The 60,948-nt window shown below is 36.4% G+C and overlaps 2 protein-coding genes, 1 long non-coding RNA gene and 2 pseudogenes across 4 annotated transcripts in view; 3 read left to right on the top strand and 2 right to left on the bottom strand.

The window, feature by feature from the left end:
• The first annotated feature begins 1,706 nt into the window (after positions 1-1,706).
• LOC148693602 (uncharacterized) lies at positions 1,707-2,331 on the top strand (annotated as a pseudogene).
• Positions 2,332-17,382: 15,051 nt separating this feature from the next.
• Positions 17,383-20,833, top strand: LOC137727964 (squalene monooxygenase SE1). Its single transcript, XM_068466827.2, has 7 exons — positions 17,383-17,973; positions 18,573-18,684; positions 18,804-18,981; positions 19,085-19,472; positions 19,585-19,860; positions 20,048-20,326; positions 20,449-20,833. Exons 1-7 carry the CDS (start codon positions 17,719-17,721, stop codon positions 20,551-20,553), a joined length of 1,593 nt encoding a protein of 530 aa, XP_068322928.1. The 5' UTR covers positions 17,383-17,718; the 3' UTR covers positions 20,554-20,833.
• A 5,387-nt stretch (positions 20,834-26,220) lies between these two features.
• LOC148693601 (uncharacterized) lies at positions 26,221-30,004 on the bottom strand (annotated as a pseudogene).
• A 6,695-nt stretch (positions 30,005-36,699) lies between these two features.
• LOC148693600 (uncharacterized) lies at positions 36,700-39,068 on the top strand. 2 transcript variants are annotated; one of them, XR_015951994.1, is made up of 4 exons: positions 36,700-37,082; positions 37,184-37,253; positions 37,861-37,922; positions 38,257-39,068. It is a non-coding gene; the product is annotated as an uncharacterized LOC148693600 (long non-coding RNA). The 2 variants fall into 2 exon arrangements; XR_015951993.1 differs by having other exon boundaries at positions 37,861-39,068.
• Positions 39,069-58,934: 19,866 nt separating this feature from the next.
• Positions 58,935-60,948, bottom strand: part of LOC137728908 (adenylosuccinate synthetase 2, chloroplastic) — a 3,094-nt gene continuing 1,080 nt past the window's right edge. Inside the window, exons 2-5 of the mRNA XM_068467705.2 lie at positions 60,833-60,948; positions 60,071-60,763; positions 59,523-59,834; positions 58,935-59,397 (exon numbers count right to left, since the gene is read on the bottom strand). The exon at positions 60,833-60,948 is cut by the window's right edge and continues 199 nt beyond it. Coding sequence (XP_068323806.1) covers positions 59,227-59,397; positions 59,523-59,834; positions 60,071-60,763; positions 60,833-60,948 — 1,292 coding nt within the window. The 3' untranslated portion in view covers positions 58,935-59,226. The remainder of the gene's footprint in view (positions 59,398-59,522; positions 59,835-60,070; positions 60,764-60,832) is intronic.

Genomic DNA, 60,948 nt, shown 5'->3' with positions numbered 1-60,948 from the left:
TTTAAGGAATTGGACTTATTTTAATAAACTGGACTATTCCTACATTTGACTAAAAAAATTGGACTTATATCAAGTTTTTCCTTTTTTATTTTAATCAAATTTATTATGTAACTTATAGTTAAGTGTCTACTTATACTTTTTAATGGTATTTATATGATACCATTTTGGTGGTTTGAGGGATTCATAGTCATATTCTTGTCGTTTGTTATTGCAAGGTCTTCACATGATCATACGTTCTCCTATGTATGAATTATCGTACTTTTGAAGAGTTTGTTTTAAGTTGTGTTACTATTATTTTTGCTCAAAAAAAATTGAGACCCATGAAAAGCATGATTTTTTATTTTTTTATAACAAATGAAAAGCATGATTAACACAATAACAACCAAGGATATTTTGTTTCAACCTAGCTTTCTATGGACCTAACTAAAAAAATTGATAAATAAAAAAAAAACCAACTTTTTTTTAAGCTTTCAAGATGAAAAAAAAAAAAAAAATTATCTACCAAACTTCCAAATTTTTTTTTAATCCGGTGAACCCAAACCCTAAGGGCCGCAACCCTTCTCCGATGTTGTCAGCAACAATGATCCCTCTCTACTATTTTTCGTATGTCTCCTCTTTCTTCTTAAATTGCTAGCATACATCTTTGCTTTCTCTTAATTTTGGTAAACTATACACATTGATTTTTTTTTTTTTTTTTTTTTTTTGAACAATATACACATTGGGTTTTAGTGAATATAAAAATCAACCAAACTCCATAGCCGCAAGGCTTATGTGCATTTTCACTTCAACACCTTTCTATCTGCCCCCTTCAACAACTACAATGGCTTGCACTCGAGTTAAGCCCAACAAACAAAGGGTGGGGCCCCACCACGTGAACCCTAGTAGACCTTTTGGTTTTGCTGCCAGCCACGTGGCTCTTTGTGAACCTCTAATTTCAAAAATTGCCCGATTCAACAGCCATAATTAATCTAAACTTTGAAAAAAATAACCAAAAAAAATTTATTTAAAATTTTCAAAAAACTTACAAAGTTGATACTTTAAAAATCTCACAAAGTTTAAACACCCTTGCAAATTAAAATTTTAAAGTTACTAAAAAAACTACGGCGATAATTATATGTGGGGATAAAATAAAGAAAACATTAAACAAATAAAAAATATGTTTCCGGATAGTAATCGCTCTTACTTTTTCCCTTCCTCCTTCCAAACAGGTAGACTTGCACAAAAGCAATTACTATTTAGAATGAATAATGAGAGCAATTTCATTGTTCTTGCCCTCCACCAATGGGTAGAAATGCTCTTAAGAGTACCCTAGTTTGTAATATTAGTTGAGAAGTTGGTCTACATACTGAAATGGATGATACTTTGATTTGGACTGATTCTTCTGATGGTCTTCTCACGCTTTCTTGTGCTTACAATATTAAACGAAGCAAGCAACCTTTGGTGGTTTGGGACCGTTGGGTTTGGAATTCTTGTTTTCATCCTAGAAATTCTCTTTTTCTATGGAAATTCATGAATGGGAAAATTGTCACAGATTATGTATTACAGGATAGAGGTTTTGCTCTTCCCTCCATGTGTTCCATTTGTTTCTCACAGGTTTTGCTCTTCCCTCCATGTGTTCCCTTTGTTGCTCACATGTGGAAACTCCGAGACATTTTCATTTTGAATGTTCTTTCTCACGTCAAGTTTGGTCTTCATGTTTAAATTGGTTAGGGGTGATCTCTCATTTTGATGATATTATGACCTTCTTCACTTATCCTACTTGCAAAGGCTATGGTTCTCAGATTCAACTTCTATGGTGGGGTTTAATTGGAGCCTGTTTATATTGTATATGGACAACACGTAATAAGCTTCGTTTTGACAATAGTCAACCTTCCATTACTGCTATTATCTGCTTAATTAATTGTCAGCTCCTTGAAATTGATTCGCTAAGCAAGGAAACCATGAAATATTCTGTGGAAGAACTTTGTATTCTTCGTGCTATTGGTTTGTTTGGTTGTCCTGCCAAGTCACCTCATGTTATTCAAGTTTTATGGAAACCACCTTCTCTACATCAGGTCAAGGTGAATACTAATGGTGCAGCTTGTGGATCACCGGGATTTGTGGATCACCGGGATTGGCTGGTACTGGCGGTACCTTGCTTGATCATTTTGGTTCATGCATAGGGCTACTTCATTAGGGGTGGCTACCTTTTTTGAAGCTGAATTATATGTTGTAATTCATGCGATAAACTTAGCTTGGGAGAAGGGTTAGCGATCCCTTTGGATTGAGTGTGATTCATCATTGCTGTTCTTTTCATTTCTGCTTCTCATAATCGTGTTCCCTGGCATTTGAGGGTTCATTGGTTGAATTGTTGAGTGTTTCTTTCTTCTATGTGCATAAGAGCTACACATATTTTTTGCAAAGGGAATCAAGTGGCTAACTGTTTGGTAAATTTTGGAGTGGACCATCCTAAGGTTTATTGGTGGGGCTCTTGTCCTCCTTGTGCTACTGTTGCGTATCATCATAAACTTTCTCTTCGCACCAATTTTCGATTTTGTTAGGATGGGTTTTACCTTATTTTTTTTGTAACTGGGGGTTTCTTGTTTCAAGTAGTTTTCTACTTCTTGTTAGGGTTCTGCTTCAAAAGTTGTTTTTAGCAGGTATTGGTCTAGTTCCCCCGCTTGTATTACTTTTCCTTTTTTTCTTCATATCATTAATAAAATCAAGTAGAGAGGGGACCCGTGGGAGGTTTCTGGGTGCAACGGTCCTTTCTCCTTTGGGAGAGGGTTGGTGACTCGCAAATGACTATTGACGAAGAGCTGATCTCGCCTAATCCATCTCTACAAATTATTTAAAAAAAAATATACTTTATCTAACACTTTTCTTTTAATTAAATTGATCTCCAAATAACTAAAATCTATGGAAAGAAACGACAGAAAAATTCAATTTAATTTATTGGACCCATAATAATTATTTTTGTAAAAGAATTTCCCTTTTTATTGGCTGTGATGAAGTTTGTGCGTGTATTTTTATTTTTTTTGGTCAAAGTTTGTGTGCGTGTACATAGTTAATATATAGTATAGCGCAAAGGGTAGGATATCTTTTACAAACCACAAAATTCTGTTACAAGAAGATATAACAAATTGAGTCATATAAACTGGTATGCATCTTCTTGTCAGCTAGATGGCAGCTTCAAGGAACTAAGCAAAATAATTATATAGTGGCACCAATTTAAGACTGTGTCAACTCCCTCATTATAACCTAGCCCAGCCCCAACCTCCGTGTGGCAGGACAATGTTGACATTAACGTAAGAATTTAACGATGTCCTTTTCTTTTTGTTCCTACCTCCACCAACATGAAGGTTATATTCCAAAACAATATTCCAAAACAATATATATATATATATATATATATATATATATATATATATATTACTAATCACCAAGAGACAAGAGCGTCTGGAAATTTCATGTGGCATTTGTTAAGCATATATTACAAGTAACATGGAAGTTAAGCATGAAGAGAAGGTAAGTATACGTGAGAATGTGAATATGATTGACATTTTATCCTCTTTAATTGACAACCTTAATTAATAGAGTCTAGATATTTATAAATTATTATATGTACACAAATTATTATGATTTTTTTCCCCCAAGAATTAGATTCCCTAGATCCATTCCACGAATTCACAATGCTAAAGTTATAAGAGTTGCTAAGGAGACTCTCTTGATAGTTGGATTCTCTGTTTTTTGACACAATATTATTAGTTAAACTGTAAAGTGACAGAGAGTCCATAGAAAGTTCCATTTTGAGAGACTCTCTTTAGCATTTCTCAAGTTATAATATTTTTAGGTAATTAATGAAGTAATTGAATAATAATCCATTGTACCAAACCATAGCATTGCTAAATAAGAGAATTTTTTCAGTGTACCAGATTGTGTGCCCAGCACACACAATCCGATACATCAAAATGATAATACAAGTAATTTAATTTTTTTTTTTTTCAAGTATCTAACCACTTGTATGATGACACTTCAGCGTACTGAGCCAGATCCTGACATTGAAAAATCTCCAGCTAAATAGATCTTAACCTGCAGGATGGCCCAAAATCCGTGGCGGTAACGCTCAAAAAGTAACATGGGTTGGATTCTCTTCTCTTGGATAATAGGTTAGGAAGATTTTTCAAGAACTAATGGCAGAAGAATTGCCACCAAAGCAGTATAAATGTGTAAGGGTTTTCTTACTTCCACCAACTTCTTTTGTTTTGCTTTAAGCCTCCTAAAATTATGGAGTTGTTATAAACTTTTTATTTAAGTGTGATTGTATAAATCCTAAATTAGATTTGATTCTAGTTATTCTTCTCTATTAGGACTTGTATTTGTTGGAAGAGAATGATTTCTTCCCTCCCTTATTACTATAAATAAAGGCACTGCGTAGAGGGAATAATAACATCCTCTACACAACCCTACAAACACATCTCTCTCTATATTTTCTCAGTGTAACTGGCCCCCTCTCCCTGTCAGTTAAATATAGGCCACAACACGTTATCAGCACACTACTACCGTTGTGCTTAGGAATCTAACGTGGAAGTTTTCTGCATCAAACCAGTTCATCAATATCATCACGCAATCAGGTTTTTTCAAAACAACGGTTTTTATCTCAATATTTTTGCAGCCCTGATAGCATGAACATTCACCATAATGCAAGGCCCAACTTTACGTTTTTCGTATTTCAGATTCTACATAAATTGTGTATGCATTATATCCATAAATGTTGAATTATGTGAATTGATATTGCCATGAATTGCATCATATATCTATCCATGCATTAAATTAGATGTTGAATATGCATCATATTTCATTAATTTTATAACCTGGAATTGAATTATAAAAAAAAAAAAAAAAAAAAATTAGGGTTTCATTGAAACCCAGCCATGTCGCATGGGCCATCCCTTTCCCCGAGCTAAGAAACCCAATCCTGGAGTCACGGCTCCAAGCCCAAACCCTAAAAAAAAAGCCTAGATGGCGTCGCATCTCCTGCACCGTCGAGTAGCATGGCCTGCAGCCATGCCTAGCCACCACAGCTACCCTCCCAGACAACCTGACGTTGTCACCAACGAGTCTTGACTGATATTCGTTTGAATCTCATCAGTTTTTCTTTTGAAATTTCCAAATAACAACATTGAGAGTTTTTACTTTCTCTTCAAAATTTTGGGTTGTCGTTGAACCCACGGCCTTCACCATGATTATTTGCACCATAACACAACCGCCTAAAGCGGTGGCACTGATTTTCTTCTCCGCCGAGCTCACCAGCCTTTTGGGCTTCAGCGTTTCTCTTAGCCCAACACCGGCCTATTGGCCACGGTGTTCCCACCACACTAGATCTCAACTGCTATGCTAGTGTATCCGTGTCTATATTGCACACTAGTGGCACCCTTATTTGGGCCATAGTCATATGGGCCTGCATTTGCAGCCCATGTTAGTGTATATGGGCTTCTTACTCAAAGCCCAGCCCAATTGGGTTTTGGTGTCTCTATGTCCCCACTGTAGCAGAACCTAGCCCCTGTAGGGCTCTATAGGCTCTATGCACCCAACCGCACTAGATCCTAGCTCGTAGATGGTGATTCAGTGCACTTGACTTATGACGTACTCGATCGTGCCCTCCGGGAACACATACGCAGCGAACCAGCAGATCCGTGCCTATTTGTCTTAGGCCTATAGCCCAGCAGAGCCCAACCCAACCCAATTTTTGGGCCTTGGCACACGTTTTAAATTACTCAACCCACTCATGGGCTTTAGCCTATTATTTTGGGCCCCGAGTTTAAATGCCCCTTTTTTTAGGCCATATGGGTTTTATAATTTTTTTCACCCATAATTTGTTTTTTGGCCCGAAGTCCAAATAATCAATTCAATTCTTATCAAGACCTGAAGATCTATTTGCATATTTTCTTGTTGAATGTTTCTATATATATATTTGTGTTTGTCTGCAAGATATGAACCTAAAGTTCATAATTATTTCGAAACCTGAAGCTTCTAGCAACATGCCTTGTTTGAAAACCTGAAGTTTTCCTTCAAAACATTACCCATGAAAACCCGAAGTTTTTTTTCATGTAAATTTAAACCAATACATGTCTATTAGAACCTGAATGTTTTACCCTTATGTGAATGGATTGATTTTTTCTCCACTACACTAACAACATCTTGTCCATTTATTTTGTAATATGAACATGTTGAATTTGAACAAACTCGACTCCACATTTTGGAGGTCCCTGGAATAAACTACCCCAAGTGGGTCCAAGATGTGAAGCTCCATCTCACTACAAAGAATTTGTGTCCCACCATTGAAGATGTGACGGACAATCCAGTTGGCGAAGCTAAAAAAACCACTACCATGATCTTCATTCGAAGACACATTCATGATGCACTGCAAACTGAGTACCTTGCTAAGGAAGATCCACGAGCACTTCAGGTTGCTTTGGCTCATCGCTTTGATCACCGAAATGACATCTTCTTGCCTAAAGTAAGACATGACTGACAACATGTGCACTTCAAGACTTTAAGTCTATGAATGAATATAATTCTGAAGTTTGTCCAAAAGCCACATTGTCAAGACTTTAATTCTGAATATAAACCTTGACCAAAGAGGATCTCCTGGAAAAAAACCTATTCGACCTTCTCTGCTACTAATATTGTCCTGCAACAATAATATAAGGCTCACAAGTACACTAAGTTTTCAAATTTGATCTCTGTTTTACTTCTTGCTGAAAAGTAGAATCAACAGTTGATGAAAAATCATCAAGCTCGACCTACTAGGGTTACTGATGTGCCTAAAACAAATTATAGCACAAACTAACGTCTAAAACGCTAACATAGGCGTGGTAGGGTTGGCCAAAAGCCACATTGTCAAGGTTAACAGAGCCAAGGCCCACCTAAGGGAGGAAACCGAGCCTAGAAGTGCCATCAAACCTCTCTCTCAAGGCCCTAAACCATGGAGGCTGACATGTGTTATCGTTGTGGTTCAAAGGACCATTGGTCCTGTGTTTATCGAGCTCCCCATAAGGTTGTAGCTGAATGTCATTCTCATCATCTGAAGTTTGAATCAAACTTTATGCAAATGGAAGAACCAAATAGTACCAAGATGAAGGTTTCTGACTTTCAGGAGGATACCAACCGTCTGGAAGATTAGAATCTTAGTATGAACTATTTGTTAGTTAAATTTAGAACCCTGGGGGCCAAATTCCACCTACCTTGTTGTAGATGTCAAGAAGGTAAGAGATAGAATTATGGCAATCAATATTGTAAAAGGACAAAAACTCATCAATGCGATTAGTGTGTACACACCTCAAGTAAGGTTCGATACGAGTTTGAAGGAGAAATTTTGGGAAGGCCTTGGAGACTTGGTGCAACGAATCGCTCAGACAACGAAGGTATTTATAGGAGGAGATTTAAATGGACATGCGGGCAAGGAGACAAGTAACTATGGAGGTTTTCATGGTGGCCATGGTTTTGGGGATAGAAACGAGGATGGGGAAGCCATCTTGATTTTGCAATGGCATGGGATCTCTTCCTAGCCAACACCTTATTTAAGAAGAGAGAAGAACATCTCATCATCTACAGGAGTGGGTCTTCAAAAACATAAATAGATTTTCTTCTAATAACGAAAGGGGATTGTATAACTTATAAGGATTGCAAAGTTATACCGAGAGAGAGCTTGGTAATCAACATCGCTTGTTGGTGATCGATGTACATATCAAAAGAGAGAGAAAAAAGAACAAGACCTTGAAATGCCCAATGACTAGATGGTGGAATCTAAAAGGTGAAAAACAAGCCATTTTCAAAGATAAAGTAATCACCCAATGCTTTGGGATTGAGAGGGGGAAGCTAGCCAAATGTGGGATTCCTTGGGTAGTTGTATCCAAAAAGTAGTAAAAGGGGTATTAGGGGAGTCTAAGGGCTTTGCTCCACACCAAAAGAAATCTTAGTGGTGGCAGGAGGAGGTACAGACAAAGGTTAAGGCCAAGAAGGAATGTTTTAAAGCCTTGTACAAGGATAGGACCAATGAAAACGATGAAAGGTATAGAATAACAAAAAAGGAGGCGAAGAAAGCTGTGAGAGAAGCTAAACTAACGACTTTTGACGATATGTATAAGCGACTAGACACCAAAGAATGAGAGTTAGATATCTATAAACTAGCTAGAGTAGGGGGAAAGATACAAGGGACCTAAACCAAAGACAGATTGAAAGGTTATTTTCATAATTTTTTCAATGAAGGACATGAAAGGAGTACTTCTTTAGGGGAGTTGAGTAACTCAGAAGAGTGTAGAAACTACTTCTTTTACCGCCGAATTAGGAAGGAAGAAGTGGTTGTAGCTTTGAAAAAAAGATGAAGCTTAGAAAAACAGTGGGCCCAAATGATATACCGTTCGAAGTATGGAAAGTCTTGGAAGAAATGGGTATAGCATGGCTCACAAACCTTTTCAATAGGATCTTGAAAGTGAAGAAGATGCCAAATGAGTGACAAAATATCACTTTGGTGCCTATCTACAAGAATAAGGGCAACGTACAAAATTGCATGAACTATAAGGGTATTAAGTTAATGAGTCATACAATGAAGCTTTGGAAGACAATAACTAAGCATAGACTGAGGCAAGAGACACGGGTCTCGGACAACCAATTCGAGTTCATGCCAGGGCGTTCAATCATGGAGGTAATCTATCTCTTACGAAGATCTATGGAAAGATATAGAGATATGAAAAAGGATTTACACATGGTCTTTATAGATTTGGAAAAAGCGTATGATAGGATCCCAAAAGACATTCTTTGAGGATTTTAGAAAAAAATGAGTACGAGTAGCATATATCCAAACTATAAAGGATATGTATGATGGAGCAAGGATTGCCATAAGAACTCATGAAGGACAAGTCAAAAGCTTTCCCATAACTATAAGGTTACATCAAGGCTCATCTTTAAGTCCTTAGCATTTTGCATTGGTAATGGATGAGTTAATGCGACAAATTCAAGATAATATTTGTTGGTGTATGCTTTTCACAGATGATGTAGTGTTGATAGATGAAACTCAGGAATGAGTAAATGCGAAGCTTAATCTTTGGAGAGAAGTGTTGAAATCTAAAGGTCTTCACCTAAGTTGGTCAAAGACAGAGTCTATGAAGTGCAAGTTCAGTGCAAACGGAGGCACAAATGAGTTAGGGGTGAAGATTGAAGGAAATATGAGAAAAAATTGATTACGATGGTTTGAACATGTGAAACGAAGGCCTACTGACGCTCCAATAAGAAGATGGGACTATGGGATAGAGGTTTAAGGTCGAAGGGGTAGAGGAAAACCTAGTAAGACTTTGAAAAAGACTCTAAGAAAATACTTAGAGTACTTGGATCTAACGGAAGATGAGGCACAGAACCGAGCCCAATGGCGATCCAGGATTCATACAGCCGACCCCATTTAGTGAGAAAATGCTTTGTTGTTGTTCTTGTTGATGATAATTATTTTTCATGTTGACAAATGAAGTGGAAACTGATGTGTTTTTTCATTTTGTGAAAGAAAAAACGACATGAGAGTCGAATAATCTTGTTGATTAATCATATCTTTATCGCATATACGTGACATTGCCCTCTTCTCTTCATGATTTTTTATATCCTTTAGATGAATAAAAAAAATTAAAAAAAGTTGTATCATATCATATCATATATGTGATCAATGTTTTATAAGTATAATGTTGAAGATTAATATTTTGTAAGGATGGTAATTCATACTCTTAAACTTGATAATCATGGATAACCAGTCAAATGGAACAGATTTGGAATGAGAATTCGGCTATATTTTGAATATGGTTATTGAGGTCTCTAATCCATATCCGTCACCGAATCCGAACCTAGTAACACACACACACACACACACGCGCACACACACACACAGTGCCTTTATACAAAGGGATCCCCATATTTTGGTAAGAATGAGGACTAGTTGTGGGGCCTGTTATATATCGAACTTCAATGATCCGGATTGTTTATTTTCTAAGTCTTCATTCATCTATCATCCTTACAAAACATCAATTCGATTTGAAACTATTTACTTATTTGATTGTCATGATGAAATTTGAAAGTTTCTTAGAACATAGTGTTCGTCAATTTCTTTGAACTCAATTAGAGGCCTCAAACATTTTTAGTTTGGTTAATATTTTGTAAGGATGATTTATAAAGTGCAACTTGAAAAACTAATGGTTCAAATCATTGAAGTTTGATGTGCTGTGGGCCGCACAGCTAGTCTCCATTTTTACCCAAAAGTGGGGATCCCTTTGTATAAAGGGTCTTTATATATATATATATATATATATATATATATATATATATATTATTCAGCGAACGTATTACCCTGAGAATATAAAAGTTGCATTGTGTGAGTTGCATTTGTGGGAAAGTTTAAAAGTTTTGAATCAAAATCGATGAGAATTCAATGGTGCTTATGGGAGATATCAAAGATTAGCCAACATCATCAATATTTTAAATTCTTTTGTTGAACAATAGGTTTTGTTAGATTAGGTCACCGTCAGAGTTTGAACTCACGCCGTCATGCAAGGGCTCAACATTTTCCACCATTGTGGTAAGGGGTCACTTGCCAATGTTTTAAATTCAATGCCTTAATTTTTATACTCTACAAGATTGGTTCGTTGAATCAATGTATACATCAAATATTCTAGGTTTATCATCTCTCTTCAAGAGTCTCAAAGTCAAAGAATTGGTGAATATTTAATGATGAAATTAGCATCTACTAGATTATACTGCGTCAATTGAATAAATATATTTTTTTTATTGACAAAGATTTGGATATATAACCATTACCTGATGGAGAATCCATTACCTAGTGAGTATGGTTATAGATAATGTCCGATGGTTAATTTGTTGTATGGATATATTAATTTTCGTGGTTATGGGGATGGATATAGCATTTCCATCCCCAAGTAGAACTTTTGTCATTCCTAAGTGTTTTGTTTCATTTTCCAGTCTCATTGTGTTTTATACATGTCCTTGAACGTAGTATGTAAAGCCTTATAATTAAATTTCTTAATTTATGCATCCTTAATCAAAATTTTAATTTGAATATTTAAATATGAATATATAACCACTTTTTTGAAAATTGCTAAAAGAAAATTTGATAAAATATATTTAATGTCTAATGGAGGTACTATATACGAACACAAATAAAACTAGTCTACCAATCATCTAAGAAAATAGTTCAAAGAAATATCATCTTCATGCATTTATAAATCTGTATTAGTAAATAAGATGATATATTTATACATACATATACATATACATATATATACATACATATATAGGCCCTTTAAAAAGAGGGATTCCAATTTTTTTTTATTGAAATAGGGACATCCTCTTAACCGTTGGATTGGCTTTAATGAAATTATATTAGTTAACACAATTAACTTGAGATGTGGATGAAAGAAAAATTTGAGATGCAGATTAGGAGCAAGGAAAAGGAAAACTAATATGTAATTCTAAAATTATTTAAAAAAAAAAAAAAAAAAAAAAGAGCATTGTTATTGACAATCCAAGTTTTTTATATCCAAAAAGAAAAATTTTCTTTTGACGAGTACACAAGTAGAATTTTTGAGGCCAATAGTTCTCAAGGATAATCCTATAAATAAAGGATAACATTGATCACAATTTTTTTTTTCGAAGGTAAAAATTCTTTAAACGGAAAAGCCTTTAGCACAACAAGTTCCAATACAATCAAACTTCAAGGTCATGAAAACTAAATCAAGAAGACAACAGTCCTAAAAGGTGAAGGTTAGCCACTGATAGGCCAACGTTAGCTGATTTGTCGGCCACAAAGTTTGCTTCCCTAAAAACATGATGTTAGTTGATATTCAAAAAGCCATAAACAAGCCATTTGATGTCTTCAATGATTGGAAGGAGATGCAAAGGGGGCTTCCACTCCCCTTCACAAGCTTAATAATCAGTAAAGAATCATCTTTGATTTTAAGCAACTTGACAATTTAATAAAAACCAATTTCACGCACATCCGCTGACAGAGGCAAAATCCAATCGGACCAACCCATGGTCTTCGATGAAGGGAAAGTGAGGTGGATTGGGGGGTATGGTTGAATCTGATAATGACTGCCTACATATTTCCGGAAATGATAATCAAACCACGGGCATAATTCTAAGAAAGAATGGCATGAACCATCCTTGATCAGTAGCCTATGACGGGGCGTTGGGAGATGAGTTCTCCGTAGACATGTCTACGCTTAGGTGGTAGCGTAAGAGCCTCTGTTATGCGTTATGAGAATATGTGTGTAGTAAAGAATATAAGACTTAGAGAGAGAAGTCGAAGAGAGAGAGATGTGATGTCTAGTGATGTCTATAAGTCTGAGAGAGAGAGAGAGAGAGATAGAAGTCGATGTATATGGTAGTCTTGTAGAGAATAAAGTGGTCCTCCTAGGGAGAGATAGATCTGAGAAAGAGATGTCCAAGTCCCCTGATAAATACCCAGGCTTGTGCATTTATATGGATCTTCAAAGTTCTTGTAGGGAAAGTAATCTTCATCAAATCAGGAGACTATCTAGGAGGAAATCTATTAAAGATACCCAATCTTCCTAGAATCATGATTATATTGCCCAATCCCTAAAATATCATAGTTTGACTTTAACTAGGGTTTCCTTTACTTGGGAGACAAGTAATATCTTCAATATGCCTAAGCTTATCCTCCCGGGCTACACTTCATGGGCTTCGAGCATACCGATCATTCTCTCCACGTATTATGGGCCCAAAAAATCATGGTCCCACATGAATATTGAACCTAACCCAAAATAGACTAAACTCAATAATGACTTACAAAATAGTATATGAAGTTTACTTTACAAATAAATGAGGAATGCTAGCTCCCTTCCCCACTTGCCTTTCCCAACTTGCATTTTCCCACTTGTCTTTCTCACTCAATGAATGTCATGTGGACTTATCTTACACCTAAATCTATGTATTAATTGTGTTTAAACTTCTTTCTTCTCTTTCCACTAATGCCCTTAATTAAATCTCATATGTCAACCAAATCATTAAATTTTGTACTCTCCTTTTTAGCCAAAAGGTCCCTAAAATTGGCATAATTCCTCACTATGGTCCCTAAAATCGGCAGAAATAATCTCTGAGTTTGTCCACCATCAATCATTTTGGTCATTCCGTGGAAAATCTCCATTAAATAAGGATAAAATGACAAAACTACCCTCAATTTTTTGGCCCATTGTTGATTAAATTAAGGTTATTTTTGTCATTTTGGTCAATATTTAACATAATTTTCCATTGAATGATCAAAATGATTGATGGTGAACAAAGTCAAGGACCATTTTTATTAATTTCAAATCTGAGGGATCAAAGTAAGAAGTTATGCCAATCACAGGGACCACTTCTGGTTTTAGGCTCTCATAGGGTTTTGGACTCTCCTTTGACGTTTTGGTTTTAGGGCAGAGCTCACTACTAGTTCAAATACCACCAAATAGATGTACATGTCCCTTTCTGCTTCTAGCATGGATAGTAAAAGGGTGAAGTCAGGTACCGCTTTAAATTTTCTTTTGCTTCAACCCATATATTTTTCTTATTCAATTAATATTTGGAGGACCCACTCTTCAAAACAAATAAATAAAAATTTAATTTTTATGATATGGAGTTGGGGCATTACTAGGACCCACATAATAGAATATTAAAAAATAATTTGACATCAAATTATCACATATATCAAAATTGTTAGCACAAAATAGATATGTCAATCCACATAGGATTGGCGTATCAGTTGGAGCTTCTATATGTCAATCCACATAGGATTGGCGCATCAGTTGGAGCTTCTATCTACCTTCAAATTTTATTACGTGGCATTCCACTTAGGATTTACCATATCCTTTGGAGTTTTTTTTTTTTTTTTTTTTTTTTTTTTTTTTAAATTATCATCAGTAAATGAGGGTTCGAAACTATTACAATAATTTAGGAATGAAGAGTTTTGAACTTGGAACACATGAGTGAAAACTCAACATCCTATCTACTAGAATATTGGACCACGTGCCAACTTTAGATATGGTCTTAGGTACTTAATCCATATTTTAATGATTTGATTGTCATATGTGATTTAATTAGGGGCATTATTGAAAAGGGAAGAAAGAAATTTTAAACACAACTAAGACACAAATAAAAGTGTAAAATAAGTTCACATGAAATAAATAAAGTGGAAAAAGCAAATAAAAATGATAAGTAACGAAGGTGTTAAATTTAGCTAGCATTCCTCTAAATAAATTTGGTTGATTTGATAAAAAAAAAAAAATTGTTAATTTTGTAACAATAAAAACTAGTTTTGCCAAACCTCTTAGTGGTTGGTAACTATTCTAAAAATAAAATAAAATAACCTCTAACAAACTTACCAAATAAGAAATAAAAAAAATAAAAAAAAAAAACAAAACAAGAAGGTCATACATGGTTAACATTAAATAATCAAAGATTGACAAAGTATTGCTCCCCACTGATGATGACTTTGACCCAACTTCCCCGTTGCCCCTCATTTCTCCATAATATTAATTTGATCATTTGCTTGTTAACTTCTAATATAATAGACTATATGATTAATCAATGATTTCTCTTTTGTTCATATATGTAATTGGCTACGATGACTGTATCTGCAGCTCCTAGTTTGTTTCCCACGGTTTTTTCAGAAACCTTTGAAAATACAACCCTAGTTAATAATTGGATTTATAAGGAAATCAACAAATATTGGATTTGTATTTATAAATTATTATGTGCACAGCTAATGTCCACGTACGTATCATGCAGCAAAGCAGTGTTTGACCAAACTTGGTCTCAATTGGAGAGCTAGCAAAGCTCCCATTGGTAGTGTCACTCTTTTGACTAAGTTTTCAAAATAAACTCGCATGTGTTTCACTCTATCATCTCTGCAAGTGAGATCTTTATTCAAATGTAAATATATCTTATATTCTTTTATGAATAATATATTTTTATTATATAGCTTTCATCATAATTATATCGTTTAATTATTTAAATATATTAAATAAATGAATGTTAATTACTTAATTTGCTTCAATTGGAATATCAATTTGTTTATACATTTAAATAACTAAACGATATCTAATTTGAATGATTTTTTTTTTATTTGATTGATCTTTAAATTTTTTGGACAATAGGATTACACATAGGAATTTGATAAAATATTATACAATTAATATACGAGACATTCTACCCGTAATATCAACGAGGCTGTATGTAATAAAGCACAATACCTAGTATGTTGGCACAATATTGGTCATCTTGATTGTGGACTGACTGTTGGGCGTAAAAAGTTTATCATGGTATTAAAGCAGGCTATTCTCTTGACACGTCCTATACTCGACTTAATGATACGAACTGTTGGACTGACTGTTAGGCGTAAAAAGTTCTAGCTTAATGATATGGATTGAACGAATGGGCATTTGAAAAGATTGACGTTGGCTCCAGTCACTGAAAATACCGATCGAGGCGTTAGCTTCGGTATAATGACTTGACCAGTTCGATATGGGAACTGGTTTCCCTTGTGACCCCATGTGAGTTGTGGGAAGGTATGTTGAAGAATAGGATCTCACATTGAGCATTTTACAAAATAATATACAATTAATATATGGGAGAATCAACCCCTAATTTCACCTAAACCTTTTGTGAAAAAAAAAACCAAGACATGTGGTTAAGTTGGGACAATATCAGTGATGTTGGTGGTGGATTATATTAGGCTTATAAAGTTGATCACAATTAAAAATTAATATTGGATAATTCCAAATATGAAATTTATATGGCTATTTGTTGCCGCAAGAGGTGAAATGTTTCCATTCACCATGGGGATGCAAGTATTATCTGAATATTAAAACAAGCATGGACACAAAGTTAAGAATTACTCTAGTGAGGGCCACTTCATGTGAAACGATCTCCGATATTTATGATTTTATAGCATGAAATATATTCTAAAGTTTGAATGGCTAAACAATTTTCGACATAAGGTTTTGATAAGTCCAAGTTAAAAGGGATATTGTTCCAAATAAGAGTTCCGCCGAGAATCTCATCTATATATAAAGGCAGGTCTCGGCAAAGTAGTAATACTTAGGAAATGAGTCTTCGTGAAAAAAGGTTCGTCGAGGATCTAAGCTTTATATTGTTGAATCCCATATCGGCTAGAGGGGAAGGAGAAAAATAATTTAAATAGATTCTATTTAAATTGCTATTCTCTTTGCCCTCTAGCCGACATGGGATTCAACACATATAGGATTCAACCAATGTGTTTTCGTCTAGATTCATTAAACGGATAAGGTGAACTCCGGGGAATCCTAACCCGAGATAGATATGAATTGGTTATGGAAACAACGATGTGCGGAAAATAGTTCAAGTTCTTGGTGGATTATGATTGTTGCTTAGGCCTATGGATACTATAAATACATGACTTCATGCAATGAAGAATATGTCTCAAACCAAACAATTATCAAATCTTTTTACGACCCATCGCGATTGTCAACCCTTTGTTCCATTCGCTACATGATTAACTACTCTATAACATTGTTACCAATGTTCGTCGAAACTTGTGATGACATCTATCGATAGCTACTGTTTTATTCTAGCATTTACTTCTGTCAAACTGTGCTCAGGCTAGCAGATTGTCAAGACCCACCTGTCAAAACTTCTTGAGTAAAGCATTACGTCGGACATATGGTGCGCACAACTGGGTTGCACACAAAAAAAAAGGAGAAGGAAGACACGAGAAAGAAAAAAAAATTGGAGAAGGAAGAAGCAACAATAGGTTGTAATTAAATATTATTCCCTCTCTACTTAGTTGGGGTCAAAAATAAATCTATTGACAAAATATCCATGGGGTTAGAAATCTGTAGGATCATGAGTAGCTATTAACTCTAAGGTGGCTCCACTGCTAGTCATACTTACATTCACTATTAACATGATCTCCAATCTTTACTCAATCAATTAATTAGAAAGATTGCTGGCATCCAAACTCCCATCCAAATGCCACATTTAGCAAAAATCATACTGATACATAAGTTGATGATGATGATGGTGAAATTCATTGGTTGACCATTATAGTAAAGTCAAATAAGATTAGAGAATTTTTATGATGCTCCCAATACAGAATATTTCAGATTTTTATTACCATTAAAATTTTTATTAAAATAAAAAAAAAAATTTAACGGTTAAATAATTTGAAATATTACACACTCCGAAACACCATAAAATTTTCGCAAAAACTAACAGCATTGTGTCGCAATTAAGACTATTAAATTGTCCACCAGTGACTCTCTTTGTCCTCTCTAGTTCACACCATTTATACCCTAGGCTCACCTACATCCTACCACAACCTCCATCAAAATTAAAAAAAAGGGCTTCAAAAGTCCATCGTTGGTAGGCGCCAACACGTTTTATTAAAAACCCCACCCTATAAGCTTTTGCTCGACAATTCTCTATATAAACGCTTTCAAGTTCCTATTGCTCTCTCATAACCATAAGCGCTTTCTTTTTCTCTCTTCTCTCTGCTCTCTGCTCTTCACATTCGCAACCAAAAACCACACGTTAAAAAAAAAAAAAAGGCTCAAAGCAGCTTTCGTATTGCGAAAATAGCCAAAACCCAAATCCCCATTTTTTGCAAATTTTCAGTTTTGGTCGATATATTTTTTTATTTTGATATCCGAGATGGATTACCAGTATGTTCTTGGTGGGGTGTTGGTTTCTCTGCTGGGCTCTGTTTTCTTCATGATCATCAACACCACTCTCAACGGCGAGAAGAAGAAGGTGGTCGAGAAAGTTTCCAACGGCGTTAACGGAAATGGTTACGTGAGGATGCCGTCCCAGAACGGTAATTTTCAACCGGAGAGTGCCAGTGGCACGGACGTTGTCATTGTCGGTGCTGGAGTTGCCGGTGCTGCCCTTGCTTACACTCTTGCGAAGGTCACAAAATAATTCTCTCTACCTATAGAATGAATATCATGGTTTTTAAACAGTTTCCAAGTTCCTTAATATAATTATTTTAATTGAAAAAATTTAGAATTATGATGGTGAATAAATGAGAAGAAGTTTCCTGTTTGGTGACGGAGAAAATTAAGGAAAATTTGCATTTCATTGCTGTTGAACAGAAGACGCAGTCAATTAATCATGACTAGAACCTGTTAAGTACTTTTTAAATTCTATTCTCCTCAACAGCCCAGCTAAGCTAAAAGTTAATTAAGCAGTCTAAGCTTCAAACTGTTTTCTGACTTTTTCTTTTTTATTAATCTCTCATTTTTTTTAAGAAGTAAAGGGACTTAAATATATGCTATGAATTTTTAAATGAACTCTTTCTTCCTTTGATTTGTTTGTTTTGGGAGAAGATTTCAACTGTGCACTCCAAGCCATTTAATTATTCTTTTTTCACACTGCTAAACTTGGGTATCTTATTGTAAATAGTTCTTTTTGAGAATGCTAGCAAATTAAGCATTCAGATCTTGGTTAACAATCTTTGATCATTTGAGCTTTTTAGTCTAAACATATGTTTTTCCTCATTGTTATAGGACGGACGCCGGGTACATGTGATCGAAAGAGACTTGAGTGAGCCAGACAGAATTGTTGGTGAACTATTGCAGCCTGGAGGCTATCTCAAATTGATTGAGTTGGGTCTTGAAGGTAAGCAATTGCTTAAAATAGTTTTTAATCAATTTTCATAGTTTCTATTCTAATTGAGTAATTAGTACTAAATTTCTCACGCATCGATTTTGATCAACAATCTTTATTGTGGTTTGTAGACTGTGCAAATGAGTCCATTGACGCTCAAAAAGTATTTGGTTATGCTCTCTACAAAGATGGGAACGACACAAAACTGTCTTATCCCTTGGAAAACTATCCTTCAGATATCGCCGGAAGAAGTTTCCACAACGGACGTTTCATTCAAAAAATGCGTGAAAGGGCTACAGCTCTTAAAAAGTACTTCCCATTTTCTGATGTTTTCGTGGTCTTTCGATTGTTTTGATATTTTATATTTTTCAATATGTTGCTCATGTCCATGTCCCTCGAATTTTCTCTACAGCGTGACACTAGAACAAGGAACTGTGACAACCCTAATTGAAGAAAAGGGCACCGTCAAGGGTGTGATGTACAAGAACAAGGCTGGAGAGGAGATGAGATCAAATGCTCCATTAACAATAGTATGCGATGGGTGCTTTTCAAATCTCCGCCGCAATCTCTGTACTTCCAAGGTTGACAATCCTTCTTGCTTCGTCGGCTTGATCTTGGAGAACTGTGACCTTCCTCATGCAAACCACGGACACGTGATTTTGGGAGACCCATCACCTATCTTATTTTACCCTATTAGTGGTACCGAAGTTCGTTGTTTGGTAGATGTTCCCGGCACAAAAGTACCTTCAGTAGCTAATGGTGAAATGGCCAAGTACTTGAAAAATGTGGTTGCTCCTCAGGTATCTATTATTTGCTTCACATTTAGAACTTCTAATTTCTAGTCATTTTGATCTCAATCTAACAAATATTCAACAATCGAAAGGGACTAATCCGAGGACTTTGGTATTTTAGGTTCCCCCTCAGCTCTATAGATCTTTTCTCGCAGCAGTTGAGAAAGGAAACATCAGAACAATGCAAAACAAAAGCATGCCTGCTACTCCTCAACCCACTCCCGGTGCAATTTTGTTAGGGGATGCATTCAACATGAGACATCCTTTGACCGGAGGAGGAATGACCGTGGCTCTTTCCGACATTGTTCTTCTAAGGGATCTTCTTAGACCCCTAAATGATCTCAACGACGCACCAGCTTTGTGCGAATATCTAGAATCATTCTACACACTTCGCAAGGTATAAATCAGCATTCATATACATTATTTATGTTCTCTTGTTAGTTTGATATGCTATGTTATAATATCCTTCAAAGTCTTACAAAAATTACACTTGACGTATCTTAGCAAACAAACATATATATCTTGTATGTGAAATGTTTGCAATTTCTTCTTTGTTGATAATCGTGGTTTGTTTTGAATTGCAGCCTGTGTCATCTACCATAAACACATTGGCCGGTGCCCTGTACAAGGTGTTTTGTGCATCACCTGATCCGGCAAGACAGGAAATGAGGGAAGCTTGTTTTGATTATTTGAGCCTCGGAGGCATATGTGCAAGGGGACCAGTATCTCTACTCTCTGGCCTTAATCCTCGTCCGATCCACCTTTTTCTCCATTTCTTTGCCGTGGCTGTCTATGGAGTAGGTCGCTTAATGATTCCATTCCCTACGCCTAAACGTGTATGGCTCGGGACCAGATTGCTCTTGGTACGTTCACTAAATATCCCAGACTTCCAGTACTTTCTCACATCACCATGCTTGTCAATTACAAAATGATACATACTAAACTTTTCAATTAAACTAGACTTTATGATTTTTTTTGTTTTCAGGGTGCATCAGGAATTATATTCCCCATTATTAAAGGTGAAGGAGTTAGACAAATGTTCTTTCCTGCAACAATCCCAGCATATTACAGAGCTCCTCCTCTTAAATGAAGAATTGGAAACAAGCATACATGAAGAGGATAAAAAAATGAAGAACCGTAATCGCTTTTAATTGCTACGAGAAACTAATTGTATCTTATCATCAGAAACCTCCCCAAAAATAAAATCACGGTGCGTGGTTAATGCCTGTAAACAGGAGAGAAAGAAATTACATATGTTCTTAATTCTTTTTAGCATTTGTTGTTCTGCAAAAAGGGAACAAGACTGCCTCAAGAAACTTGTATCAAACTCTAGCAGTTCGTAAATAATTCGCACGTAATCTTTGGCTTAATTATGTTCTACACGTTAAAGATCTTCAATTCTTGCACGTTTCCAGCCTTTTTTCAAGTTTAAAAGTTTCAACCTACCCTAGCTTTTGGATTTTCGTAGTTTCACACGAATATGCTTTTGGGGTCAGCTGGCTTGTCAAATCCCAACTAACACAACTTTATCTCCATTGGCACTGGCGATCCAAATAGGTATGCTCTATCCGTCTCGTCAACTATTGCTACACATGCAACCGTCTCATGTTCATTTAACGTTTTCTTTTAATTATAACTGGCAAAATGCTTAACAAAATACCTCAAACGACTTGAGATATCCAAAAATAACTAGCCAAATTGGTATTCAAGCTTTATCTTGTCTGCAAAGAAAAATTCTTGGATTCGCCATTGTTTATTACCGATGAGTTTCCTTGTGAAACACGGATGAAAAGTTACACTTTTAACGTGAGAGGATACTATATATATATATATTTGGAGGGACCACATAAATATAAAGGGGCTGAATTGGTAGTTGCTTTGCATTATGTACATACATATCTCTTTTTTTTTTTTTTCTTCTTGTGCATAATTATTCACACGTCACACATTTGGCCAATAGGGCAGATTTTTGAATTATCAATTTTGGCGTGCTGTGAAGAGAAAGATATCCATAATACGGTGATATGTGACATTTAAGTATATAACAAAAGGCAAAGGGTCCATGGAAAGAGAGGGCCATATAACCTAACAGTTGTCCTAAATTATTAATTGTATATGGTTCAATTTTGGTAGGCTGAGTCTGAACCTCACCTAACTTTTATTCAACTCGCAATTCGATCACTAACCTCAAGTCTCCTTCCAAAACTTCTCTAAATTGCTAATTCCAAAATAATCCAGCCCACGCCATAACTCAACGATATATGACATATAATAAAGGACATGATGGGATGCATGTGATGCAAGTTTTTTTAGGTGGTGATGTAAGTTAGAAAGGGTAAATGTTGTGGCGCGTGAGGTGGTGTTTAACATCGGAAAGTTAAATTCCGTATGAGCTTATAAGACGTTAGATCATTATCTTTTTGTTAATAGGTTTTTCGGTGCAATCTCAGCTTTATGTAAGAGAAAGGGAAAAAGAAACAAAGATTTAACAATGAATTGTGTGGGTGGATTACCTGGTGGTAGTTAGGGACTTCTTTTCCAAACTCTCTTCCCCCACTTTAACGTAGATTAATATAGAATATCGCTTGTACTAAACAGAAAGTCAATAATTAAATATTATATTAACATTAGATTTAATTTATAATTCAACAAACTTAGGTCCCTTTTGGCATTGTGTTTTTTTCACTAAAAACTGTTTCACATTGAAGTTAAGCAATAAATAAGAGGAGTCTTAATTTAATAAGAGTATTAATTTAATAAAACTTAATAAATTCTTTTATGTGTGGTGGAACTGATAGAATTAAATGCACATCACAAAGTAGCACACAAATGTCTTATTGATTTTCCTTATTAACACTAAGATTTGTCAATTGTAGCATATGAAAATAAGGGTCTTTCCCTCAAAAGATTGTTTTATCTAACTACTTAAAATGTCACAAAAACTGTGTTGCTGTCCCTACTGACCAACCACCGAAAAATAATTATTAGACCGACTTACACTTATCTAAAGTCTACGAAATTTTATATGAAGACACTAAACACACAGAGCTACACTCACACAAAATTTTGGAATTTTTGGAGTTGATTTGCTATTTAAATTAAATCAAACAAAAACAGGACAAAAACAGATTTTAAGTAGTTAGCAAATTTAGAAAAACGAGTTAGGGGAATTGCTTTTCACCACCAAATAATCACGCAAACATGTTATGTTTCATTCAAATTCCTTTCATTTTCGGATGAAGATGCTCAAGTTGGCTCAATGTTAGAACTCAACCTATTACTCTTTCTTATGTAGTATGTTAAGAGAATGACGTTTTCAACTTAACTTAGTCCCTAACATGCAATCTAGAATGGTGTGTTCATAGATTTAACAAGTAGAAATCACTAAGAACGAAAAGAGTTTGAGTCATCACAAGGCATCGTAAGTACTAGCGTTGTCTTACGTATCCTAGAAATTGATTCACATGTTAATCGCAATTAACAAGTACTACTCTAGAACATATGTAGGTCCTCATTCGACAAGGGCAGGCACACACATATTCATAGCATTAGAATCCTAGATATGCTTACTAAGTATGCATCCATAGAAAACACATAAAGAATTCATCAATGAGACAAGTAGTGAACCAATTTTCATCCATTCATAAAAGTAATTCAAACGAAATGTCATAACAAACTTGCAATCATATTCGGGGCTTCAAAATAGCCCCTAACTACTAAAAATTAGTTACACACAATTCTCAAATTAAACCCAAAAGAAAGACATGAGTTTGAGAAGACAAAACCGAAAGAAGAGAATGCCAAGATTTCCTCCTTCCTTTCCTTCCTTTCCTTCTTTCCCCAATGCAGCAGCCTTGCCTTTTTTCCTTGCTTTCCTTCCTTTTTTTCCACCTTTTTTTTCATTGTTTGCCGCTGCAACCTGTATCCCTTTCTTCTTTTCTGCTGCCACAGTTTTTTTTTTTCATAACTCACCCCACTAACAGCCATTTAGTGATGACAATAAGTGAGAGGAAATGCTAAAACAATTGTAACTCTTTGGGCAGCCTTTATGCCCATTACTCCCACTTAATTTTCCATTTCCTCTGATATTTGAATAGGTGTCAGCTGACTTGTTCTTGGCTGCATCAGTTTTGGCTGCTAGTTTTATTGAATTTATTGCTTTCAATGCTTTCTTGTCAGTTACAAACTGCTCAGCCTCTTGGGAACCTTTCAGTGTTAAAACGGCCATAACTTCTTCTAGAAAAATGTGAAATGCTCCAGAAAATAGACATCCGTAGCTTTCTAAGCATATAAGGCTCATTCTCTAATTCATTATGCTCCAGAAAAAGACATCCTTGCTTCCAAAGTTAGCTGACCTGCACAAGCAGTTTTGACGAATTTGTTACTTAAATTCCACTTGTGTTATTTTTCTTTTCTTTACTTGACAAATCCTACAAAACACAAAAACAAAGTAAATAGCTCAAAAATATAAGGAACTAACTAAGAAAAGACAAGTGAATTTGACGTAAAATTTATATAAATATGAGCTTATCAAATACCCCCACACTTAGCTTTTGCTAGTCCTCGAGCAAAACAAAGAAAACATGAAAAAGTAGCAACATGAAAAACATTAGCTTCCCCCGATGTGACCCTCATAGAATTTCATTCAAGAAAACAAATCATCAAGAACCTTAGCTAGCACCAAACAAGCTAATCCAAGCTCATCTTCCTTATTCAAATGTTAACAGTGACCTTTTAATCATCCTTGAAGTGTAGTGTGTGTAATAGCCATGCTAATGCAATTTCAAGTTTGGTTTTAAAACACCACATGCAAACTAGTGACCTTCTCACGAGACATACACTCAATCACACATATGTTTAGTTTAACGTGTTTCGCTCAAAGAATCAAATGTGAACGATCTACCATAAGCTTGCATAAAGATCTCATCTCCACAATCATAATTGCAAAACTAAAATCAAGAGGACTTTTATTGGATATAATGAGGCTTAGGGAGAGGGTTATAGAAATGAAAGGATAGGTAAACACAAGTTCCAAGCTACATTGCAAGCAATCCTTTTGTTGAGATTTATACGAACTCAAGCTCTCCAACCACTCTACTAATACCTTCAATCACTCCCCTAAACTTTTTATTTGCTTTGTATACAATTTTTCTTCTTTTTTTTTCTTCTTCTTTTTTTTTATTTATTTATTTTTTTTTTTTTGAACCAATTTTCACACATAACTAAATACAAACATGAAACACCCCCACACTTATTCTTTTGCCAAACTCCTTCAAAGTACTTCACAAACATTTCTCATAAGACAATCTCACATTGCTCACTAGCTAGCTTGGAAACGGTAAGGAAAAATGTTTAAGGTATAAAGGTAGACATATCTGGTGATAAGAAATAAAAGGCTCAACATATACGGCTCAAATTGGCAATCTAATGATATCATTTTTCTTTAGGAAACATGCTTATTTGGGCCATGGTGATAAACCTAATGCCTCTATCCTTTTCAAGTTCATGCAATCAATGACAAACATTTTGAAAGATCGTTACGCAAGTTCTAGAGATGTTAGTCACATAAGTTCATCGCACATGAAAGAATAGGAGTGTATGAAAAATGCACACACTTTCAATAGGCTCAAAAACTCACATAGGTTGTATATGGTCACTATGTTCACATACGAAGCTTTAAATCATGCTTTAGTTTCACATCAACAAGGCTATGTGCTTTTGGTTTTTCAAAGATGATTAAACATGTACAAAACTAACAAGAGAATAAGGAATTTCACACAATACATGCTTACTAAGTTCTTGATCACCGTGGTTCAAATTCAATCCAATTATATCATTGGGTCGGGAAACTAACAAAAATCTAATTCAAAACAATAAAGAAAATAAGACTATTTTTGGACTTTTTTCATTCTCAGAATTTTCTCTCTTTTTTTTTTTTTTTTTTTTTTCGGTTTTTTTTTTATTTTTTTTATTTTTAGAGTCAACAAAACTAATTAAGAAAACAAAAAACAACAACAAGGAAACAAATGAAACCAATTCTTAGTCAAAGGGACGAAAATTTTCAATTTGGTCATTTTTTTCAATCCTTACCCCCCCCCCCCCCCCCCCGCGCCCCCAAACTTAAACTGGACATTATCTCCAATGCCAGAAAACACAATAATGCATAAAATAAAAATAAAATAAAATCGTAAGAAACAAAATAAAGCATTTGGACTGAAAACTTCCCCAATTTGTAGTAAAATCAAATGATGACCCCAAAACTTCAATTATGCAATAGACTCCAAGGGTGGACATAACCAAATATTCCTACAAAGAGAAGAAATAATTCAATGTAGCACGCAAGAAAACTCAGAAGAAAAAAAAATGAAAAATTGAAAATGACATAAAAAGACAATGAATAGAAATATTGGGTTGCCACCCAATAAGCACTTGCTTTTACATCTGCAGCCGGATGGTACCAAGAGTAATCATTCAAGGGTTTGAGTCTATGTCCATTCACTTTGAACACGTTTCTGGTCTTTGCACTTTGGATTTCCACTGCACCATGAGGAAAAATATTAGTTATAACAAACGGATCAACCCATCAAGAACGAAGCTTGCCTGGAAATAACCGAAGGCGAGAATTAAATAGAAGAACTTTCTGTCCAATGGCAAAGCTCTTCCTTGATATCATCTTGTCATGAAATGCCTTTGATTTCTCCTTGTATATTTGACTAGACTCGTATGCATCATTCCAAATTTCATCTAACTCATTCAATTAAAGCTTCCTCTGCTGTCCGGCAACACTCATGTCCATGTTGTAGGCTTTGATCGCCCAATAAGCTTTGTGTTCTAATTCTACTAGAAGACGACATAGTTTCCCATAAACTAATCGAAATGGGGACATTCCAATAGGAGTCTTATAAGCAGTCCTATATGCCCACAATGCATCATTCAAGCACATGCTCCAATCCTTCCTACTAGGACTCACAGTTTTCTCCAAAATTTGCTTCACCTCACGGTTTGATACTTCTGCTTGACCACTAGTTTGCAGATGATAAGGTGTAGACACCTTATGTGTGACATTATACTTCCTAAGCAACGCTTCAAATGTTCTATAGCAAAAGTGACTCCCTCCATCGCTAATGATTGCTCTAGGTGTCCCAAATCTTGCAAAGATGTTAGTCTTAATAAAATCTGAAACAACTTTTGAATCATTAGTTTTGGTGGCTTTCGCTTCCACCCATTTAGAAACATAATCCACAGCCAATAAAATGTAAAGAAAACCATTTGAAGATGGAAAAGGTCCCATGAAATCAATGCCCCACACATCAAAGATCTCAACAATCAAAATAGGGGTTTGTGGCATTTGATTTCTTGGGCCCAAGTTACCTGTTCGTTGACAACGATCACATGTTGCACAAAACTCGTACGCATCCTTAAACAAACTAAGCCAATAAAAACCACTCTCTAACACCTTAAGGGTTGTCCTCTTTGCTCTAAAATGGCCGCCACATGCATAAAAATGACAAAAAGTTAAAATAGATTTAAACTCAAATTCAGGGACGCACTTTCTAATCAATTGATCAGGGCAATATTTCCACAAATAAGGATCATCCCACTCGTAGTATTTGGCGGTTTTGACAAGCTTATCTTTCTGAGCACGTGTAAAATCATCTGGAATCTTTTTGGTGACCTTGTAATTGATAATATCTGCATACCAAGGGTCAGTAACCTTTAATGAAAACAATTGCTCATCCGGAAAACTCTCACGTAAAGGGATGAGATCTTCCTCTGTATTTGAGTGCACAAGTCTGCTAAGATGATTTGCTACGACATTCTCACTCCCTTTCTTATCCTTGATCTCCAAGTCAAACTCTTGAAGCAGAAGTATCCATTGAATGAGTCACGGTTTTGCATCTTTTTTTGTGAGTAAATACTTCATAGCTGCATGGTCAGAAAACACTATAACTTTAGTTCCAATCAGATAAGATCTAAATTTTTCTAAAGCAAATACAACAGCTAGAAGCTCCTTCTCTGTTGTTGAATAATTCAACTGTGCATCATTGAGTGTTTGTGATGCATAATAGATGACATATGGCACTTTGTTGACACGCTATCCTAGAATTGCACCGACAGCATAGTCGGAAGCATCACACATTAACTCAAAAGCTAAACTCCAATCTGGTGGCATGATCACATGAGTCGTGGATAATAACTCCTTAAGTTTGTTGAATGCTACCACACACTCTTCATTCATATCAAATGTTACATCCTTTTGAAGCAAACGGCACAATGGTCTAGAAATCATTGAGAAGTCCTTCATAAACCTACGGTAGAAACTTGCATGTCCAAGAAAAGAACGAACCTCCCTGATAGTAGTAGGGAGAGATAAAGAAACTAACAAGTTCTACTTTAGATTTATCAGCTTCAATCCCATCTTCAGATATGATATGCCCTAGAACTAATCCATGCGAAACCATGAAATGACATTTTTCCCAATTTAAGACCAGATTAGTTTCTTGACAACGTTTTAAAACTAGGGACAGATTATGTAGACATGTATCAAAAGAATCACCATAAACTGAAAATTCATCCATGAACAATTCAATTATTTTCTCAATCATATCAGAAAAGATACTTACCATACACCTTTGAAATGTGGTAGCGGCGTTGCAAAGTCCAAACGGCATCCTCCGATATGCAAATGTGCCAAATGGACATGTGAAAGTCGTCTTTTCTTGATCCTTCGGAGCAACTATAATCTGATTATATCCAGAATATCCATCAAGAAAGCAATAATGAGAATAACCAGCTAACCTTTCTAACATTTGATCAATGAATGGAACTGGAAAGTGATCCTTGCGTGTGGTGCTGTTTATCTTCCGATAGTCTGTACAGACTCTCCAACTATTTTGCACACGTGTAGGCACTAGCTCACTAGCTCTATTCTTAACAACTGTGACTCCGGATCACTTCGGAACTACTTGAACAGGGCTCACCCACTTGCTGTCCGAGATAGGATATATGATGCCAACATCAAAAAGCTTGATAACCTCTTTCTTGACGACCTCCATCATGAGTGGCTTCAAACGGCGTTGAGCTTCCCTTGTAGGTTTTGCACCTTCCTCCAGCAGAATCTTATGCATACATGTAGCTGGATTTATACCTTTGATATCTGCAATGCTTCAAGCTATGGCAGTTTTGTGATCATTCAGTACCTAGATCAGTTTCTCCCTCTCTTCTGCTGTGAGTTGTGACGATATGATGACCGGTAATGTTTCATCCTCTCCCAAAAATGCATATTTCAAATGTTCAGGAATCGGTTTAAGCTCCAATTTGGGTGCCTAAATCACAGAAAGAAGAATTTTTTCGTTAGAAGTAGGAAGAGAAATAAAATAGGAATAAGACTTACCACGAATTGGTGAAAGAGACTCAAGGGCTGCCACTATCTGGATCAATTCTTCTTCAATGTGTTCGGAATAATTAAGTTTTCCATGTGTAATGCTATGCACTAACGCCTTCTCTAAATTGTCTTGTCTCACACCTTCGTTAAAACAATCCTACACAAAATAGTCAAACGTATCAATAGACAAACAAGATTCAAAATCACTAGGGTACCTCATAGTATTGAAGATTTTGAACTTGACGCTTTCTCCATCAATTTCCATGGTTAAAGTACCATCGTAGACATCAATCTTCGTACGTGCCGTTCTAAGGAATGGTCTTCCCAATATAAGAGGAAGTGCAGTAGGCATAGGGTCATGTTCCATCTCAAGAACAAAAAAGTCAACGGGAAAAATAAGCTCATTCACTTGCACAAGTACATCCTCCAATAGGCCTTTGGGATATCTATTTGAACGATCTGCCAATTGGATTACTACCTTTGTTTCCTTCAAGTCTCCAAGGTTTAGTGATTCATACACTGAATATGGCATCAGATTGATGGATGCCCCCAAATCACACAATGTTCTCCCAAACTTTTTCCCTCCAATTACACATGGAATGGTAAAGCTACAGGCATCCTTCAACTTCGGTGGTAGCTTTCTCTGCAAAACAGCTGATACTTCCTCTCTTAATGCCACAGTTTCTTGATCATTGAATCTCCTCTTGTTCGTATAAAGCTCTTTAAGGAACTTTGCATACTTGGGCACTTGTTTTATGGCATCTAAAAGAGGTAAGTTCACTTGGACTTTTTGAAAAGTATCCTAGATTTCCTTATCAGTTTGCTCTTTCTTAGACTTCATAAACCTACGAGGAAAAGGAATAGGGACACATGAGTTAAATGAATTTTGAACTTCTTTACTTACCTTATTAGAATCTTTTTTGTTCAATTCTGTATCTTTAGAAGACTTTTCAATTTCTGATGAAGCCTCATCTTGCTCAAGATTTTTGGTTTGTTGCTCCCCTTGCTCATTTGTATCTTTTCTAATCCTCTTTTGCATCCTTGGCTGCTCAAAAACTTCTTTTCCACTCCTTAAAGTCACAACATTCATCTGCTCCACATTTGGATTCACCACGGTTTGGCTAGGCAACCATCCTGGTTGATGTTGTTGTCCCATCAAACTTGCTAACTGACTCATTTAGTGCTCAAGGTTTTCAATTACTTTGTCTATTTTCTGTTGATGAGATTGAGTAGAGTTAGCTAAAGAAGCAATTAAATCCTCAAGAGACTTACTTGGAGCTTGTTGTTGTTGAGGCTGAAATTGTGTCTGCGGTCTTGCTTGAAAGAAGCCAGGTGGACGGTTATAGTTGTTGGGAACAGATTGTTGTCCGTTGTCTTGATTGTTCCACTTTAAGTGTGGATGATCGCGCCACCCTGCGTTATAGTTGTTGGAGTATGGATCATACTTTTGTCTTTGTTGCCCCTGAAACCCTCCTAATGCATTAGCTTGCTCAAGACCACCTTGATCCATTAACGAAGGGTACGTATCCGTGGCATGTCCCATCATTGAACATACACCGCACACCTGTTTTGAAGCCACCATAACCTGTTGCACAAGATTAGTCAAGTTAGCTAATTGTAATTCAATACTAGAGTTAGCACTTACCTCGTTAACTTTCTTAAGAGGTAGCTCATCTCTCTTTCCAAATTGTCGTGTGTTGCTAGCAATGTTCTTTAATAATGCCTTAGCATTTGTTGGTGTCTTGTCCATGAATGCTCCTCCACTTGCTGCATCAAGCATTACACGATCAGTACCACACAATCCTTCATAAAAATACTGTATGAAAAGATGCTCTGAAATTTGATAATTAGGACAAGATGCAACCAAATGTGTGAATCGCTCATAGTAATCTCCAAAGGGCTCCCCATGTTGTTGTCGGATTGTACATATGTCTTTCCTTATGCTTGCAGCTTTTGTGGCTGGAAAATATTGCTCCAAGAATGCTTGCTTCACCTGGTTCCATGTGTTCATTGATTCCAGAAGTAAATTGTAAAGCCACTCCTTTGCCTTTGCTTCTTATGTAAATGGGAATGCCCTCAACTTGACTTGCTCCTCATCCACATTGGCTGGTCTCATTCCCGAGCATACCGCATGAAACTCCATGAGATGCTTGTTGGCATCCTCTGTTGAGAAGCCATGGAACTTAGGCAAGTAGTGAATCATGCCGGACTTAAGCTCAAATCCTCCTTCTGCATTTGGATATGTGATGCACAATGGTTGTTGATCCGTATTTGGCGTTGCTAACTCCCTCAAAGTACGGTTATCAGCCATGCCTTCTTGTGGTTCTTCCCCCTCTTCCGAACTCAAATGTGGTGGAGAAGATGGTGGTAAAGACACCGATGCACGCTTCTGCTTGATTGTTCCTCGAAGCTTTCGAAGTGTTCATTCAACCTCAGGATCGTAGGAAGCTAGATCAATGCTCTTGGACCTTTGAGTATGCATATACTACAAAGAGTACCTAAAATAAAAACAAAAACAAAAACAAAAACACTAATTAGACAAGAAAAGAAAACAATAAAAAAAAATAAGTAATTAGAAATAACAATCCCTGGCAACATGGCGCCAAAAATTTGATAGAATTAAATGCACACCACAATGTAGCACACCAATGTCCTATTGATTTTCCTTATTAACTCTAAGATTTGTCAATTGTAGCATATGAAAATAAGGATCTTTCCCGCAAAGGATTGTTTTATCTAACTACTTAAAATGTCACAAAAACTGTGTTGCTATCCCTACTGACCTGCCACCGAAAAATAATTATTAGACTGGCTTACACTTATCTAAAGTCTACGAAATTTTATATGAAGACACTATACACACAGAGCTACACTCACACAAATTTTTAGGATTTTTGGAGTTGATTTGATATTTAAATTAAATCAAACAAAAACAGGACAAAAACAGATTTTAAGTAGTTTGCAAATTTAGACAAACGAGTTAGGGGAATTGCTATCCACCACCAAATAATCATGCAAACATGTTATGTTTCATTCAAATTCCTTTCATTTTCAGATGAAGATGCTCAGGTTGGCTCAATGTTAGAACTCAACCTATTACTCTTTCTTATGTAGTATGTTAAGAGAATGACGTTTTCAACTTAACTTAGTCCCTAACATGCAATCTAGAATGGTGTGTTCATAGATTTAACAAGTAGAAATCATTAAGAACGAAAAGAGTTTGAGTCATCACAAGGCATCGTAAGTACTAGCGTTGTCTTACGTATCCTAGAAATTGATTCACATGTTAATCACAATTAACAAGTACTACTCTAGAACATATGTAGGTCCTCATTCGACAAGGGCAGGCACACACATATTCATAGCATTAGAATCCTAGATATGCTTACTAAGTATGCATCCGTAGAAAACACATAAAGAATTCATCAATGAGACAAGTAGTGAACCAATTTTCATCCATTCATAAAAGTAATTCAAACGAGATGTCATAACAAACTTGCAATCATATTCGGGGCTTCAAAACACCCATTAACTACTAAAAATTAGTTACACATAATTCTCAAATTAAAACCAAAAGAAAGACATGAGTTTGAGAAGATAAAACTGAAAGAAGAGAATGCCAAGATTTCCTCCTTCCTTTCCTTCCTTCCCCAACGCAGCAGCCTTGCCTTTTTTCCTTGCTTTCCTTCCTGTTTTTCCACCTTTTTTTTCACTCTTTGCCGCTGCAACCTGCAACCCTTTTCTTCTTTTCTGCTGCCACAGTTTTTTTTTTTCATAACTCAACCCACTAACAGCCATTTAGTGACGACAATAAGTGAGAGGAAATGCTAAAACAATTGTAACTCTTTGGGCAGCCTTTATGCCCATTACTCCCACTTAATTTTCTATTTCCTCTGATATTTGAATAGGTGTCAGCTGGCTTGTTCTTGGCTGCTAGTTTTATTGGATTTATTGCTTTCAATGCTTTCTTGTCAGTTACAAACTGCTCAGCCTCTTGGGAACCTTTCAGTGTTAAAACGGCCATAACTTCTTCTAGAAAAATGATATTAACAATCCACGAAATGTTCCAGAAAATAGACATCCGTAGATTTCTAAGCATATAAGGCTCATTCTGAACTGTCCGAAACTTACTTCCAAAGTCAGCTGACCTGCACTGGCAGGTTTGACGAATTTGTTACTTAAAATTCCACTTGTGTTATTTTTCTTTTCTTTACTTGACAAATTCTACAAAACACAAAAACAAAGTAAATAGCTCAAAAATATAAGGAATTAACTAAGAAAAGACAAGTGAATTTGATGTAAAATTTATATAAATATGAGCTTATCAGGAACAGAATTGACTGGGCGGTAGAGTCGTGGAAACACCTGTTTCTACCACCACCACCATCGCCCCCGTTGCCGCCACCACAGCCATCACAATCGCCACCACCACCATTGCCATCACTATTGTTGCCAGTACCGTTGCCATCATCGTTGCCACCACCACCACCATCACCACCATATCCATACTTGCCAACACCTCCATCACAACCATAATTGACAACTATCGCCGCCCTTACCACCATTGTTACCTTTATACCCCAACCACCACACTTCACTATTAGCACCACCATCATACCTCCACCTTTGTTGATGCCATAACTATTGCCTCTGCCACTACCTACACCACTGCCCTTGTCATCGCTGTCATCGCCACCACCCTCACTCGCAAGTTATTTTTTTTCATTATATATTACCTTTTTTTTTATATAAAATGCTTTTACAATACTTTTCATACTCAATATACTTTTAAAAGACAATTTATTAAACGTCCAACCGCTTTATTTTACAATTAATTATTCATAAAGTACAACAAAATCAAATTTTTAAAAGAGCACGGCAATTCCAAATTAGCACTTAGTTAGCATATCAATAAAGGGTGGGCATCAATTCTTAGCAAAAAAATGCGTAGGCATCAATATAGCTGATGCAAGCTTCGATGGCCAATTTAGTTTCGTTTTGACGTTTTTATTTTTCGTAAATGATCCTCAACCAAACCGGACCGATCACTTACATGTTTGTTTTTATAGTACTACTTTATTTTGCACATGTGCTACTCTTAGTGGCTTACCACCAAGTACAATATGAAATTAATAATAAAACTTAAATTTATCAATAAACCCACACCGTATAATTAAACCTACCATCACTTCTTGTTTATCCTACGTTCATTCCGACCCGACTCAAACCCTAATAGATGTTGCAGACACCAAATTTCTTGGATGCTAAACCCTTTCTATGGGTAGAAGTATTAATAAATTGTTTGTCATATTAGAAAGAAAAAACTGTTTCTTTTGGCATTACAATTTGTTGACATGCTAGTTTGTCCTCCCATATTAAACAAGCATTATTTACCGTGCTCTCTGACCTTTCATGAATAAGTTGTTAGCCCATGAAAATTGAGGCCTTTGTTTTACTATGAAGATTATATGAAAAAGATCAAATAAGATGCACACATAGGAGATGCCATAGTGCTGTAAAAAGGCTCCAGTTGGAAATTTGAACTTAAATAAGATGCAGTGAAGCAATTGGTAGGAAAATTCGGAGAAAATTTTCAAAAAGCTCTGTCACTAAAGAGCTAAAAACTAGGAGGAGACAAGGGACTAAGTACCGGTTTGGTACTCAGCTGTTTTTATAAAAAGTGAGTATAAAAAAAAGTTGAGCTCAAAAATGTGTTTGGTAAACAATTTAAAACAGCTTATTTTCACAGTTTTGAGTAAAAAAAACTGAAAACGTGAAGCAGCAAAAATGAGCTTTGAAAAAAAGCTGAAAACGTGAAGCGGCATAAATGTTGGATTATGATTTCTTGTTAAATGTTGGATTATGATTTTTTATTAAACGTTGGATTATATGTTTAAGAAAAAGTTTATAAATGTATTTCTTTTAAAAATAAAGTATATTTAGTAATTCACCTTTATTTGTTAAGAAAATTAAATTAATGGCACATCTAGTATTATACTCTTTTTGGTCATTTCACACAGTCACAGTTGTTTTACAGAAAAGTTTACCAAATACTATAATATGGCTTTCCAAAAGCACTTTTACAAAAAAGTTTACCAAACACTCTATTACTTTATTTCACAGCTACTTATTCTCACAGCACAGCAGAATCAGTTTTTTTTCAAAGCACAGCAATACCAAGCCAGCCCTAAAGGACCGAAAAGATTTTTGATCTCGAGTTTCCTTAAAAACACAACCTTTGAAGTATCTTCTATTGCTCAAGAAAATCTATTATTCCTACATGCAAATAAAATCACGGGGAGATGAATATCAAGAAAACAAGAAAATTTAAAAGTGTTAGGTTTTAAGAAGATTCATAAACAAGTAGAAACTTCATCAAATTATTTAGTTTGAGATTTTATTTTCTAAATGGGTGTAAAAATAAATCTACATTTTGAATTGGGTTTGAGAGGGTAGTTTAGATAATAATTTTGGGTTTAAAGAGATATTAATTCTTTAATTAAAAATAACAAGGGTTTAAAGAGTAAGTTAGGTGTAAAAAGAAGTTGCATGAGTTCAAATAAAATTTCTCTATTGAATTTAGGATGGTTAAATGTACTAGAAAATTAAAAATATTTAGCAAAAGTTATATATATTGCGCAATTGGGATTAAAAATTCAAAAATATGTTAAATAAAAAAACGATTATGTTATGGCCATATGGCTTGAACCAAACTAATCGTATTATATATAACCAAATCTAATCACTATACTGTAATTGGTTTGGTCATGCTTTTGGAGTAAAACTGATCCAATTTGGACCCTTCTCTCCCTAATATAAAATGACAAATTGAGACTTGGACCGTTCTCACATGTCAACCTTACAAACAGCTTCAATTCAATTTAACTTCTTTTTTCATTGTAGGAAGTCAAATTTGAAAACTCTTCCAATGTTAAAAAAAATAAATAAATACTTATAACCAATAGGCTTATTATATTAACATCTCATAAATTGTTGCATGAACTCCACATATTTCATATACCCCACATTTACTTTTCAATTAAAAATTATCTTAATACACTTCATGTACTTCCCCATAATACCCTCACACCCCACATTCTCAATATACACCTTACATTTTCTATATACACCCCACATTTTCTATACACCCCACATTTCACAAATCTTATAACATTGATTTTTAATTTTAAGGACTAAATATAAACATTTGGACGTTTAGTTTGCCACTTGATTTCAAATTGAATGATTTGAAAAATGTTTAGATTCATTTGAACGTTTCAATAATAATAATAATAATAATAATAATCATAATAATTTCAAAACTACCATGCTGTATCCATTTTCTTGTGCATATTTTGTCCAAATCAAGTTGATCTGCAATAAAGCATCTTAGTATAGTGCAAGAAAGCAACTTATGAATGCCATTGACTCACTCTGCAATCAATTCGGGGGCCATGGCTTTTAAATTATAAGATTCATAAGTGCTAAGTCTTGAATTATGAGATTAAGTAGGACTTCGGGGGCCATGGCTTTTGGCCCCACTCTGCATTCTGTTCATGATCTCCCAGAAGAATATGGCCATACTATATTCTACAACCACTACCTAATTGAAAATCACCATTAAAAAATGTTACACCCCACCCCCAATTATTTTGTAAATTTCATATTTTTCCCCAAAAGGTTTTTGAAAATTTCTTTTTGGTCCCTTATCCTAATCTAATCCGGACCCTTTATCTCGATTTCTCTTCTCCCCCACGCTGCCACGTGGTAAACACCAAACTCCTATTCTCTTTCTTTTTTCCTGATCTCCATGTCTCTCTTACTCTTGCTGTCTCTCTGTCACTCTCTGTCTCACCCTCCCTTAACTCTCTCTCCCTCTCGGCTCTCTCCATCTCCGGCTCTCTCCGAGGGCTTTTCTCACCAACAAACAACACCACCATCCTTGAGCTCCCTTCCGGCATCATTGAAACTTGACAAAGGCAAAAGAGTTACCGAGCTCCGGTATGGAGGATGAGCTTCGAAGTCTTTTCTCGAATTCCAATCACGATGGTAAGTTCTAAACCCTTTTGATCGTCATTCCCTTGTCACTGGTTGAAAAGTAACCCCTTTGTACTTGGTTTGGACGTCAAAACCAAGAAGAACCAGTTCGGGGATACTTTCTCAGTTTTTCGGTGAGCACCACCCCTTTCGAGGCAATTTCCGGCCAAACCATGGCGAATTGGCCCGCGTGCAAGGTATCAATCTCTTCATCTCGTCGAGTACTACAACTTTCCTTTTTGTTTCACCCAATTTTGTTGAGTATTGAAGAAGTTATATCCATTTGTATCTTACCCAGTTTCCAGCGGATACCCGTGGATTCCAGGCCGTTTTCCGACCAACTCCTGCCACGATGACGGGAACCAAGGGTATATTTCGATTTCGTACCTTTGGGGCTTCAATTTGGTATATTGAATGACATATTTTGGTTGAGTTTTGAGCTCCATCGGAGCTTGGGAATTCTCTGGCCGAAATCCGACCTTCTCCTTCCTTGGAACTTGGTGACCCACCAAACCCAAGGCCTTTAGGCCTTTCCTGCTGAGCCCAACCCAAAGCCATTTCCTTTTTATTTTAATTTTAGTTAAATTGTTTTAAACCAATTAGGGCCCTTTGGGCCATTTTCTATTAAGGGCTTGAGCCCGATCCCCCTAAACCCTTTCAGAACAGGCCTTCGGGCCTTGGGAAAACTAGGGCCTTCGGCCTGTGTAGCAAAACCCTAAACCCTTGGGCTTTAGGACCTAAGCCCTAATCCAGATCCAAACCTTAAGCCCAAGACCCTTTGACTCGGTCAACGGTAAGCATTGACTTTTACTTAACCGGTCAACGGTCAACGTTGACTTTTCATTGATTTTTTCGAGTCTTCATCCGAGACCTTCCTAGGCTAATTTCATCGTCCTAAACACGTTTTCGATGTCTATTTCTCCAAAATAAGTCGTTTGAGTAGAGTTTGACTAAATGTACCCTTTATGTGCTTAGGGGCAATTAATTGTGGCGTTTCCGTCTTCGTTAATTGCGTGGCTCTTCGGCAGCTGAGTAATGTGAGTGGACCCCTTCTAAAATTACATGATTTCATAGTTTAATTGCATAAATGAAAAGCATGCCTTACGAGTTTATGGATTGATTTTATGTTAAGCATGTTTATCGAAATGTTGATTATCGTCTCGTTATTTTGTAAGGAATTAATTGTTGGCCTATATTGAGCTATATTTTAATATATCGTATTTTCTATAAAAACCATGAACTGTTAGACTATCTGATGGATGACGATAGGATGCTAGAACATGTTTTAGAAACCCCTCTTTATAGTATAGACGATGGATGACTTTATGAAGTGGTTATTTATGAGAGGCGTAACTATTTGTGCATACCTAGTGGACACTATGCCGCCTGGGGCGAGGATCTGGTGTTGGCAGTTAGGCTGGGAGAAATAATCCCTAGCTACGAGCTGAGGGACACGGAGCAGGCATTGGGCCAGGAGTTGGTAATCTCTGGCTACGAGCACAAAGACCATGGTACTGGCATAGGGTCGAGAGTTATATTTATTTAGTGATCTTACTAGCAGCACACCACACTTACGAGACGATCTGTGAGATGATTGATATTTTGATTTTCGTGATGTTTTTCCGCGATATGTCTTTTGAGATGTTTTTGGCATGCTAGGGTTTTCAGTAAACCTATCACTTATTATGCTAGTAGTTTTCATTATTAAAACTTGGGGGTTAGTATGTTCACAACTGTTTTTGTATTATGTATGTATATAAACTTGGTCCATTCACCTTTGTTTTGCGCCCCCATTCAAGTCTTAGAATCGAGGCATACAATCCCGACGTCAAGGCACTTCAACATCGACATCTTCGAGTCGTCTCGGTGTAGGACCCATTCCTTTATTCATTCAATTTTATATTATTTCTTTTAGTATTCTAATTAGCTGTATGCTTTGAACATGTTTCTAAATTGTTAATTCATTGTATTTCAATTCATAACCCTTATTTATTTCTTATTCTTAGCTTTTGTATCAATTAATGGCTTTGATCACCCTCAGGTGTCGGTCAGCACGTGTCTATCCTAGTATTCGGGCAATATCAAGGTTGGGGCGTGTCAAAAAAAGCCTTATTTTTTAAAATGTACTCTCGCTGGCACTCAATATGTTTCAGTTCAGTTTCTAAATCAAGGCATATCATTTAGCTGGTGGTTACATTATTTAGACCTAGTAATAGCTTAAATCGTTCCACACTATCTTGGTAGTTGGCGTAAAGGTGTCGAGCTTATTTACTACAAGAGTATGCCAATTTTGTGCAACCGGTGGCATGGGATGTGCTAGTGCCAAAGGTAGTAGTACAAAACAAAAGGAGTCTATTAGTTTTCAAAAACAACATTTCATGTTGCAAAAAAAGTAAGTCAACTGTTAGTACCTGTATAAAGTGACTATCATTGACTAACCAATAGCAATGTCAGGAAGATTAGTGGCCTCATCTCCTAATACATATAAAGGTAGGAATGAGAGACATTGCAAACAGAATAAAAAAATCACCACTACACAACATGAAGCTATAAAATGGCCCATATATGGCATGTTCATCCAATAGAGTTCCGGTGCATATGAATCTTCAAAATAGTCAAGTGTTGGGTCAATCTTAGCACGCCTCTCTTTCCAACCAAAAGCTTGCTCATATAGGAATGGGCAACCACGTACTTCTGTCAATAGGTCCTTATGTGCCATTGGCCATAAATCTTGACCAAATCCCATTACCTCAGCTATGACTCCATATCCACAATTATCATCTCCAAGGACATCAATCGCAATAGTAATGTGTTGCCTTATTGCCTCAGGGAATTGTCTCGTATATTGATGCGTGACTCTATGCCATTCAAGACACTATAAATAACTATGGTTATACACCCCACACTCAACCTCAAATTTCCATTCATCTCCTTCTCCAATGTTTACTCCTTTCAACATAAACGGGCATCTGCATTTTTTTAGTACAAGTATTCTTGGGTTTTTTCTTCTTATTATTATTTGCATTAGAATTTTGGTCATTAATATCAGACTTCCTCAATATGGATTGATACTCGCCATGTCTCTCATAAGCAAATGTTATTCGAGCTCTCTTCCTCCTTTAGTCAACCCTCCTGCATCAGACCCATTGATGACAATAACCATATTATTCCATTTTTCTTGTGTGTGAGTCCAATCAAGCAAATCATTTTTACTTTAGAACACCTGTACATACAGAATCATTGTCATTTTCCACTAACAAAATGTTTGCAGACATGCTCAGATTCCAACCTATATGATGTTCCTTATTATGAACCTAATGCACTATGCTGCATAAAAGAATGCAAGAGTTTCCATGAAATTCACAAATGCACATTGAGTAATGAGTCTAGTTACAGAATCCTTGATAGATTAAAGACTTTGGAAATCTAATTATAATTGAAGGACCAAAAAAAGTATAGAATACAAGAAATAAAGTCTAACCATTTGTAAGGGTTTAATAATATACTAAAAATAGTTACCTCGTCAGTATTAAATGCATTTGTGTAATCGACGACACTTGTTGCAACCTTAATGTCCCCTGTAAAGGTATTGCCTTGTATGCTATCCTGTTTAAATACACCAAAAATTTGTATCAAATCCTCATTTATTTACTAAGAATCATACACCTTAATTATTTGCTAAGAATCATACAACTCAATATCAATATTAGTCTTATGCTTTAATTGGTAAAGGGAGGCATCGTCTTATGCTTTAATCAATAAAACTTTTAATTTGGACAAAAAAATGCCGATTGGAATTTTGACAAAAGATGCAGCCTAAGATTTAAGGCATATGTGAGTTTGTTTGCAATTCCACCATTGAAACCCATATGCGTCTGCTTTTAATATTTAGTGGTAATTTTAGGTGTTTAATTGTTCATATAATCCATGTGATCCCTAAAAGACGAATACGAACGTAGAAGCTTAAATAATGCAGCAAAAGTAGGATTAAATAATTATTGACGTCGTTGAAATCACTAAAACAATGAAAAATACGAATTCTTACCTCATGTGAAGTTTTCGAAACATCGATTTCATATTCCATTCGTCAAAAATATTTTTTCTCAATCAACATGTCTGTAGTTTCATTGGTTAGGGTTTGGTTGAACAATGAGGGTGGGAGGGGTTTTGATAGTTGAAGAAGATAAATAATACGCTAAAAGTAATTTGGGGGTGTATTTAGAAATTTTTTATTTTTTTTAACCTAATAGGTTCAAAATTGTCATTGCATAATAGGGTACATAAGTCATTTAATATTAAATTTTAATGTAGGATGCATTCGGGAAATTTGGACCCCATATAGAATTATAACCATCCTTTTAATTTTATTATAATTAGAACCAAAAGTTGATATAAAAAAACTAATATACCATTTTGACAATGAGGGAAGCAATTACACCCACCATTGCAAAGAATAGAGCTGTAACCACAAAACTCGTTTTGGTGTTATCTGATTCCAACACCTTATCTTTTGGAAATCAACTCCGCAAATAGTTGATCTACAGAAAGGACAATCCTTTTTCTATAAGTCTTGTTACAGATCAGAGCTCAATTTGATTTTAATGTGTACTTAAATCCAATTTGATTTTCAACAAAGAGAAATGCAAGAGGGAAAGAAAGGGGGAGAGCTTACTGCTTAGTGGTTACCTTGAATAAATGATATGATTGTCTTCGAAAAACAAATTGTAACATTGCGTGAGGCTCCAAACTCTGGGTTTTGCTGGGATGGGAAGAAGATGACAAAGATTGGGATTTTTGAAAAATTTAGAAAAGTAACTGTTAATATCAGATGGAAAAATAACCAAGAGCTTAATAAAACTTCTCATCAAAAATTGGTTGAGTTTTTGAGCTTTTTGAGAGGGTTGGAATTGTCTAGGTTGCTGAAGTGAGGTTTTGAATTTCTTTGGATTTGTTTAGTAAAAAGTTTTAATCATAAGGGTGTATTAGTACTTTTATATTAGATTTTGGTTATAATTATCATAAATTTAAAAAGGTGGCTATAATTCTATATAAAGTTCTAATTTTGGTTATTTTTCCAAATTTCCCAATGCATTCAACGTTTTGTGGAATGCTAATATAAAAAGCCTAACAATAAGATTATTTAATTTTTTTACTTGATCGCATTATAATCAAATTACAAATTCCAAATAAAGAATATTTGATTGAATTATACCTGATCATCCATCTCCATCAAACCTCTCATTGCAACCCTAGCTAGGTCCCTTGTGCAGTAGCACTCGGAGGAACTTAGGGTAATTAGCGCGGGAGGAAGTGGCTCAAAAGAGAATTGTCTTTGTCCTCACATTTGCTTAAGAAACACAACAAATCACTCCTCTTCTCCGTTTTCCTCCTTCCGCCGCCAACGTACCTCCCCGAAGATCCGAGCTGCTTGCATTGAGGTTCTCTTTTCATCGGTGTACCATTTGAAATCCACAGTTCTTCCTTACTCAACTGATCATCTCCTTGAAGTGTCATTAAAAGCACTTAGAAAAGGGTCGGAGAAGGTATCGGACACAATTTTAATTCAAGGGTTTTTAACACAAATGGTCTCTGAAATTTACCATCACCATCAAGATGTTCACTGAAATTGAAAATCAATCAATATAGTTCCTAAAAATAGGTGTCGCAAATCAATGTGATCAATCCATCATAATTTTGTTAAAAATTCCATTAAGTACTGATGTGGCACATAAATGGGCCACCACAAGACTTACGGGTTCTTATTACAAAATAGTCCTTGAAATTGACTCACACCATCAAGATGGTCCCTAAAATTCAAAATCGATGAAAGTAGTCCTTGAAAATAGATGTTGCAAATCAATATGATTCTTCCGCCACAATTTTGTAAATTTTAATAATTAATTAAAAAAGTTTTCTAAATACCTTTTTGCACAATAGAATTTTTTTTTCTTATAGGACCTACTCCAAAGAGAGATCCCTTCCTTAAATTCTCAAACGCACAAGGCTTAACCAAGACCTAAGAGGGGGTTTGGGAATAGTTTTCAACCAACAATAGATGCACCTCGATTATAACCTCATTATCTCAAGGCAAACCTCGCCGTTCTTTGAGTCACCAAACCACCAGGGAAGTGCCAAACACGCCCTCCAAAATTAAGGTTGTGAGTATGTTGATCGCCTAAATGTTAACAGTGATGTCCTAGAAGTTGTTGTCAATCAGCCAAACCGTCACCAAATGTGATCTCAATCCAGGTTCAATTCGGTGAAGAGTGTCGGAGTGTGTAAAGATGGGTGTATTGAGATTTTTTTTTATAGAATAGACAGCGAAGGAGGTAGAGGAATGTGGACTGGGAATTGAGGTGATTGCAGGACTGGGTTTTTGGGTTCACAATTTTTTATTAACTATTAAATTATTAAACCTATTTGTAATTTTTTTTAATATAATTAGAGACTTGTGTGATCCATTTATGTGTCACATCAACGCATAACATAATTTTTGACAAAACAGTGACGGAATAACTACATTGATTTGGGACACTTACTTGCTAGACTACTTGATCGATTTTGAATTTCAAGAACCATTTTGATGTTGCAGGTCTATTCCAGGGACCATTTTGATGTCGTTTGTCAATTTCAAGGATCATTTGTGAGAAAAAAAAATTACTTATGGGACTCATTTATGTGTCACATCATCACTTAATAGAATTTTTAACAGAATTGTGACGGAAAGACCACATTGATTTGCGACACCTATTTTCAGGAACTATATTGACTGATTTTCAATTTCAGGGATCATCTTGATAGTGAGGGTCAATTTCAGGGATCATTTGTAATTATAAATAAAATAAAATAAAATAAAATAAAAACCCTTTAATTTATTAGTTAATGTCTTTATGCCTTGGTATTAAATATTAATGATCCTCGAATACTGAGCGGAAGACGTATGTTGTTCTTCAGGAAAAGATGGCAAGTGCAAAGCTAATGGGGTATCTAATGGCTAGTGATGATGCAATCTTAGAAAGTATATCACCATGATTAGTAGAAGCAAGATCGACACTGTCGAGTATAACTCTGACAAATCCTTTGGTCGAGCTACGGCAAGTCTGCGGAAAGTTGCTAGCATGCCTAACCCCATGAGTTGGTCCCGATCACAGTACAGAAGATTACAACAGCTTCATTTTTCATTTGGTTTGCTGTAGCCGTATATGGATGTACAGTTTTGTTGTATTTTGAGTTCACAGATACTGTAAATGGTAGCTGTGTAATGGAAAATATGTTGCAATGGAAAAGTTGGATGGTTTCTCTGCCTTATTTCTTTACACACTTTCCTAATTTTTAATTTTATTTTTAATCAAGATTCTAAAATACGGTAGAACCTAGTCGGGCGGCGGGCTGGGGCTTAGTGCCTAGATACTTAGGCAAAGGCTAGGTGGGGGCCTGGTCGGACTAGGTAGATTTAAATAAATTTATTATGTATTGTATAAATAAGTGTGCCTATTTATTCTTTAAAAAAAAAAACACATAATTGTATTGGGTTATAAATTGAAAAATAAAATGATATATAAATTATAAAGTATTAGAACATAATATAAACATGGGGAGCAAGCATATAATGAGTGTTTATCCAAGTATTCAATAAGTTTCTTACATTTTATTGACAAAATAAAATGCAAAAATAAAAGTTATCGATTTTTTGTCTAAGTAAGAGTTGCAACTTAGGCAGGTGTCTAGGCAAACGCCTTGGCGGACGCCTAACTGGGTCTAAGCGCACTTTCTTAATTTTCAAATGCCTAAGGACTAAACGGGGGGATGGCCAACCACCTAGTGCCTAGGCGAGGATTTTTATAACAGTGTTTTTAATACAACCGATAGTGGGAGAATGAATAATCAAACTTGAGACCTCGGGTGCTGTGGGAGGATAAAATCCGGTTTCAACTCATGGGCCAATACCAACCATCCAAAGAGATGATGTTGTGCAAGACAAGAAGAAACATGCTAACTCATTCTCATTCGTGCATGGGAAGGGAAACGTGTCAGACGTTGCACGAAGAGTTCAGAAAAGGGAGAAAGAGGTAGATAACCACCTCCACTATGGAGGACCACTAAGGAAGAGAGAGAGAAGGACATGTCGTGGTACTTGTTCTCTAAGCATCGTAGTCTTATAAATATAGAGATGAGTCAAAAACCAAGATACACAAACAAAACCCTAGACTGGAGAACATAAATTCAATTAACTGACTTGAGCATCAGAGTATCTCTTACGAATTCCCCCGCCTAGACATGGCTCCAGAGAAAGACCGTTCGTGGACGCCTCTTACGAAGGATTCGGTGAGCGTGAGGATTACGGTCAACGAATCTGTGGAGGTATTTCCTTGTGTAAGAAATTTCACTCCAACAGTTGGCGCCGTCTATGGGAACGAAATAAAATCAAGTTACAAACATGACTGGATCCACACTAGAAGTTCTGAATCCTTCCAGAGATGTAAGGACTCAATCAGTGCACGTGAGGTCTCAATCCCAAAACAGTGAACCCAGTCTTGTCATGGAACAATTTAGAAAGCTAACGAAGGAATTGCATGAAACAAAAAAGAAAACAAAAGAGGCTTTGAAAAAGGCCGATGCAAGAAACGCAATGGAAGATGTGACTAGCACCAAGAGACAGCGTGCAGAAGAAGAAGATAAAGAGGACAACTTCAATAGAGCGTCATCCAGCAATCGCATTGAGGTAACAAAAAATAGGGCAAAGATGATCACAAGGAAAAAGAATCGAAGAAGGTAAAAGACGTCGATATGTGAGAGCAAATTGAAAAAAATTGTAAAGGGTTACAAGCCACAGACCTCAGCATAACTTGCCTTAGAAGCAGCCATACAAATCTGCAAATCGCTATTCACAGAAGCCATCCTGAAAGCTAAGAAACCTGACAAGTTCACCCAACCAAAGTTCAAGTTGTTTGAAGGCACAACTAACCTCGTCGAGCACATTTACCACTTCCAACAGCAGATGAAAATTGAAGGAGACGACGAGGCCCTCCTATGCAAGTTATTCCCCTCAAGTCTTTCGGGATCATCTTTAACTTGGTTCAGACAACTGAAACCAAAGTCTATCAGAAGTTTCACGGAGCTTAGTGAAGCATTCATATTTCAAGAGTTGCTAAAATTTTTTAGGTGCAACATGGATGTTTTTGCGTGGTCTCATAGGGATATGTCGGGGATTGACTTGGAGGTGACATGTCACCAGCTGAGCGTTCATATAAGTTGTCCTCCACACCAGCAAAAGTATAGGAAATTTACACCAGAACGAAATCAGATTATCAGCACAACAGGTGAGAAACTCTTTGAAGTTGGATTCATTCATGATGTCTGATGCCCAACTTGGGTTTCGAACGTCGACATGGTGGGCAAGAAATAGAAGGCCTGTGTGTGTGGATTACACCAATCTAAATTGACCAAACAGTGGATGCTACGACCGGGTACACTTTGTCTTTCTTAGATTCTTATTCCGGTTATAACCAAATTCTTATTACGATTGAAGATCAAGAAAAAACTGCTTTTATCACTGAGCGCAGATTGTATTGTTACAGTATAATGTCTTTCAGACTTAAGAACAATGGCTAGACTTATCAAAGGTTAGTGAACAAGATGTTTAAAAATCAAATTGGAAATACAATGGAGATGTACATTGATGATATGGTCGTCAAAAGCATCGAAAGGTATCAACACATCGATCGTGTACACAACATTTTCGACGCATTAAGAATATATCGCATGCGGCTTAACCCAGCAAAATGTGCATGTGCATTCAGTGTATCATCTGGTCAATTCTTAGGGCACATAGTGAACAAACGAGGAATTGAACCAAAACCAGCGAAAGTTGAAGCCTTGTGCAACATGCCGGATCCATTAACACCTATAGACATCCAACTATTAACTGGGCGAATTGCTTCCTTTAGACGCTTCATCTCATGATCATTTGACCGATGCAAACTTTTTTTCTAGACATACGAAACCAAAAATGAGATGTGTGGGGGCATGAGCAAAAGGACGCTTTCGAACGGTTGAAGAAGTATCTCACAAGCCCATTGTTGTTGACTATTCCCAAACAAGGGGAGCTGTTGTGCATGTATTTGGCCGTAAGCAAAGAGGCAGTAAGTGCTACGTTATTCAGAGAGGAAGGTGTGGTTTAGCAACCCATATTTCACGTGAGCAAAAGTTTAATTAATGCAAAAAATAGGTATTTACCCACTGAGAAGTTGGTGTTGGCCTTAGTAACCACAAAGAATAAGCTTCATCAGTACTTCGAGGCACACACCATTATGGTGTTAACTAATCAACCGATCAGGGCTATTTTATCTAAACTAGACCTATCAGGAAGAATTGCAAAGTGGGACATCGAATTTAGTTCTTTCAACATAAAGTATCGGCCCTGGAGTGCAGTCAAAGGTCAAGTAATTGCTGACTTCCTTATAGAGTGTTATCCTTGTGAAAGTTTGCAGGGTGAATGCGAGGAAATTATGGAAGTTGACCCTAGCGAAACCAAGTGGGAGATGTATGTGGATGGGTCGTCCAAACAAGCAGGAACGGGGGCAGGGATCATTTTAATTTCCCTTGAAGGGGTAGACCTAAAGTGTTTAGTCCAGTTGGATTTTCCTACATCAAATAATGTGGCGGAATACGAAGCCCTGATATTAGGCCTCTAACTTGCAAAACAATTAAAGATAAGTCATGTTACCATGCATAGTGATTCACAACTCATAGTCGCCCAAACAACTGAAGAGTACACGACTAAAGATACGAGGATGGAGGCATACTAGCATCTAGTTAGGGTTGGCGAATAGATTCAATATTTTAAACTGAAGCAGATACCTAAAAAGATGAACGAGATAGTAGACCAGCTAGAGTGTGCTGCGTCAGCTGCGCAAGAGAACCTACGGGTAACCAAAGTAGAATGTTTGCACTCTCCGAGAATTAGGATAGTGGAACCAGATGTGATGCAGATAGAGCGAGCTCAAGTTAAAGATGAAGATTATTGGGTGATGCCAATCGTAAACTACCTGATGAAAGGAATCCAGCCATAAAATCAGGTAAAAGCAAGAAAGCTCGGAATGAAAGTAATAAGATATGCAATAGTCAACGACATGCTTTATATAAGGTCCTTCGCAGGACCTTACCTCAGGTGCTTAAATTCAAGGCAATCAGAATGGGTCCTGAGAGAATTACATGAAGGAATGTGTAGGAATCACTCCGGAAGAAGAAGCTTAGCACATAGAGCATTAACTCAAGGCTACTTCTGGTTGTACATGGCTTGAGACACGGAGTAGTATGTAAGGAGGTGTGATAAGTGCCAGAAGTATGCCTTGGTTATTAAACAACCCGACGAATAACTCAATCCAATCGTATGACCCTGGCCATTCGCAAAGTGAGGCATGGACATTGTAGGCCCATTGCCGAGGACATCCGGAATAACAGGTTTGTCCTTCTCGCCACAAACTACTTCACTAAGTGGGTAGAAGCAGAAGCGTACATTTCTGTTACACAAGATGACGTTGTAAGATTTGTATGGCGGAACATTATATGCCAGTTCGGCATAACAAGGGCGATTATAACAGATAATAGGACACAATTCAATAATCGAATATTTAGAAGTTATTGTATAGAGAAAGGTATCACATTATAAGATATCACATTACAATTCTCTTCCAGAAGTTATCCCTAGGGCAATGGCCAAGCGGATAAGACAAATCGAACAATTTTCAATTACTTTAAGAAAAAGTTAGAACAGTGCAAAGGAAAATTGCACTAAGAACTCCCCAATGTATTGTAGGCTTATTGCAACACAAAACAAAAGCCAACAGGTGAAAGCCCATTCTCTCTCGCTTATGGCACTGAAGCGGTTATCCCCACAGAAGTCAGTCTACCTATGATTAGAACATTAGTTGTGGAAAATGGCAAGAACGATCAGCAGCTAGGCCATAACCTCGACTTAGTTAAGGAACAGCCAGAGATTGTCACACCATGACTTGCGAACTACCATAACCAAGTTGCCACTTACTTCAACAAACAGGTCAAGTCAAAAAGGTTCAAGATAGGTGAATGGGTATTGAGAAAGGTTATGGAAAACATGAAAATTTTGAATGCAGGAAAGCTTGGACGCATATGGGAATGACCATATGAGGTGACCCAAACCTTTGGAAAATGAGCTTATAAACTCAGGCATGTTGAAATAGGTCGGTATGTGTCGTGCCCTTGGAACGTAATTCGTTTGAGAAAGTACCACATTTAGCTTTCCATGTTTATGTTTTTCGTATTTAAATTTCTGTTTCCAACAATGTTGAAGGGTGAATCCCTTTTTGTCTTCATTGCATGTCAAGGGGCATATCCCTAGATGTCTATTAACATCTCATTATTGTATTATAAATAAAGTTTGCACTTCGTTCAAATCTTCGACTAAAGTCTAAGGCTGAGAGCATAAACCAAAGATTGAGAGCCAAACACCCTAGGCCAAAAATATGAGGCTAAGGATTGAGGATCGAATCAAGATCGAAAACCCAAGATCGAATGGGCAAAGACCCAATAAGGATCGAAAACCTAAGATCAAGTAGGAAAAGAAAACCCAAGATCGAAAGGGTGAAGACCCAATTAAGGTAAAAAATTCAAGGTCAAATTGGTGAAGACCCAACCAAGATAAAAAATCCAAGATCTAATGGGTAAAGACCCGATTAAGAGAAGAATTCAAGGTCGAATGGTTTAAGAATGATAACAAAAGGGTGAATTAATAAATTTTTGCAAAGAACGATTTTCCTCCTCGAACATGTCGTGATTTTGCAGAGGAAAAAAAGGCATTATGTGTGCAAAAATAAAAGCTCAAGCAGTGGGACATTATTTTTCCCAGCCGTATAAGGGAATATCTTTTATTAACAAGAGGAAAACCTCTTGGACGTTGGATACATAATCCAATAAAAGATGAGAATGAAAGAAGAAATAAACTTACTAGTCATCTGGTCATCCTAGTAGAGGGTGAAAATAAGGGCAACATCACTACTAGATATTCTAATAGCAGTTGGACCTAAAGGCCCAACTTATTACAAGAAAGATTAAATCTAATATAACGGGATGGGTTTATAGAAGGCAATGTCGCCTTAACCTTGGAGTTGAAATAGCGTAGGTCTTGTTTGAAACCATCATGTATGCCATTTGAGTGAGCAGCGGACACAGTATGATCAGCAACCATTAATTTCCCTTTGAGACGATCCACTTGGTGTTCGCCATGCTGCAAGTATCCCTTCAGAATTTCACATTCATCCAATAATAGAGAGTAGTCAAAACATCGAGGGCAACGCAAGTGGTGAGGGGGAGGTGCACGAGAAGGATCCACTTCATCCCTTGCATAAGGGTCTAGAAAATGAGCGATAGAGTCAGGAGCCTGAGTTGCATAAATCCTCCCCAGAGATACCCTTCTATCAGCAACAAAGTCAAGAGCCCGAGTTGCATAAGTCATCCTCGGAGAAATCCTTCCATCGACAACTGAGTCAAGAGCCCATTTTGCATCACCTGACCTTGCTTAAGATCGGTACGTGGACTCACGAAAGGTGTTAGGAATTTCAAAAGAGTGAAAAGCCCTCCTTGGCGAACGAGAAAAAGAACTAGAACATAACTCGATAACATTCTTAAAGCCCTTGGAACCCCTTTGTGTAGGAGAGCTCCCTTTTTGGGGAACATTAGCACAAAGCCAGAAATGGAGTTTCATATTCCGATTGTTAGCTATGAGACTCAGGTACTACCTACTTATATAGAGACATTTCAAGGTTACTAGAAACAAGAATTAAAAATCTAAGATGATCACATCTTACTGGGATAAGTTAATCCCTTGTATAAAAACTCAAATTTAAGGATAAAATATATTGCCCTCATTTATTTAAAGCTGAATACCAAAAGGAACGGTGAGAAAAGGCATGGGCAACGGAAGGGCGAAGGCTCAACTTACAAGCAAAAATTATACTAAGATATAATAGATGAAATAAGTAAAAGTATGGACAACATAAGTACAAACATAAATGGGCTTTTAGCCCATGAGAATAGTTCGCGTGATCACATCAACTATTGAGCGCCAAAATGAGGACCAGATAGAAAGCCTTCAAAGCCTAAACCCGAAATGGGTGCGCTATTAGTGACAAACCCTTGTACCACTCATATCAACCAAGCTAAATCCCCATGTGGTTATCGTACACATCTGATCGGTTACAAATCGATGTTCAGGACGCTGCTAGCTTTGCACCTAACCAAATCTGAAGCTAGAAGCCATCTCCTTACGTATATGTTCCATGTTCATCTCACGCTTAGTGGCCCTCACTAGTTTTACCGCGGCCAACTCTTCCTTCGCACGATGCACTTCAAACGTCGCAGCAACTCAAGCTCTCTTTAAATATGTGATCTCTTCCTCATATTCGTGAAGTTTAGCTTAGCAATCCCTGACCTGCTACTAATTAAAGCTAAGGGATTCCAACCTGGCATCTAGTCTGTCTGATTTTTCCTTCTAAAGTGCAGCCATCTGAAAACAACGGTATGGTTAAAGCTTACAGGAATGATAAGATATACCAAGAATGAGATAATACCTTCAGAAGACAATGAGACTCATATGAGTCGAGATCGTCATCGAGTATTACCTCAAAGTTAGAAGGGATAGACAGTTGAAATGGCTTGGTAACCTTCCAATTCCCTGAAATCAGAAGAGAGCGGTTCTTCCAATCTCTAGCTCTCGACGGATCTAATGACAAGAATTTCTTGCGATACCTAGGTTTAAAGAAACTAGTTTCACCTTAATGGTGATCAAGTCGAAAAGATAGAGAAAATCTCTAAAATCTAAGGATATGCCTAGCTTCAAACCCAAGGCCAGGAAGGTTGACATAATCAAGTATGAGTCCTAGAGGTGACATTACTAGGTGTCCCTATGAAATGTTCTATGATAGTGAAAAGTAATGTGTTGACTGCATTTAGGACTCCTATTCCGATACGTTCATCGAAAATAGGTGTTCCTTCTTCCTTTCTTTTGACTGCGTTTTTTATTTCATTTCTGGATTGTTTAGTAAGATGATTTTTCCACCAGGAATGGAGCATTCCTGTAAATCCGGTGACCAAAAGTTTGACAACTTGGGTTTGACTGAGGTTATGATTGGTAATATAACTATTAGCAACCATGGAGATGTGTTGTAATTTGTTCAAAAGTTCTTATTCTGATAATCCATCTATGTTCCATTCATAGAGTTTATCAACTAAGACTCAGAATTGATTTTGGATGTTTCTTTCCTCAAATTGAATATCCGGAGGTGTTGGCCTTGGATACCAATTTTTGGTAAGAGTTGTCAGGTTGACTTTTTTTGTTTGTAATTCATTTTAGTTCAAGATTTTGAAAAGCTTCTTCTACTTTTCCATTTGAACTCGTTTCATTTTCACCTTCTGAATCCCATAATGGAGAAGTTGTTTCTGCTTGAGATTCTTCTGGATGACGCAAGACATTGACTATTTTTTCTTGTTTTAATTCTTGTAACATTTGATCTATTAACTAAGGAATTAATTAAATCTTGATCTCAACCCACCATATCGGCTGATGTGGATCCACAAAAAGAATTCCTACTTGGTTCTAAAGATTTGTGTGACTGGGCTAATCCGTGTAAGTGGACACTAGATTTTTTGGCTAGAGGGTTAAAGTTGATTTTAACTATTTCGTTAAAATACTGTTCTATGTTGTCTAGGTTTACTAAGCTATTTCGTATGCTTACTGGTTTACTTTCATTAATCAAACACCAATCTGAAGGTAGACTGATATCTGACCATTTGATAGTTATGGGTATTTTGATGTTTGCGTTTTCTTGGTTGGTTTGTATCAAGAGTGTGTGGTCTCTAGAACTTTTAACTAAGGCTTGGAAATTCATGTTTGTTCCTGTGACTTTGTAGTAGACTTTAAAAATTAAAGCTAATGGTTGGGCTCCTTCAAGGACTTAGTACCCTGAAGTTTTTATGTTTAATGTGAGTGCTTTCAGCATATGGGGATCTGAAAGACTTATTGTGAGATCTGGGAAACAATCAAAATAAATTGGCCTGTTGTAAAGACTTGACTTTATCATCCCAAGAATACTATCACTGAAGTCAATGAATCTTGCATCTCGGAGGCATAACAAAATAGAGGTATTGAGGCCTTTTCTTGTTAAGGCTTTGACTGCTATTTGGACAAGACCTATGTGAATGTAATTGTAACCATCTTTTCTATGAGTTTTGATTTGTTCTGGTGTGAATAACTGACAAGTTTCATGTTCTTTACTAAGAGCATAAGCTTTTTCAACTGTTTTAACGTGATGTTCACTTCTAAAAAAGGCTACTGGCCATTTCTTTTTGTAAATGTTTTTACTAGAAACCTTAGGGATATTCCAATCTCCAAAGTTGACACTGTCATCTATTTGAAATTCTAATTTTTGTTCTTCATTTACTATGTCTGGAATTTTGCTTAAACTGGATCTGGAGTTAGTGTTGGCCATTGAATTAGATCTAAATAATCCACTAATAATGCTCAAAATGTAGGTTTTCAATATACAGAAATCTTACTGCTTTACCTTCCTCGCGTATTTGCTAAACTCTCTCTTCGTTCATGCAATCCGCTCATGCCAATCCTATGGACTTATTGTTTGGAACATGCCCTTACTGTTTGGGTTGAGAACAAATAATCCTACTTAGAAAGTTAACAAATAAGATCAACTATAAATGAGAACTTGAATGATGAACATAATGCAGTGATTATAAAGATGATAACTTAATTACTACTCACTTGGCTCTGATACCAAATGGGGCGGAATATCTAATGATAATAACGATGAGGGCAATTGAACCAAGGGCAATTATGAAGTGGAATTATGAAGTCGAAACAGGTGAAGTCTACAGAATCAGATCAGTCAAGTGGTGGGATAAATTCAATCATCAAAAGACCGTTAATTAGGTCCTCACTGGATTTCCCATTACTCCATCTCCAGTTATTCCGGCATAACCAGCACTAATAGTCATCCCGGAACAGTCATTATCAGACATTAGTCCATCCTCATCCCTCAAAGAAACAGTCAAATCTTCCAAATCATTAGGCTCAAATAAGAATAAAATCACTCAGCTCAAAAATTTAGCACAACAATTACTTACAGAAGCAGTAATGCTCCACACTAAAGAAGAAGAAGAAGTTTCAAACTCCGAATCTTCAGATGCGTCCTCACAGTAACCAGCAAAGTCAACGAGTCAAAAAACACAGTCAACTAAGTGGGTCGATTACTAGGACCCACTTGCATAAGCTCATGTGAAAACTTCAGTCATCATGTCAAATCACCATGTGAACACTAGAACAATTACCATGTGAAAATTCGGTAATCTTTCCAAACTCACCATGTGAAGTGTTCAGACAATATTCGCACCAATAACTCCGACAAAGCATGAAATTATTCAGTCAGCCAGTACGTTCCCACCAATGATTCTGACAAAATTTGGAGTCATTCAATCATCCATATTCTACAGTTAAAGTAGCAATTATTTCAACAAATTTCATTGTTCATCAATAGTGAAAGCAAGTCATCATTCATCAATAGTAAAAGCAAGTCATCCAAGACCTTTTTCCAAGTCTATAAGAAGTGGACTCCGAAAGAAGATAAATAATAATAATAATAATAATAATAATAATAATAATAATAAAAAATAAAAAATAAAAAATAAAAAATAAAAAAATAAAAAGGAGTCTGGAATTTCCACAATTTCTCAATAAAAACTTTCTTTGAGTTCACACTGTACCCAAAGGAATCAAAATTGTAAACACTTTTAATTTTCAAATGTCAAGGATGCCTGCATGCACCAATATCATTTTCATCAGTCATTTTTTTATTTGTTGACTCAATCGTCAGTAAATTAATTGTAAGTCCCAATGTAAGTTTTGCAATAAAACTTATTTTCAATTTATATCTGCATCATTACTTTGAATTCATTATTTTCATTATGAAGAATATTTTTCATAACAACTAATTTTGAATGGCATTAAATTCTTACACACGGTCAGTTCATCAAGTATCTCAAGTTCAAGGTAAACATAGATCAATCATTTGTACAATTCTTTTTATTCATTTATAACAGCTGGTTTCATGGCATATTTAATCCTGGTTATCCTCCACATTAAGTTTCCAATTATTCAATTAACAATTCATTCAATTCTAATCATCATTGCCCTTGGTTCAATTGCCCTCATCGTTATTATCATTAGATATTCCACCTCATTTGGTATCAAAACAATGTTTGTTTTAAAATTGCCCTGGTTATCCTCCAAATTACAGTTTATCTTATCTCTCAGTCCTCTAATTTGTTTGTTTAAACTCTCCAATCAAATAGTAAGACGTGGTCCAAACAATAAGTCCCAAGTAGAGACATGAGCAGAGCGCATGAGCGGGGAAAGGATTTAGCGAATACGTGAGGAAGGTGAATGAGTATAAGTTTTCTGTATTTTGTTTGCTTGATTTGTGAATTTCATGAGTGGATTATTTAGATCTAATTCAATGGCTAGCACTAACTCTAGATCCAATTTAGGTGTTATACAAGATATTGTTAATGAAGAACAAAAACTTGATTTTCAAATTGATGATAGTGTCGACTTTGGAGATTGGAACATCCCCAAGGTTTCAAGTAAAAATATTTACAGAAAATTAAAGGCCGTAGCTTCCAGTTCGTCTGTCACCCAGCAAGAATTAATAAATGACTTAATCAACATCAAGCTAAAATCAGTAGAAGCAACCTCTCAGGTTACACATCCGGTTTACCAACCCTAAACCCAAGATCAGGGAGAACAAACTTCTCCTACAGAATCTGATTTTGACGCAGGTCAGATTCATCATCAACTTTTAGTTCTAAATAAACCTTTTAAACCAAATAGAAAAAAGCTCAATGCTGATATTGAAGCTGAACAGAATATTCCAAGAAGGAATATTTTCAGAAATAAATATACAACAGAAGAAAAATTAGAAATCCATAAAAAATGGAAAGAATTTATGCAAACCCATAGATTTGAAGTACTTTTCTTTGATTATGTTGAAAAGTATTACGAATCTGAAAAGAAATTGGAAGTAATAACTAAAGAAAATTGGCTTAAAGAAGACAAAACTATTGTCTCTTCTAGTCATCCACCATAAGAAACAATTCTTATCACAACTGCTAATAAGCAAATCCCAGCTACTCCTTTCAAGCTTCCTAAGGAAGATGCAGGAGTAAAACCAATCATCGAACAAAACAATTTTACTAACCAGAGTCTCCATACCATTGGAAAACAGTTAGATAAAATTGAAACTAAAATTGACAAACTTTCTCAACCAAAATTGTTAATAATGGAAAAACCCCTGGTTAACTTCCTAGAATCTTCTTCAAAAGCAATAGCTTTAAAAACTCTCTCCACGAGTTAGAAAATTGATCAAATGTTAACAGAATTGAAACAAGAAAAGATAGTTCATGCCTTAAAATATCCTTCTAGTCAATCCCAATCAAAAATATCTTCATCCTCGTCTGAGTTAGATGATGATTCAGATTCTATTCGAAAAGTTGAACAAGCTTTTCAAAATCTTGAACTCAAAAAGATTACCAACAAAAGAGTCAACCTAACATCCCTTACCAAAAATTGGTATCCGAGGCTAACACTGCCGGATATCCAGTTCGAGGAAAGAAATATCCAAAATCAATTATCAGTCTCTTCTAATAAACTCTATGAATGGAATATAGATGGGTTGTCAAAACAAGAACTCCTAAACAAACTTCAACATATCTCTATGGTTGCTAATAACTATATTACCAATCATAATCTCAGCCAAACACAAGTTGTCGACCTTTTGGTCACTGGATTTACAGGAATGCTCCATTCCTGGTGGGAGAAACATCTCACTGAACAATCCAGAAATGAAATAAAAAATACTTTTAAAAAAGATGAAGAAGGAATACCAATCTTTGACGAGCAAATTGGACAAGGAGTCCCAGATGCAGTCAATACATTGCTTTTCACAATAATAGAGACATTTCATATAAATACCTAGTAATGTTACCTCCAGGATACATGATCAACTCAGCAATCTGAGATGTCCAACTCTAAGTGACTTTAGATGGTACAAAGATGTGTTCATGTCTAGAGTCATGCTCAGAGAAGACAGTAATCAACCTTTTTGGAAAGAAAAAATTATAAACGGATTACCAAACCTTTTTGCACACAAAATCAAAAGTGTCTTAGTTAACGAAGAAGGTATTATACCATATCATACCCTTACTTATGGAAATATAATTAATATTATCCAGAAGGCTTGAAAATGTGTATCGATATGAAAATTTCAAAACAAGTTAATAAAGACAAATCTATCGCTAAGTATGAGCTAGGAACGTTCTGTGAACAATATGGATTACCTCCTATTGCTCCTTCCAACAAGAAGAACAAATCTCAGGTTTATCATAAGTACTCCAACAAGTACTCAGGTAAATCTTATCCCAAATATAATAAATGCAAATCCAAAAATAAACATTTTGAAACTAATAAGTTTTATGAAAACCCCAAATTCAACAAGTGGAAGAGGAAACCCTCTGGAAAAATCCACTCTAAAAACACAAAACAAAAAGGAAATTGCTACAAGTGTGGCAAGTATGGCCATTACGCCAATGATTGTCGTGTTAAGAAAACTATCAATCAGCTGAAGATCTCTGAGGAAGAGAAACTTCAGTTAATCCAAGTCTTAGAACTCAAGAACACAGACAATAGTCAATTAGAAGACGATTTGGAATTATCTTCTTCTGATAATAGTTCTTCGACCAACCTTTCATCTCCCGAGATCAAGCTAGGATGTACTGATGCTTGCTGTAATAAAATCTCAGTGCTTAATAAGCAAGAAGAACAAGCTCTTTTTATCGAATTAATAAGTAAAGTCGATGACGCTGAACTCAAATCTTTTTATCTTAAGAAACTTAAGAAATTAGTTTCTTCTGATGAATCCGGCACTAGCCAACCCCAGCCAAATCCAAAAATCTCTCTTAGCACAACCTTGGAAAGGTTTAATAAGACTAAGAAAGAAATCACAATCAAAGATCTCCAACATGAAGTTAATAAAATAATTCTTCGACCAACCTTTCATCTCCCGACATCAAGCTAGGATGTAAGCCTTCTCTGGCTACTGTTGTTGCCTAACATTCACTCATGCAGGTTTTATCATCTGGACGACTTCCACAAGTTATGCGACAGTCGACTTTCGTAAATTATGCTTTAGGTGACAGTCCATGTTCATAAATTATGCAAAGATGTCAGTCCACGTTTCTAAATTTTGCGAAGATGTCAGTTTACGCTCGTAAATTATGCGAAGATGCGTCAGTGTGAAGATGTCAGAGCATTTGTAAGTCATGCAAAGACGTTAGTTAGCTTTAGGGTGCAAATTACTTGAGAAGTGTTGTTCGTACGTTATGCGAACCGTGTAAATTATGCAAAGGTTATGCCAGACTGTGAGTTGGCTTTCATATGCAAAGAATGTCATTGTGCAAAGAGTACTTTCACGAATTACGCGAAGAAAGCTAGTAGAGCATTCGTAAGTTAGGCGAACGAAATGGAGGCTTTGCTAAATTTACCTTCAGTAAATTTGGCCTTAGAGAAGTGACTTCCACAAATTTGGCCTTAGCAAGTGCTTAAAGTTTTAGCTTGCCTTAGAGAATATAATTTCATGGCCTCATGCGATTGAAAAACTCAATCTTCCCCTATTTTTCCTTAGAGAATATAACTGACTTGAGCGTCGAAGCATATCTAGCAAGTACCCCCCCCCCCCCCAGACAAGGCTCTGGGGAGAGACCATTCATGAACGCCCCTTAATTTGACCAACATGAGGATTGCGGTTAACGAATCTATGGAGGTATTTCCTTGTGTAGGAAATTTCACTCCAAAAGATGCAAGGGTGAATGCTTTTAACCAATTGCGCGAAAAGCCCTTTGCCCCGGTGTCAAACATAGCAAAAACAAGCCTGCTGCTCCCGGAGGGTCACTGTTGAAAATCTGAGTAGATAACAAGAGCTAACAGACTTCGAAACATGAACAAGCAAAGCAATTGAACCAAAAATCCCCCAAGGGTTAAACACGACATAGATTTCGCGTGGCCTCGGGTGGATACGGCGTTACATCAAGTTCATAACCTTGAAAAACTAGTTCTAATCTGGAAAGTAAAATTGAAAATCTCCCAACATAGAAGGGAATGAATTCCTCCGAGACTTGAAGCTTCATATTACTTCTTGTGATGGTCTGAAAATCATCTGGAATCTCAAGGAAATATTGTGAAGATTATTTGTAAATGAGTGCATCACGCCCAGGCCCGACGCCAATGTAATGGACAGGTACACCAACCAGTTCTTCTATCCTTTCCACGTACTGACGTGCAGCCTTTGGAAGGTCAGAGTAGTTTCTGACAGAAGAAATATCCGTCTTCCATCCAGGCAATACTTCGTATTCCACCTGAACATAGAAAAGCAGTAAAACCAACAAGATTAAACATGAACATTAGATATCAAAATATAAGCAGGCGACGAAAATTCAGTAAAAAAGTAACATCTAAATAGAGGGGAGAGGTGACGACATGCCTTTAGTTGCTCAAGATCACGAAGGTCTGCAGGGAACGATTTGATCTGGGTACCATCAATCTGTTTGTAGGCAACACCCAACTGAATTTCGGGAAGATCAGACAAAACATCAAGTTTGGTGAGATTGAGAGAAGAAAAGCCATTAATCTGACAGCAATACTTCAGTGCTGCTATATCAAGCCAACCACAACGACGAGGGCGGCCAGTAGTTGTGCCAAACTCCTGACCAGCAAACCTAAGGAGGTCACCCCCGTGACCCAAGATTTCTGTGGGAAAAGGACCGGAACCAACTCTTGTAGTGTATGCTTTCACCTGCAGAGACAAAATTCAAGTTAGCAACATTACACCACCACCTCAATTGGCCTTTGTACAATTCCATTAGTGAAGCAAAATTTATAGGCAAGAAGAAAATAACTAGAAACAATAATGTAAAAGGCCTATATACTGTAACCCGAAAAAATAAAACTATATTCAGGCCAAGGGTGACAATGACTACACCAGTCAAATGAAAATGAAATTCTGCAACTACAAGAGTAACATCTATTTACCACTCCAACCAGATCACCTAAAACTCTGGGAGCAATTCCGAGACCAGTGCAAATCCCACCGGCTGACGGGCTAGAGGATGTTACAAAGGGGTAAGTTCCAAAGTCAATATCCAACATTGTTGCTTGACCCCCTTCGACCAAAATCTTTTTCTTCTCAGAGATGGCTTCATTCACAACAAGCACAGTATCAGCAATGAAGGGTTCCAATCTCTCAGCAAATCTCTTGTACTTTTCAACCTCTTCTTTGAGCACATGGGGGCCATACTCAAAACCTCGGAATCTTGATGCAACATCTGATAATAGAAGATCTAGCTTCTGAGGAAAAGTATCCATGTGCCTCAAGTCACTCACTCGAATTCCATTTCGGATAACCTTGTTAGAGTAACAAGGTCCAATACCTCTCTTGGTAGTGCCAATGAAAGATTTAGCAAGCTCAGATTCTCGAAGTCCATCCACTACTTGGTGAAAATCAAATAACAGGTGAGCACGATCAGAGACCAATATCCTTCCCTTGCAGGAGACTCCATTAGATTGAAGGCCATCAATCTCTTTAAAAAGCCCTGGAAGATGCACCACAACTCCGTTCCCAATAACACAAAGAGTTTCTTCATTAAGAATACCCGAGGGAACAAGGTGAAGTGCAAACTTCTTTCCCTCTGCATTGTAAATGGTGTGTCCAGCATTAGCTCCACCCTGAGAAGATAATAAAACTCATGAGAAAACAGCAAAATGTGGCTACACCAGTGCGAGATTTTATGTTACCTGACAACGAGCAACGATGTCAAAGTGCTGGGCCAAGATGTCGACAAGTTTTCCTTTACCTTCATCACCCCATTGGCAGCCCAACACCCCGGAGACCTGGGTCAGTGACTCAATTC

This window comes from Pyrus communis, chromosome 10 (genome assembly GCF_041283825.1).
Source record: "Pyrus communis isolate YQ-2024b chromosome 10, ASM4128382v1, whole genome shotgun sequence".
Classification (NCBI taxonomy): domain Eukaryota; kingdom Viridiplantae; phylum Streptophyta; class Magnoliopsida; order Rosales; family Rosaceae; genus Pyrus; species Pyrus communis.
This window is presented reverse-complemented; position numbering and strand designations above follow the sequence as displayed.

Coding starts and splice junctions, on each gene's coding strand:
- LOC137727964 (XM_068466827.2), top strand. CDS start 17,719: ATGGATTACCAGTATGTTCTTGGTGGGGTGTTGGTTTCTCTGCTGGGC. Junction 19,861..20,047: donor CATTCTACACACTTCGCAAG/GTATAAATCAGC, acceptor TTTGAATTGCAG/CCTGTGTCATCTACCATAAA. Junction 20,327..20,448: donor TCGGGACCAGATTGCTCTTG/GTACGTTCACTA, acceptor TTTTGTTTTCAG/GGTGCATCAGGAATTATATT.